General features: G+C 40.2%; 2 protein-coding genes across 5 annotated transcripts; one reads left to right on the top strand and one right to left on the bottom strand.

Moving 5' to 3' along the window:
• Window positions 1-14,659: 14,659 nt before the first annotated feature.
• Window positions 14,660-62,640, top strand: neil3 (nei-like DNA glycosylase 3). Of its 4 annotated transcripts, none has more exons than XR_009804931.1 (12): window positions 14,660-14,881; window positions 15,600-15,712; window positions 20,996-21,130; window positions 24,860-25,073; window positions 27,175-27,249; window positions 27,414-27,580; window positions 32,445-32,608; window positions 32,949-33,339; window positions 33,518-33,662; window positions 33,780-33,859; window positions 58,229-58,360; window positions 61,599-62,640. XR_009804931.1 is itself a non-coding variant. In XM_061891538.1 (12 exons), the coding sequence occupies exons 1-12, from the start codon at window positions 14,777-14,779 to the stop codon at window positions 61,667-61,669; spliced, it is 1,827 nt and encodes a 608-aa protein (XP_061747522.1). In that variant the 5' UTR covers window positions 14,660-14,776; the 3' UTR covers window positions 61,670-62,640. The 4 variants fall into 4 exon arrangements, 3 of the variants coding, with proteins under 3 accessions (XP_061747522.1, XP_061747524.1, XP_061747523.1); XM_061891538.1 differs by having other exon boundaries at window positions 33,745-33,859; XM_061891540.1 differs by lacking the exon at window positions 61,599-62,640 and having other exon boundaries at window positions 58,229-58,367.
• aga (aspartylglucosaminidase) lies at window positions 34,014-57,965 on the bottom strand. Its single transcript, XM_061891541.1, has 9 exons — window positions 57,667-57,965; window positions 46,474-46,627; window positions 46,284-46,396; window positions 45,146-45,258; window positions 42,372-42,480; window positions 40,385-40,460; window positions 36,603-36,710; window positions 36,180-36,313; window positions 34,014-34,226 (listed from the first exon to the last, which is right to left on the bottom strand). Exons 1-9 carry the CDS (start codon window positions 57,773-57,775, stop codon window positions 34,126-34,128), a joined length of 1,017 nt encoding a protein of 338 aa, XP_061747525.1. The 5' UTR covers window positions 57,776-57,965; the 3' UTR covers window positions 34,014-34,125.
• Window positions 62,641-72,089: the final 9,449 nt, after the last annotated feature.

The following is a 72,089-nucleotide window of genomic DNA, read 5'->3' as shown; positions in this document are numbered from 1 at the left end:
TGCTGCGAAACACAACTTTAGGAGGAATTGAATCTCAAAATGCGGACTACATGCGCAACACGAAGAGGAGTGGAGTTAAACTATGAGACTGTTTGAATGCTGGGTAAAAACAATGTACAAATATAGTATAAAATATATATCCCAGGAACACCTTGCCTACCGTCGAGCACTTTAAAAAGAGATACAAAGAAATGTTTTTCAGTAGATTTTGTTCTAACAATCATAAAGTGTTAAATTTTTAATGTGACTGGTTAATGAGTCATACTTGTATAGCGCTTTTCTACCTTCAAGGTACTCAAAGCGCTTTGAATCTATTTCCACATTCACACACTGATGGTGTGAGCTGCCATGCAAGGCCCAAACCACCACCCATCAGGAGCAAGGGTGAAGTGTCTTGCTCAAGGACACAACGAATGTGACAAGGTTTGTAGAAGGTGGGGATTGAACCAGGAACCCTCAGGTTGATGGCACGATTACTCTCCCAACGTCCCATATGTCCCCATACATGGGAAACTAATTATTCCATCAGTTTTGAGCAAAATAACTACATTTACAGAAAAAAAACTAATAGCTTTTGTCCGATAAATACATATTTTTAATACGCACATAAATATTTCACCAAGAAATATCAGAAGTCTACAGTTATTACAAAACCAAGCTTCAGCTGTGCTGACGAGCACCAGGGGGCGGGAGCACATTACACCAGTTTTAAAGTCACTGCATTGGCTCCCCGTCAGCTTCAGAGTCAATTTTAAAAAGTTCTATGATTAGTTTTTAAATGTCTAGAGTTGGACAATATCGGAATATTGAATATCAGCAAAAGATAAGGGGATTTGTTATATATTGTATATACTAAATAAAAATATAATAGAATATATAATATATCACGGGCTTCACGGTGGCAGAGGGGTTAGTGCGTCTGCCTCACAATACGAAGTTCCTGCAGTCCTGGGTTCAAATCCAGGCTCGGGTTCTTTCTGTGTGGAGTTTGCATGTTCTCCCCGTGAATGCGTGGGTTCCCTCCGGGTACTCCGGCTTCCTCCCACCTCCAAAGACATTCACCTGGGGATAGGTTGATTGGCAACACTAAATGGTCCCTAGTGTGTGAATGTGAGTGTGAATGTTGTCTATCTGTGTTGGCCCTGCGATGAGGTGGCGACTTGTCCAGGGTGTACCCCGCCTTCCGCCCGATTGTAGCTGAGATAGGCGCCAGCGCCCCCCGCGACCCCGAAAGGGAATAAGCGGTAGAAAATGGATGGATGGATAATATATCAGTATATATTATATATTGAATATATAATATGTAAATATTACATATATGGTACATTTTTAGTCTACTCTATACCTGCATTATCCTTTCCATTCTTACCTTTCCATCCTTTTTAAACAGAGCTACTGTGTGGAACAGTAACGTTTGTCTAAGTCTAAGTCCAGTCAGTCAATGACAAAATACTTTACTCTGTTTGTGTTCTTACTTTTGTGCCATTATTTTGTGGCGAGCCGTGTCCTCTGCGACATCCCAAAGTCATTTTCAGATGTAAAAAAATGTGTTTTTTTTACCAAGAGAAATGTGTTCTTGTAATATCCCAAACGGTTGCAGGTCACCTCTGGGGAAATTGACAAGGCCTCATGGTGCAGATCAAGGCACAGAAAGAACAACGACTAAAAAATTGCATCTTGAAGCATCATTTTGATTCAGCTCAAAATGGGGGTGACTTTAAATGTTTATTTAGTCACATGACAAAAGTCAATTATTTTTAAATGATCTCTTATTTGTTAACTTGTGCTGCTTCCTTTAAACAATAGCTGTCAACATTTTTTGAAATGTCCCAGGAATATTGTTTTTTCAACATTCCTACAATACAGGTTGCACATGAAAACTAATTGATATTGGCTCACACCCTTTCTTCCTCTTCTTCAGATAAGGTTAATAGACCTCCCGTTCTTCAAAATATTTACACAAATTTACCATCAATTCGGGACTAAAAGCCACTGTTTTTTTCCTACACTTTGAACCCTGTGGCTTAAGAGACGCAACTGCTAATTTATGGATTTTTTTGGCTGGCGGCCATAATAAAAAATATTTTATCAAAAAATATATGGCAATTACATTAAGAAGGCGTTTATTAGTTGTGCAATAGCACTATCTTCCATTCACCATTAGTGTTTATTACCCCACTGTTAAGTCTTATAGCCGTCCATAGCATTTTTACTCGCATGGATTCATCACTCCAAGCAACATTTGTAAGTTTTACAATATAACTAAAACAATTCATACCACCAAACTGTCCCATGTGCGATGTCTGTAGGAGTGTTTTCATGCGTAATTGTACGTCCTGCTGTGATGTAATGATGCTAGCGTCATTAGCATTAGCTAATATGCTAACCCGTTTACGAGTCTTAGTGCTAGTATCATTAACGTACAATGGCATTATTTTTGATAAGTTGAAGTTAAAGGACAATGATTGTCACGCACACACTAGGTGTGGTGAATTCTTTCCTCTGCATTTGACCCATCCCATTGTTCTCCCACGAGGAGGTGAGGGGAGCAGGGGGCATCAGCAGTGACCGCGCCCGGGAATCACTGTCTGTGATTTAACCCCCAATTCCAACCCTTGATGCTGAATGCCAAGCATGGAGGTAATGGCTCCCATTTTTATAGTCTTTGGTATGACTCGGCCAGGGTTTGAACTCACAACCTAACGATCAACAGGCAACTTCTTCTTCTCCAGATTCTGGTGCGCTCTAACTTCCACATTTTTCATCAGATTCAAACCCCTCCAACTTCAAACTGTTCAGCCTATTCTCAAATGTTCCCTAATTCCAGGCTTTCTGGGACATTTTTTCACATTTAAAATGAATTGGCCATTTTTCAAACCCACAAGACAAGCTGTGCGTCTCGTCTCCCCTGTTTCCCCTCTGGTTCTCTTGGATCGTGACCTCCCGCCTGGACACGGACCTTTTGACGGCTTGCTATACCCCCGACTACCTGCCTGTGTCACGGATCTAGTAGCCTGCCCTACCCCTTTCGGACTTGCCTCTCGCTCAACACTCTGGTAACACTCAGCAATTAATTCCTAGACATAGTCTCACACCATTCACTCTTCGATTTAGTCACACTCCATTTCCTAGTTTATTATATTATAGGTTGTTATTATATTTATTGTAAATATATATAATAAAACATAGAGCTATATTATGCCCCTTGTTGTCTGTGCTGTCTACCCCCCTTATACGAGACAAATATATTAGTACATCTGTTGAGGAAAATGAGTAAATTACATTATTATCATCCTATAATTTGATTTTTATATTACCATTTATTACATTTTCTGACACCCCTGTCTTAGACATTCTTTGTGTAATTCAAACAGCTTTATTATTTGAACTTTCACCGCTTTACCGATTTCATGTGAACATTTCCGAGGTCTGTTTTCGTTCAATAAATGGCACATTTTAATGGCATTAAAAAAAAGGAAAATTTTCAAACGTGGTGACAGTGAAGCCTGGTGTTAAAGCTGACACTATCATGATCAGAGAAGGGCGGGCGAGAGGTCCATGTTTCGTTCCAGGAACTAGCATCAGCATCTGACTGTCGGTGGCCAACATGGAGTTAACTGAGACATGAAATGATGCGTTCAAGTGCTGCCTCTCTCTCTCTTTCTCTCGCCCTCCACGCTACGAGCTGGACATCTTGATTTAATGCAGGTGCTCTGATGTCACAGCAGCCTTTTCATTGCTCCGTGCAGCCTGCTGAGCGCTTGGCAAGAGGCGGAGGAAGGAGGCGGGGCCTGGGGTCTAATTCTGCTCAAGAAGGAAACACTGCCACGTAGCGGCAAGATTGCTCACACCTTCTTTGCAGCAGAGCCATTTTGTTGCGCAAACATGTTGCAAATCACCCCTAAATACACTACATTGCCAAAAGTACTTGGCCAGCCATTCAAATGAGGAGAATCAGGTGTCCTAATCACTTGGCCACAGGTGTATCAAATCAAGCAAATAGACACGGAGACTGTTTCTACAAACATTTGTGAAAGAATGGGCCGCTCTCAGTGATTTCCAGCAAGGAACTGTCATAGGATGCCACCTGTGCAACAAATCCAGTCCTGAAATGTCCTCGTTCCTAAGTATTCCAAAGTCAACTGTTGGCCTATTATCGGAAAAGTGAAGAGTTTGGGAACAACAGCAACTCAGCCACCAAGTGGTAGGCCAGGTAAACTGACCGAGAGGGGTCAGCGGATGCTGAAGCGCATAGTGCGAAGACTTTCTGCACAGTCAGTTGCTACAGAGCTCCAAACTTCATGTGACCTTCCCATTAGCCCACGTACAGTACGCAGAGAGCTTCCTGGAACGGGTTCCCATGGCCGAGCAGCTTCATCTAAGGGATACATCACAACGCAAAGTGTGGGGTGCAGTGGTGTAAACCAGTGGCTTTATCATACCACTTAGGCCTTCAGTGATGTCCTACTTAGGCCGACTTTATTAGATATCCCTCAAAATAGCATAATTTATGTCCTCACATGACCATGGCTGGAGAAATACCTTGCAGAAACAGATTTAGGGACTACTGGGCATTGTACACCTCAACAGTGTATAAACCAGGCTATATATTTTAAAAATCAATGAACCCCCATCAGCATTTAAAACGTACCTTACGTGCTACTGTCAAAATTAAAATAATTGTAAAGAACATATCACATGTGGAAAAATAAATAAATAAAATATTTGAACTTTTTGTTTGTGAGGTTTAAAAAAGTGAAAACCGATGATTTCTCCGTTGGCCGGGTATGGTCCCGGTGCCCCTTCCTGCTTCCTGTGATTGGATTCTCACTTGGGAGTGACAAGTGAAAATCCAATCACAGTCAGGTTGAGCGTAAGACTACCTAGTTGCGCTACTGTCAGCAACTCGTGATCTGATTGGCTATCGCAACTGTCTATCAACTTTCTATCCGGCAGAATTCATTCAACAAGCTAGCTGAATTCTGATTGGATAAAAGCTCTAACGTAACTATTGGAGCCTGATAAGACATTAAGAGAATATGATGCCTTCTCCAAGTGGACTTGGAGAAGACATTGGACCGTGTCCCTCGGGAAGTCCTGTGGGGAGTGCTCAGAGAGTATGGGGTATCGGACTGTCTTATTGTGGCGGTCCGCTCCCTGTATGATCAGTGTCAGAGCTTGGTCCGCATTGCCGGCAGTAAGTCGAACACATTTCCAGTGAGGGTTGGACTCCGCCAAGGCTGCCCTTTGTCACCGATTCTGTTCATAACTTTTATGGACAGAATTTCTAGGCGCAGTCAAGGCGTTGAGGGGTTCCGGTTTGGTGACCGCAGGATTAGGTCTCTGCTTTTTGCAGATGATGTGGTCCTGATGGCTTCATCTGACCGGGATCTTCAGCTCTCACTGGATCGGTTCGCAGCCGAGTGTGAAGCGACCGGAATGAGAATCAGCACCTCCAAGTCCGAGTCCATGGTTCTCGCCCGGAAAAGGGTGGAATGCCATCTCCGGGTTGGGGACCCTGCCCCAAGTGGAGGAGTTCAAGTACCTAGGAGTCTTGTTCACGAGTGGGGGAAGAGTGGATGGTGAGATCGACAGGCGGATCGGTGCGGCGTCTTCAGTAATGCGGACGTTGTACCGATCCGTTGTGGTGAAGAAGGAGCTGAGCCGGAAGGCAAAGCTCTCAATTTTTACCGGTCGATCTACGTTCCCATCCTCACCTATGGTCATGAGCTTTGGGTCATGACCGAAAGGATAAGATCACGGGTAGAAGCGGCCGAAATGAGTTTCCTCCACCGGGTGGCGGGTCTCTCCCTTAGAGATAGGGTGAGAAGCTCTGCCATCCGGGAAGAACTCAAAGTAAAGCCGCTGCTCCTTCACATGGAGAGGAGCCAGATGAGGTGGTTCGGGCATCTGGTCAGGATGCCACCCGAACGCCTCCCTAGGGAGGTGTTTAGGGCACGTCCAGCCGGTAGGAGGCCACGGGGAAGACCCAGGACACGTTGGGAAGACTATGTCTCCCGGCTGGCCTGGGAACGCCTCGGGATCCCCCGGGAAGAGCTAGACGAAGTGGCTGGGGAGAGGGAAGTCTGGGTTTCCCTGCTTAGGCTGTTGCCCCCGCGACCCGACCTCGGATAAGCGGAAGAAGATGGATGGATGGATGGAGAATATGATGAATAGTTAATGGAAAGTAGATTAAAATGAACTTTTATTTATCTACGATCATGATTTATTTTAGGCCAGCAGAGAAGGCCTTCCAGGTTTTCAAAGTTACCTGAGCAAAGTGGAGCCAAACTGCAACAGCCTGAAGGCTACGTGTGGTGTGTTCACAACACTGCAGGGTAGGATGTCCAAGCCACACTTTTTTTTTGTCAAATATGATATTTTTATGGAGTCGTTCACATTACCAAAAAAAATATGTCCAGACTCCAATGTGAATGCAAACTGACCCGAATACAAACATGGCGTCATTTACAGAAGTAAACCTGGAAGTACGCATGCTTCAATGCTCGTCGTCTCAGTACCGGCGTGTCTGTCACGACCCGGGCGCACCTCCAGGCGCGTTCCTGCCTGTGCCACTCCGGTTGCAGCAGGCAGCTGCTTTCAATCAGCAATCTACTCACCTGTCAATTATGAGCTTACAGTTAAGTTATGTTAAAGTAGCAATGAATGTCACACACACACTAGGTGTGGTGAAATGTGTCCTCTGCATTTGACCCATCACCCTTGATCACCCCCTGGGAAGTGAGGGGAGCAGTGAGCAGCAGCAGTGGTGCGCCCGGGAATCATTTATGGTGATTTAACCCCCAATTCCAACCCTTGATGCTGAGTGCCATTTTTTTATAGTCTTTGGTATGACTCGGAAAAGTGAATTCAGTATCTACCATATGAATAATGGTACAAATATCCTAGAAATAAATATGCATCAGTAATCTACACAGGCGGTTACGGGTTTTATTTGCTGTATACGCTTAAAGACCTCCCAACATAAGTATCTTATCAACAGACTAGTGTGGAAGTGTGATGTATTAGTTTCCCCGATCCAGCAGCACTGAGATACTCGCAAGGATCTTCTCAGAAAATTCCAAGCAAAAAAGAAAAAGAAGAAGAAGAAGCACTTATTAGCATCCATCATTTGCTGCCAAGCGGTGGGAGAGACACATTGAAATGTGACCCTGGCACTGCCAGTACTTTTCGAAATCCCAGTTGCATAGCAACGCTTCTCCATCCGCAGGATCCACTCCAACACAGAAATAATGAAATAAAATTCCACTTAGATACCATTCTGCTTTTAAGAATGTGCATTTTGGTCATCATATTAAAGCACACTGTAAAATACCTTCATTTATTTTTGCCCTATTTTAGTACTATAAGGCGCACTTAAAATCCTTTCATTTTCTCAAAAATCGACAGTGCGCCTCATAACCCTAATATATGGATTAGTTCTGGTTGGGTTTACCGACCTCAAAGCAATTTGATTTGGTCCAAAGTCTAGTGATGAATGTGACCAGTAGATGGCAGTCACACATATGAGACACGTGTGGCCTGTGGGTCAACGCCTGGTCAATGAACGACGCTAGCAAGTATCCATTTCTGACATAAAATAGAGTAGAGTTCTAACCTATTTGTCACTAGATTCGCTATGGAAGTGCTAAAAACTACCGGTACAACAAAGAGGACGAGGAGAAGACTCCGTCAAAGTGAAGGCACGTTAATAAGACCGTCCACAATTTTCCTTGTGAATCAATAAAGTTTGTATAAGGCACTGTTTAAACTAAGCCGGATAACTCCTTAAAGGATTAAGTATTTAGCATAACCCCGTTTCAGCCACACTAAACTATCGTTTAAGGTTCCTTTCCTCGGACAATTTTTTTACACGTGTATTTCTTGAATCTACGCCACGTAGCTTTGTATGGACTTATTGATCGTTTACAAATATCTGTTACCTGGCCGTCAAGGGAAGACTACGGGAAATGGCGAATGCTTTTGGACTGGCAAAGCAGACTGTATAAGTTATTCTCCGCCATGTATGTCGCGGACTCAACGTCTAAGTCCAGAGTATTAGAATAATCATGTATATATTATCACATAAACTTTAGTATGCTTAAAGTCTTTTGCTATAGTTATTAGCTATTGTGCTCAAGTTAGACTTTTTTATCTGTGCAAGGATGAAACTTCTTGTCTGAGGGGTGGCCGCAGATGTTATCGTTGTTTTAACCTGCTAACAGCCAAAGACTTCAAGGACCTCAACGAAGATAAGACAACAGCATGAAGACGAAGCAGAGACAAGGAGAAATCACAAGGCCGCTAACAGCCAAGGACTTCAAGGACTTTAACACGGATAAGATGACTGCACGCAGACAAAGCAGAGACAAGGCAAAATCACAAGGCCCCCAGCACATTCCGTCACGTATTGTGCATCCTGGACCTGCTTTGCATAATATATGCGGCCACTCCTTTTAGACGCAACCTCAGTGATGTTGACTATGGAACTCCTGAATGAATAGAGGGACGCGGGAGCTGAATCTTAGAGCGTAGGGCGAGACTGTGACTAAGTGTGCAGCGCCATGCGTTCTCCTCATGAGCTAAATTGAACTCTGTCTCCGCATGATTTCTTGCTTATTGCCTGATTAATAGATGTCATCAATGTTTGAACCTGACATAGAGTATATAAAGTCAGCAAAAAGGAATGGACAATGAAGGTGAAGGCAAAAGAGTGAAAAGTGTCCTGACCAGATATCTGGATCCCTAGTTTGATTGTAGTCAAATGTTCTTTGTCACATTGTTTACGTGTCTAATAAATATTTGATTAATTTATGATGTCTCAGGTGTGATTCACTACCATAGGGCCCCACAGCACACTGGATTGCAGTTCATGGAAATAGCACAAGACCGCATTTTGTTCAGAGAAGTTACATTTAAGAACTTGCACACAAAGCAACACTGGAGGTGACTATGACCTGTGCATTTTCCTCGCATGCGTACTAGGTCGCTTTGCACCAGCGGACGGAGGGTGTGAGGGGGTCTTAAACGACCATTGTGTGTGTGTGTGGACTAAGATAAGGTTCGGTGGGATTTACCCCGGATAACCATAGTGTAGATGGGGCCTAAGTCTAAGTCAAAGTAAGCAAGCAACACCAAAACATTGATGTTCAATTGAGAATTTAGAACATTAGCGTTCAAAAATCAGTCAAAATGTTTTAGCACGACTTTGGTAAGCTATGAAGTCGCTTGAAAACACTTCTTTTAAAAAAAAGCCTTTTTTTTACATTTATGCATGCTTGTTCTGTCTATTAAGCTGTTCTAGTTTTTATTTTTATTTATTTGTATTATCTTTTTATTCATTTATTTTGTAATACACTGTAGCACTTTGAGGTTGTTTGCTCAATGTAAAGTGCTTTTTTACAAATAAATATGTATAAAAAAACAGAAAAAGTGATGATCTGATATCTGCTGACAAGGGGAGGACGTATCTTGCTGGAGGGCGGGAAAGAATGTAGAGGGTTTTTTTTTTAGGATTTATTCTGTATTGGCTAAAAAACAACAACTGACGAGCGTCCGGAAATGTAACAACAAATACTGCAATCTGCCCTTCAGTGAGTCATTCAAGTCGACATGCAATGTACGAATATGGCAACTGGCACTCTCTGCAGTTGAGTCAATAAACAGACCAGACCACTTGTGGCGACGGCGTGGACGTTTTTGTCCTTTTAACCTCCCAAACGTTTATTACCTAATGAAGGCAGCCTTCATCTCACAGTAGCGGATGTACTCAAGACGGCCGCAATGAGGGCCGAAGTGACTTCAAACAACTTGGATGGAATTACATTTTAATACCTCGGGGAGACCTACAGTATGTTCAAGAGCTCCTCTCCCCTCTCAGCACCACGGCTTCAGTCTGACTTTAATACACATAATTGCTGAGTGCTGCTTTTCTTCTTTTCATTATTTTTTTTTTACAAGGGGGAGGCATGGCTGTGCACTTGGCTGAAAAACTCGCTATTTTTATCGCGGCCCACGGAAGCTTCTCTGCATGGCAACAATTCAATGCAAAAAAAAAACCAAGTCTTGCACCGAGCCGCTTTTAAAAAGAATGCAAATAACGGTTGGCTTTGAATGTTTATCACCAGATGGGAGAGTGTCGGTAAAATTAGATGTCCTCTCTGGCACATGAATGAGTTGGGAATGATGGTATGTAGATGCAATCTTCTACAGCCTTGCAATCTCCCTAACATGACAATAAGGGGCCTGCAGGGACAGTAATGGTCCTCTGCTTCCCCCTAGTGGTGATTATGGAGATGCTGCAGGCTCTAGAATTTTTAACTGTCAACAACAACATAACACTTCACACATGATGTTTTTTTTTTTTAGATATTTTCAATAATTATGTAGCATTTGTAATTTAAACTGTGCACCAGTGTTGTTAGTGGTAACCCGCGGCTCTAGAGCCACATGAGGCTATTTAGCACCGCCCTAGTGGCTCCCTGGACCTCTTTCAGAGATGTGTGAAAATGGAAAATTATCAAGAAAAAAATATTATTATGTTTAAATATACACTATATTGCCAAAAGTATTTGGCCACCTGCCTTGAACTTTAAGTGCCATCCCAATACTAACCCATAGGGTTCAAAATGACCTTTTGCAGCTATTACAGCTTCAACTCTTCTGGGAAGGCTGTCCACAAGGTTGCAGAGTGTGTTTATAAAAGTGCATTGGGGAGGTCACACGCTGATGTTGGTGGAGAAGGCCTGGCTCTCAGTCTCCGTTCTAATTCATCCCAAAGGTGTTCTATCGGCTTCGGGTCAGGACTCTGTGCAGGCCAGTCAAGGTCATCCACACCAGACTCTGTCATCCATGTGTTTATGGACCCTGCTTTCTGCACTGGTGCACAGTCATGTTGGATGATGAAGGTTCCCGCTCCAAACTGTTCCCACAAGGTTGGGAGAATTGAATTGTCCAAAAATGTTCTGGTATCCTGGAGCATTCAAAGTTCATTTCACTGGAACTAAGGGGCCAAGCCCAACTTCTGAAAAAACAACACCACACCATAATTCCTCTTCCACCAAATTTCACACTCGGCACAATGCAGTCCGAAATGTAGCGTTCTCCTGGCAACCTCCAAACCCAGACTGGTCCATCAGATTTTCAGATGGAAAAGCGTGATTCATCAGTCCAGAGAAGGCGTCTCCACTGCTCTAGAGTCCAGTGGCAACATGCTTTACACCACTGCATCCCACGCTTTGCATTGGACTTGGTGATGTATGGCTTAGATGCAGCTGCACGGCCATGGAAACCCATTCCATGAAGCTCTATGCGGACTGTATGTGGGCTAATTGGAAGGTCACATGAAGTTTGGCGCTATGTAGCAACTGACTGTGCAAAAAGTCTATGCACTAGGAGTTCCACCCCTCTCTGTCAGTTTACCTGGCCTACCACTTGGTGGCTGAGTTGCTGTTGTTCCCAAACCCTCCCATTTTCTTATAATTAAGCCGACCTTGGAATATTTAGGAGCAAGATTTCAGGACTAGCTATGTTGCACAGGTGGCATTCTATGACAGTTCCACGCTGGAAATCCCAGAGAGCGGCCCATTCTTTCACAAATGTTTGTAGAAACAGTCTCCAGGCCTCAGTGCTTGATTATATACACCTGTGATTAGTGATTAGGACACCTGATTCTCATCATTTGGATGGGTGGCCAAATATTTTTGGCAATATAGTGTATTTTCTGTAGGAGGACAAAAATGACACAAACCTTCCTAATTGTTAGAAATCCCACTCTTTATATTAAACATGCTTCCCTGGAAAGCACTGTTTTGTACTACTAATTTCAGCGATCCTTGAACTCGTCGTAGTTTGTTTACATGTACTACTTTCTCCGATGCTACCACAGAAAGACATGTTTTATGCAACTCCTTCTTTGCCTCGTTTTGGCCACCCAACGTTTAATGTTAAGCGTGAATGCACACACGTGAGCTTTGTTGATGTTAGTGACTTGTTGGAGTGCTAATCAGGCATATTTGGTCAGTGCATGACTGCGAGCTAATTGATGCTAACATGCTAAATCGGCTAGCTGTAAGTACATATTGCATCATTATGACTCGTTTGTAGCTATAGTTGAGCTCACTTAATTTCCTTTACTTATGTCCTCTGTGTATTTAATTTAATAATGGCTGCTTTCTGATTGTTGTGTGTGCCAAATTGTTCCAGACCACAGCAAACATTAACCAGCTCGGAAAGATTGTAATAAATCCATTAGAAGAAGACAGCCTGCCATTTACTTAAACTTGGACACACACATCTATACCTTTGGCCATTTTAAGACGATAATTTCCAGAAGTTATCTCATCCTAAAAGAAGCCTCCATTTTACTAATGATTTCCAATGTTGCAAAAATGTTTAAAATACAAATTAAAATACAATATTTCTGTCAACAAATATTTGTGTCAGCCTTTGATAGTAAGCTAATATCCATCCATCCATCATCTTCCGCTTATCCGAGGTCGGGTCGCGGGGGCAACAGCCTAAGCAGGGAAACCCAGACTTCCCTCTCCCCAGCCACTTCGTCTAGCTCTTCCCGGGGGATCCCGAGGCGTTCCCAGGCCAGCCGGGAGACATAGTCTTCCCAACGTGTCCTGGGTCTTCCCCGTGGCCTCCTACCGGTTGGACGTGCCCTAAACACCTCCCTAGGGAGGCGTTCGGGTGGCATCCTGACCAGATGCCCGAACCACTTCATCTGGCTCCTCTCGATGTGAAGGAGCAGCGGCTTTACTTTGAGTTCCTCCCGGATGGCAGAGCTTCTCACCCTATCTCTAAGGGAGAGCCCCGCCACACGGCGGAGGAAACTCATTTCGGCCGCTTGTACCCGTGATCTTATCCTTTCGGTCATGACCCAAAGCTCATGACCATAGGTGAGGATGTAAGCTATATTAGTAAGCTAATATATCAAATCAAATCAAATCCAGCTTTATTTAGAAAGAGCTTTCCATACATAAAAGAAATGCAACGCAAAGTGCTTTGCAAAGTAAAAACAATACCCCGGTGACCCGTACCTCCCATTATCACATACGTACGTACGCACGGACACCGATACCAAACACAAACACACACACAACATACACACATAAGCAACTACATAGACCAATGATTGCATAGCTGAGTACAGAGGACACATGCAAGTAAACACTATCACATCTTCACCAGGAGGTCATCAGACCACGGCCACCAGGACGCTGACACAGTATATATATATATATATATATATATATATATATATATATATATATATATATATATATATATATATATATACTGTATATATATGTATATATATATATATATATATATATATATATATATATATATATATATATATATATATATATATGTATATGATGGACCGCTCGTCAGGACCCAGGATGGACCGCTCGCCTGTGTATCGATTGGGGACATCTCTACACTGCTGATCCGCCTCCGCTTGAGATGGTCTCCTGTGGACGGGACTCTCGCTGCTGTCTTGGATCCGCTTTGGACCGAACTCTCGCGGCTGTGTTGGAGCCACTATGGATTGAACTTTCGCAGCATCATGTTAGACCCGCTCGACATCCATTGCTTTCGGTCCCCTAGAGGGCGGGGGGGGTTGCCCACATCTGAGGTCCTCTCCAAGGTTTCTCACAGTCAGCATTGTCACTGGCGTCCCACTGAATGTGAATTCTCCCTGCCCACTGGGTGTGAGTTTTCCTTGCCCTTTTGTGGGTTCTTCCGAGGATGTTGTAGTCGTAATGATTCGTGCAGTCCTTTGAGACATTTGTGATTTGGGGCTATATAAATAAACATTGATTGATTGATTGATTGATATATATATATATATATATACATATCTTGCAAAACTAATAGGATAAAAAGTAAAATACAAATGACATAAATAAAATAATTATTATTAGGTAAAAGCCAAATATAGCTAATATAGGAACTTACATCACATGTTACATTTGTTATAACACCTGTATAAGACTTTTAAAGTCATTTTGATAGTAGGCTAATATAGACACTTACATCATGTGTTGTCTTCATTATAACACTTATGTAAGACTTTAAATTTTTTGCCGGTCCAGACAGATTTTTTTTTAAATGTATTTTTGGTCCAATATGGCTCTTTCAACATTTTGGGTTGCCGACCGCTGCTCTAAACTTTAGCGTTAGTGTTCGGCTCGGCCCATTCTCTACAGAAGATGTGGTATTTTTGTAAAAGAAAAATGTTTGTCAACATTATTATGCTCCAGGCAAAACATTTTCTACATAAATGTCGATTTATGAAAGTATGGCCTACATTTTCTGATTGGCTTTATGGATTACAGTTATCAATCAAATGTAGGAGAATGATTAAGTGTAAAAAAAAAAAAAAAAAGCCCTTAAATTGATATCCTTGTTGAAAACATTTTAAAGTGATTTAGGTAGCCTTTTGGCTTTTTTTTATTTTCATTTTTTTTCATTCTATTTTTTATTATTACCCTATCTGTATTTGCATTTGTTTTCTTTCTTTGGTGTTGAAAGCGGCTTAACTTTTGTGTGAATTATAAATGTATGTTTGTTGTTCAATAAAAAAACAAAAAAAAAGAAAGAAATTTAAAAAAAAAAAGTGCTTGGCTCGGCTTACTTCCGGAAACACAGCGTACCGCGCATGCGTCAAATTGAAACGGCCGTGGCGGTAAAAGGAGTCACCTCCTTGCTAGGCTAGCAGTCAACAAAACATTGTTTTTACTCCAACTATCTGAAAACTAAGATGGTTGAAGGTCCGGGGTGCACATTGAACGGGGAGAAGATCCGCTCGAGGGTCCGTAAAGGACAAGAAGTGAAAGAGACGAGAGGCAGCATGTTCACGGCGAAGGTACGTCTTATGTAATGTGACGTCATGGCCATGCTAACTGCTGACTAGTTGTCTTATGTAATGTGACGTCATGGCCATGCTAACTGCTGACTAGTTGTCTTATGTAATGTGACGTCATGGCCATGCTAACTGCTGACTAGTTGTCTTATGTAATGTGACGTCATGGCCATGCTAACTGCTGACTAGTTGTCTTATGTAATGTGACGTCATGGCCATGCTAACTGCTGACTAGTTGTCTTATGTAATGTGACGTCATGGCCATGCTAACTGCTGACTAGTTGTCTTATGTAATGTGACGTCATGGCCATGCTAACTGCTGACTAGTTGTCTTATGTAATGTGACGTCATGGCCATGCTAACTGCTGACTAGTTGTCTTATGTAATGTGACGTCATGGCCATGCTAACTGCTGACTAGTTGTCTTATGTAATGTGACGTCATGGCCATGCTAACTGCTGACTAGTTGTCTTATGTAATGTGACGTCATGGCCATGCTAACTGCTGACTAGTTGTCTTATGTAATGTAACGTCATGGCCATGCTAACTGCTGACTAGTTGTCTTATGTAATGTGACGTCATGGCCATGCTAACTGCTGACTAGTTGTCTTATGTAATGTGACGTCATGGCCATGCTAACTGCTGACTAGTTTAGCGAAATCAAGTCAAAGACATTCAACTAAAGTTCATGTCTCAACAATAACGAGAAGTGTCTTTTGCAGGGAAGGGACACGGAGAGAAACATCGCCATCCAGCGGCTGCAAGGTTGTCAGTACACCGGCGTGGACACCCTGGGGAAAGAACTCTTCTTGTATTTCGGTGCACACACGATAAGGTATATTTATATATATATAATATAATATAATGCATTATAATCATGCACTTTGTGAACACTGACTCGGTCACTTGCTGCCCTTACGTCATTGTTTGCCAAATCTAGTCCCAAACAGTCTAAAAGTCGTGGCCACAACATTTTACACTTGCACAACAGGGGGGCGTGGCGGAAATCCAGATATCGATCAATATAGTCGATAGTATGACGATTGGATCGATATTAGCTTACCGAGATCGACATTTTTTACTTTCTGTTTTAACATTTTCTAACTATATATATTTTTTTTAATGTAAGAATTACGTATTCTTCTGTTGCATATGTTTTGCATGATACTGTCATATATTGCATATATTACGTAAGAATATAATATCATATAATATATCAGTCAGTATCATATACTGTGTATATAGTATGTAAATATTACATGTATTTTTATATTGCTACTACGGTAAATTTTAAGTCTATTGTATACCAGCATTATCCTTTCCATCCTTACACTTTCCATCCTTTCTAACTGAGCTACTGTGTGGAACAATTTTCCTTGTGGATCTATAGTTTGCCCAAGTCTATTATATATATATATATATATATATATATATATATATATATATATATATATATATATATATATATATATATATATATATACTGAGATGAGGAGGTGGCGACTTGTCCGCCCGATTGTAGCTGAGATAGGCTCCAGCGCCCACCGCGACCCCAAAGGGAATAAGCGGTAGGAAATGGATGGATGGAGATATATATATATATATATATATATATATATATGTATGTATGTATGTATGTGTATACATATATATATATATATATATATATATATGTGTGTATATATATATATATATATGTGTATACATATATATATATATATGTGTGTGTGTATACATATATATATGTGTATATATATATGTGTATACATATATATATATGTATATATATATATATATGTATATGTATATACATATATATATATAAGTATATATATATGTGTATACATATATATATATATAAGTATATATATATATATATGTATACATATATATATATATATATAAGTATATATATATATGTATACATATATATATAAATATATACATGTGTATATATATATATGTATATATATACATATATATGTGTATATATATGTATATGTATTTATATGTGTATATATATATATATATATATATATGTATATATATACATATATATGTGTATATATATACACACACGTATATATATACACGCACATATATATATATACATATATATATATATATATACATTTATTATATATATATATATATATATATATATATATATATATATATATATATATATATATATATATATATATATATAATATGTATATGTGGTTTATCCGTTATAAAGTGCTCAGAGCAGAATACACGTTTGATCAGGAAAAAAACAGGCTATTTCATCCCTACAAGCCTGTTTCGCAGATTTCCCTGCTCTTTCGGGCATTTTATTCCCCTGAAGAGCAGGGAAACACTATTCAAAAATTTCATTATTTGTACATTTCTATTCTAAGTATTTCAAAGCTAGCATTTGTACATTTCTATTCTAAGTATTTCAAAGCTAGGGTTGGAGTAGCTCTATTTTTGTTTATTTGACTAACATGTGATTTTTGTAAATACAATTTTAAAAATTAGCTTTTAGGGCAACACTTTGCATATTAGTTGTACGTCAGCAGCTGAAAGGAGTTTTTGCAACCTGTAACTTGTTTTGAAATGTTTGTTTTTAAATTATTAAATTATTTACCTAACAATATAATACGAGCACCCCCACAGGCTTGAAGGGATGAAATAGCCTATGTGTTTTATATATATATATATAAACATTTGCAAGCATATGATATACAAATAATCAAATGTCAATACATTGAAATAGACAGTATCATATCGTTTTTGACCTAACTTGTTATAAACTAATATATCAAATGCCATGCAATTTTCATTAATATTGCTTATCAGCGACTTATGTTCATCCCATCCATCCATTTTCTACCGCTTATTCCCTTTCGGGGTCGCGGGGGGCGCTGGCGCCTATCTCAGCTACAATCGGGCGGAAGGCAGGGTACACCCTGGACAAGTCGCCACCTCATCGCAGGGCCCACACAGATAGACAGACAACATTCACACTCACATTCACACACTAGGGCCAATTTGGTGTTGCCAATTATGTTCAACGTTTACAAAAAAGTAAACAAGTCTTTGACAGCCACGAATCAAAATAAACATTCACGATGCAGCGCATAAATAACATTGTCAGGTCTAGAACTGCCGAGTTTGGAGGGCAAATGATTGAATAATTTAGCACTCCATTTAAACTATGAAATGAACCTACCTAAAGAAGTTGTGGAGCTTGCTCCATTTTTTGCCCAACAAAATCATCATTTCACATTTTGCAATTGTTCATGTTTTCATTTTTTGATTCGCTCCTTACTCTGCATTTTGAGTGCTGCCTCACCTAAGTTCACCTAACACCTGATGTCCCTCCAGACCCTGATGCAGCCGGTGTATCTCTCGGAAAATCTCGGAACAATTCGGCTGTTCTCATTGTCGGTTAACCTTTGACACACGCTTGTTTGTTCCGATTAACGTTTATCATGCCATGTCTTAAACAGTTGAAAATGTAAGAAAAAAAGTAATATCGGGGTGTTTTTATCAAATTATTTGATGAAACATTTACGTTACAATTGTCCATTAACAGGTAAAAAGTCAAAGGTGGTCACGGCATGTTCTTTCAGTCAATGCAGGTCAATTTTTTAGGGCATTACGGCAAGTCACAAGGGCGGTCGCAGCACTTGCCGTGTTTAAATTCCAACCCTGCATTACCAAGTAGTTACAAGATCACATGGCTTGACTCACATGTGGCTTGCTCATATTAGCAGCAATGTAACTACAAAGTACAGGAATTTTTCAAAGGCAGTATAATACCTTCTTTCATTCATTAGTACCGCGGTACTTTATTATAGACTATCGAGGAGGTCTTAAGAAGTCTTAAATTCAACTATTCAAATTAAAAGTTTTAAAATGTGGACACTTCTCCTAAAATCTCATAAAAGGTGCTAAATACGATTTAGAAAAGTCTTGAAGTTTACTTTTATTTAAAACATGTATACACTCCAGTCTTGCTTTTAAATGTTTAGATTTTTGAGGACGCTAAAACGTAACTACAAAACGGAACTTAAGTAGACCACCTGTGCTTCCCGGTTGGAATTTATCGCGCACCGCCTAATGTGTTGTGCTCGCACAGTGGTGTGTTGTTGCAGCTGAGCAGAGCAGTGGAGAACACTTACGAAAGCACCCAGCAAAGGCAAATTACTTTCATAAGATGGGTGAGTGCAAGTTCAACGATTTGTGGCTCCGGAACGATCTATTTTATGCATGCTTGAAACTGGTGGATGGAAACGTATAAAGCAGGGGTGCCCACACTTTTTCTGCAGGCGAGCTACTTTGCAATTGACCAAGTCGAGGGGCTCTACCTCATTCATATATATATCATTTATATTTATTAATGTATGTAAGAGACGTTTTTGTTAACATGTTAAAGGTTTTTAATGATAATACAAGCATGTTTAACACATATAGATCCCTTTCTTTCATGAAGACAATAATATAAGTTGGTATGATTGTGATGACTTGCATTGATTGGAATCAGACATCCGTGATGATAACGTCCGCATTTTCAAATGGAGGAGAAAAAAAGTCCTCCTTTCTGTCCAATGCCAATGAAAGTGGTTGGTTTTTGGCATCTTATTTGTCCAGTGCCCATACTCCTTTTTATACACTTAACAAGAAAAACGTTGACGGCAAACTCCGTAGCTTGCTTGCTTGTGCACGCCAGCTTTTTGAGACTCTTATTTTGTTAGCACAGGCAAGATGAAGCAGTGCTTTTATTGTGAAGATGGGATCTGTGCCGTCAGTCTTTAGAGTTTTGATGGCAGGTACGGCACAAGAGTCTGTTGAAATAGGTGTTTCTCGCCTTCCTGTCGGTCATTTTATAATAATGAGCCCACAGCAGCCAGCGTCATGTCAAAAGACCCTCAGGTGCCGTGAATGTCAATCAATTGACGCACATTTTTTAATACCTGGCTAGCGATCGACTGACACACCCCCTGAGATCGACTGGTAGCTCGCGATCGACGTAATGGGCACCTCTGGTATAAAGTGTTTAGCACCCGGATGTGGAGCCATCGAGGAGGGAAGCGTTTGTAAAAATTGCGGTGAAAGTGATTGGAACGATAATGTCAAAGTCAAACATCCGTAAATCCGGGTAAATCCGTGTCAGAAGATGCTGAAACACCACAAACACTTGCACAACTTTTCAAGGATCAACTTAATCCCCTTAGGGAGTGTTAAGTGGGTAAAGTGGCGCCAATTTCTGAAGGAGATCAATATGAGATGTTTAGTAGTGAAGTCATAATATTACTTACAGTAAGCACACATTAATGTTTCTGTGCTGTTAGTGTACTCACAGCAGTAAGACTATTAAAACAACAGAGTTCTCTTATATTATTTCTAGTATTTATTCCAATAATTTCATGTCAGCTTGCATGCATAATATTTTCTCCAAGTTCATACAGCAAGTGACATGAAACGCCATGAAGGTTGTCTGTTTGTATACTCTGTTTATGGTGGGGTGAGCAAAGCAAAGAAAATTTGCCAATGTCATCTTGTAATGCTTGAATAAAAACTTGTCCTTGTTTATTTGCAATATGTTTTCAAAAAAGTCACAAAAAACAGGTACTGATATATTCATACATACCAGATACAAAATGAGCTGAGCAAATTTGAATATTATCTACATTAATCACATCCAAATTCTGTTTTGAGGTCTCCAAGCCATAATCGCCTTCTTTCTTTATAGACAATCGCTCTGTCTGCACTCTGTTTTTCACAAATGTGTGCAGATACAGAACTACTGTACATGTTTCTATGTATACCTTATTTATTATTATGATCAATCTTGGAGTTTGCCTCTTGATATATCTGTTTGCTCAATTCTGACAGCCGCAAAAACACTTCAAAAGTTAACCATTTAGCTAACAGTCCCTTTCCCAGACAATATATTGTTGTGCTTTCCTCTACTATTGCTGACGTTCTGCTTGTTGTTACATGAAAACACTAGATATGAAACACACTGCACCTTTTGTAAGAATAGTAGCTTTGACTTCACATGCTTTTGTCGTAGTTAATTGTGATCTTTCAAAACTCACCTTTGGAAGATGTATTTCTCTTCTTCTAGAGTCCACTTTGGCATGAATGGCTCGATGCGAATCAACTCCGCTGAGAGGAAACACAGCAGTGGCTCACTCCCAGTACTGGAAATACACCTGACTAATGACACCGTGTGCTTCTTTGACAGCACTGTGGAATTGAGGTAAAAGGGGGAAACTAGAGTAGCATTATTGAGGTCACACCAGTTCAACTTTGAGGTTCTATGGCCAAGTTCTGTTCTAAATTACAATTACTAGGATTACTAAAACACTGGAGCACAGGTGTCAAACTCAAACTTTTGTGGCCCACCAATGGCTGGAAATAATGTCTGTGAAAGTATTTTCTGGCTGAATGTATTTGTTCTTTTGATTTTGACAGGAGAAATCACTGCATATTAGAGCTAGGAATCTTTGGTCACCTCATTATTTGTTTCGATTCTGATTCTTGGAGTGATGATTTGATTCAGAATTATCCATCCATCCATTTTCAACCGCTTATTCGGAATCGGGTCGCAGGGAAAACACCCCCAAACTTCCCTCTCCAGAGCAACATTAGCAACTTCCTCCTGGGGAATCCCGATGCCTTCCCAGGCCATAAAGGAGATGTAATCCCCCCATCTGGTCCTTGGCCTGCTCCGGGGTCTCCTCCCAGTGGGACGCGCAACGAGGACCTCCCTAGGGAGACGCTCGTGAGGCATCCGCACGAGATGCCCGAACCACCTAAGCTGGCTCCTTTCCAAGTGAAGGACCAGCAGCTCTACTCTGAGTCTCTCTCGGTGACTGAACTTCTCACACTATCTCTAAGGGAGATGCCAGCCACCTTTCTCATTTCGCCCGCTTGTACCCGCGGTATTATTCTTTCGGTCATGACCCACAGGTGAGAGTAGGAATGTAGATAGCTCGGTAGACCGAGAGCTTTGCCTTCTGGCTCAGCTCTCGTCTTGTCACAACAGTGCGGCAGAGAGACTGCAATACTGCCCCAGCTGCACCGATTCTCCGCCTGATTTCCTTCTCCATCTTTCTCTCACTCGTGAACAAGACCCCGAGATACTTAAACTCGTCCGCCTGGGACAGAGTGTCGTTCTCTACCTAGACTGTACAAACCATAGGTTTCCTGCTGAAAACCATGGCCTCAGATTTGGAGATGCTCATCCATCATTCCAGCCGCTAAACACTTCGCTCCGAACCGATCCAGTGAGAGGTGAAGGCCATGAACCGAATGTGCCATCAGGACCACATCATCTGCAAACAGCAGTGATGCAACCTTTAGCCCCCCGAGACATATACCCTCTTCCTGCTCTGGTCACGACTCTGCCTAGAAATCCTGTCCATGAAAATCACGAACAGGATAGGTGACAGAACGCAGACCTGGCGGAGACAAACCCCCACTGGAAACTGATCCGACTTACATCCGGGCACCCGGACACAACTCTCGCTTTGGTTGTATAGAGATTGGATGGCCCTCAGCAGGGTTCCCCTCACCCAGTAGTCCCTCAGCACCTCCCACAGGATCTCCCGGGGGACCCGGTCATACACCCTCTCCAAATCCACAAAGCACATGTAGACTGGATAGGCACACTCCCAGGCCTTCTCCAGGATTCCCACAAGAGTAAGGAGATGGTCAGTTGTTCCACGTCTAGGACGCTACACCTTGCCCAAGGGTGACCAGGAACTATGTAAGGCGGGAGCGTTCAACTCCCTGAAGCTTTATACAAGCCCACATACCATTCAGAATCAATTCTTGATTAAACATAATGCTCGTACTATATTCTTTGGTAAATATATTATGACAACAAACTTTTCAAAACAGGTTACAGGTTGCAAAAACTCCTTTTGGCTGCTGATGCAGTGTTGGCCTAAAAAACTTATTAAATGTTATTTAAACTTTCTAAATGTTATTTAGAAAAATCACATAATTTTGATCAAATAAACGAAAATAGGCTAACTCCAATCCAATCCTAGCTTTGAAATACTTAGGATAGAAATTTAAAAATCAATTTAGAAAAACAAAACAAAAACTTAAAAAAGCAGCAGTATTCTTATGAATACATTTCCCTGAGACTGCCATTGTACCTGTGGGGGTGGGGTTATGGGCGTTGTCACATAACGTCATTGAATAATTTGCATAATCTACTATGATGATATGATTTTCTTAAAAAAATGTTTTGTGACTGTTTTTTTTTTACAACTGACTCTCCTTAGTTTTATCTTGCTGCTAAATGTGTTTTAACTCCTGTGCAACACTTTGTGAAACTTTTGTCTTTTCAAATGTGCTATATAGATAATGTCAATTGGATTGCACAAAAAAAAGGTAAGAAGAAAAGTATACATGCATTTAAAAACAAATCTGTTATTATTAATTAGTATTAAGATACATTTTTATATTGTTTTGCCATATTTCCAATTGTTGTTGCTTATTGTACAATGTACTTTGAGAATTTTTAAAGTGTCATTCTAGAGACTTTTAATGACTTAAAAAAAAAAGCAACAAATCTAATCTTCTGGTGTTATTATAAAATAAAAAGTAGTTCTGTCCTTCGATGTCCCTGGCGAAAGAGACAGGCTGCAGCAAGCATGACGTCACACTTGCTTCGCGCTGCTGCTCTTAAAAGCCGTCTCTGTCCTCTTAATATTTGCAGATTTTGCAGATCGCTGTCCCCGTGTCTATCTGCTTCTGTCCACATCACAGACATGCTGACAACACTCCAGACAATGGTGTGCGTCTTGTTTACATCCGGGTTCGGCAGCACTGTTTTCAGTGGTCGAGTTTTCGGTACCCATTCATCCATTTTCTACCGTTTGTCCCTCACGAGATTGGGGGGGTGCTGGAGCCTATCCTAGCTGTGCAGTGTACTTATTAATGACGAAAAGTTATATCTCTCTGCACTTATCGCAATTAATTTTGAGTTAACCATAAACAAAATGCAATTTTAATCGCAATATTTTAATCGGGGTCTTTCTGTGTGGAGTTTGCATGTTCTCATTGTAACTGTGTAGGTTCCCTCCGGGTACTCTGGCTTCCTCCCACCTCCAAAGACGTGCACCCGGGGATAGGCCCCTACCGACTCCAAAGACATGCACCCAGGGATTAGTTGATTGGCAACACTAAATGGTGCCGAGTGTGTGAATGTGAGTGTGAATGTTGTCTGTCTATCTGTGTTGGCCCTGTGATGAGGTGGCGACTTGTCCAGGGTGTACTCCGCCTTCTGCCCGAGTGCAGCTGGTATAGGCTCCAGCACCATCGTGTCCCCGACAGGGACAAACGATTGAAAATGGACAGATGGATGGACATATATAATACATTTGATTTGTTTTAATTGATTCTCAAAAATCATGAACCGATTTAGAACCAAATAAATAAAAATCACGATTTGGATGTAAATTGTTTTTGGGAGGCCACATCTTTAAAACTTTATTATTATCTGCGCATGCAACAAGATATTCCAAGTTTTTTTGGGTTAGGAAAAATAAATGCTGTACATAAATATCTGCATGTCACCTTGACTTACGATTTCAAAGCAAGTTATCTTTTGGTAAAAATTATAATATTCTAACATGATTTTCTATGCGCATTTACTGTTGCAAGCGGCCCTCTTAAGGCAGCCATAATTGCCCACACTAAAAAAAAACAGTTTGACAGCCCTGCAGTAGAGTGACGGCATAGGGGATCTTTGCACAAGTTTCTTAAAAACAGCAGTGTGGTCCTGTCATATTTGCGACCACTGATTTGTTCTATATGATAATAACACTGACAAGTCACAGGTCCGGCAGTGACCCGGAACAGACCTTGCAGGAAATTTGGGAACTTCCACTGTAAATAAATAAAAGGCAGCAGAAGCCTATACACACACACACACACACACACACACTGCACTACCTGTTTGTGCTTACAGGTTGACAGACGACTGCGAGCAGAGGCTGAGAGCTCTTCAGGCCCTGGATGTGTGCTCCCCGAAGTTCAGCTTCATCCGCTCAGCGGAGGCAGTGAGACGGCGCGGAGGCAGGATGCTCTGCGACGTCCTCCTCGACCAGGCCGTCATGCCGGGAGTCGGCAACATCATTAAAAATGAAGCCCTGTTCGACGCGGGCCTACACCCGGCCGTGAAGGTAGGCTGGAGATGACGGATGGTGTGCAGCCGAGGGGGGGAGATGAGTTTGGAAACGCGAGACAACCTCCTCTCACACAACTTTCAGCTTGTGTTTTATCAAGTGATGCATGGCGTTGGGAGGAAATGAGGCGAAGGCAAAGAAAAGAAGGCAGTGCAGCATTTGCAAAATAAACTGCATTTATGCGTAATAGATGCTTGACAAGTGCAATAGCCCTCAAATTATTTTCTAACAGGTGAACCAGCAATACCTCCACCAAACTCTGGTACAGTTAGACAATTATATGTCCTTTTTTTTTTCTATTTTTCCACACTTTTGGTTGTTTTTGCTCATTAGATGTACTTGTATTAGGTGTAAGAGCTGATTTTACAAAATGCTCAGTTTAGATTGACACTGTCAGCCCAGTATTCATTTAACTATAATCAGCCTTATGGGAGGATCAAAAATAACAAAAGAAGTGCTGCAGTTCTATATCATTGCGAACTGCAACCAGGGTATAATTGCATACAAGGTTGTCCCAAGCCATATGGAATTATATTAGTTTGCATCTAAAATGACCAATATGTGTGTTTACTTGTGTGAAGCTGGACAGCCAGTTGACATTTAAATGTTCTAAAAGTTCGATCTGCGCTTCTGCCATGCAAGTCACTGTCGTGGGGTCCTTGGGCAAGACACTTCACCTTTGCTCCCAGTACCGCTCACATTGATGTATAAAAGTGAATAAATGTTTGGCGGTGCTTGGAGGGGCTGCAGGTGCAAATTGGCAGCCACACTTTTGTCAGTCTGTGGCTACAAATGTAGCTTACCACCATTGTGGTGTGAATGTGGAGTGAATCAATGATGTTCTCACTTCTCTGTGAAGCGCTTTGAGAGTCTATAAAAGTGCTATATAAATCTAAAAGTCTTATACATTGTTACAAAGGGTCTACATGGTAGAAAAGGCTACTGTGAGTTAGCGGCTACACAACAGCTTAGCACACAAGCTAGACATTTGTAATAAGTGTCCTTAAATGAACAAAAAAAAATGAAACGTGACATTTGTCAATATAAACAAGTATCAAATAATTATAGTTACATATCATTTACACATACAAAGTCTCCAAGGCAGAAATATCTTAGTAAGCATCCAGTAACAAACGTGTCCGCATCACCCGATTCACTGCGTCTTTAGGTTAACTTAATATAAAGTCGTTTCGAGGCGTTGCAAAAAAACAACAACGATTAACCACTCCAATTCAACTTAAAGACACCGTACGTCCATTCTGGGCGGTCAATAATAAGTTTAAGTTATGTGTTTATCAGACCCAAAATTAGGGGCTCACCAAAAAAATCAATTCACATCTGAATCGTGATTCTTATTCATCCCGATTCTAAATTGATTCATAATTAAAAAACAAACAAACATTTGTTTACTTTTTAAAAAAAATATTGTTTAAAAAATTACGATTTTTGGCCATTCACCCACCACTATATATATATATATATATATATATATATATATATATATATATATATATATATATGTGTATATATATATATATATATATATATATATATATATATATATATATGTATATGTGTGTGTATTTATCCGACCAAAAATAGTTTTTCTAACTTGTAACTGTCTCATTATTACAATTATTATAATGGGTTGAATCGAGAATCTATTTTGAATCAAATTGTCACCCCAGGAATCAGAACACCCCTATTCAACATTGTTCTCTGTTCGATTAATTTCACCTGCTCAAGCCATTTTCAACATCCCACACTAAAAAGAAAAAAAAATCAAAGTACGATTGATTTGCTTTGATATCAAAATACAATTGTTATCAACCAATACTCCAGACTCCAATATCTTATCTGTATCATATTGAAGAAGTGAAAAAGTTGCATTGGGACACCCCGCTTATATAACATATGTCTTTTATTTGTTAGGTTGGTTAGTTAGCAGGGTTACGCAAATAAAAGTATCAGATTTTCGCATTTGTAAAGAGGTGCCTGTACTTACCATATGTACAGAATGTATAGATGTTGTACATATGAGGTGGGTTTTTTATGTTCTATATATTTAAACTATTTCTTGTGGTTTCTTCTTCCTCAGGTTGAGCAGCTGTCAGAACAGCAGGTCCTCCACTTGGTGAAGATGACGCGTGATTTCACTCTTCTTTTCTACAAAGTAAGACACTAGCTGCTCGTATCTTGTGACATTCATTCTTTTTTCTACAGTTAACTTTTAACTGATATCATAAAATCCTCCAATAGAGTGTACGAGTAACAAGCAGGTAAGTAAAGGTAAATGTTATTCCCCCTATCTTTATCATGTGCATGTTTTCTTGGCAGTGTCGCAAGTCTGGCTCTCCCCTCCACAAACATTACAGCGTGTACAAGCGCCCCCAGTGCCGCCTGTGCGCCAGTAGCATCACCGTTTGTCGTCTTGGCGACAACGGCAGGATGACGTACTTCTGCGACCGCTGTCAGAAAGCGGATGCCAGAAGTGTTACTGTCAGGTGGGAATGCCGTTTTACCTTTTTTTTTTTTTCATGCAATTTCGTAGTCAACTGATGGCAGTATAACGACCACATTCTACTATACTGAACTTTTGATTGACAATGTCCGTGGTGCATTTTTTTTTTAAACAAGTTTTTGTTTTGAAAGAAGGTAACCAGAATGTTAAGACAACGCTGGGTCAATATCAACATAAGGTGCTTTTAAGACCTCCTATTTCCTCCATAAAATCTGAGATTTCCCATCATACTTCATATTCATTGTATTAAGTACCGTATTTTTCGGACTATAAGTCGCAGTTTTTTTCATAGTTAGGCCGGGGGTGCGACTTATACTCAGGAGCGACTTATGTGTGAAATTATTAACACATTACCGTAAAATATCAAATAATATTTTTTAGCTCATTCACGTAAGAGACTAGACGTATAAGAATTAATGGGATTTATGGATTAGGAGTGAGAGATAGTTTGGTAAAGGTATAGCATGTTCTATATGTTATAGTTATTTGAATGACTCTTACCATAATATGTTAGGTTAACATAGCAGTTGGTTATTTATGCCTCATATAACCTACACTTATTCAGCCTGTTGTTCACTATTCTTTATTTATTTTAAATTGCCTTTCAAATGTCTATTCTTGGTGTTGGATTTTATCAAAAACATTTCCCCCAAAAATGCAATTTATACTCCAGTGCGACTTATGTATGTTTTTTTTCCTTTTTTATTATGCATTTTCGGCCGGTGCGCCTTATAATCCGGAGCGATTTATACTCCGAAAAAGATGTTATGCTTTTGGAAATGCATGTTGGTCAAGCTCCCACATTTTTTTTAAATGACTGCCAGTTAAAAAAAAAGTAATGCAAAATATGGCCACCCTGTCAAGGGCCTATTTAAATTACAATGAATAGATTGTAATAGCAAAGTGATTCGGGCAGCACAACTTCAAGAAGAAACCTAATTGGTGCGATTTATACTCCGGAGCGATTTATAATCTGAAAAATACGGTAATTGTGATTATTCTGTCCAAAATTGCAATTGCAATCTGATTTGCTATTTTCATACATAGAAATGCATAAAACTGCAAAAATAACAAGTTGCAGAAAAGCTTTTATATTAATAGATTTGTCACAATGACAGTGCACAATCTTTACAACCTCCAAGTACACACAAAATACGATGACAATGACAACATGCGTACGAGTGTACTCAGCAACTAGCCACTGTTTCAGTCTGTAATGAAAAAAGACAAAATGCTGCTTGTAATGTCAATCAATCAATCAATGTTTATTTATATAGCCTTAAATCACAAGTGTCTCAAAGGGCTGCACAAACCACAACAATATGTCACTGAAAACATGAGACATATTCTTTTAAGTGCAAAATATTCATCAGATCCACAAACATAATGTTTAAAACTGATATGAAAATAGAACATAAACTTTCAAAATTACTCATTCTATCAAATAAGTGGTTGTGGAAAATAAAACCATGTAAAACAAAAACTATTTTTACACATGCTGTAGTTATCAAAACAGTGTGTACGACATGCCAAAGTTACACACTTCCAATGGAATAAAACTGGAAATATTATAAACCCAACATTAAGAGACACATTGTTATTAAAATGTGTGTAAATGTTTAAATGTTTATAATAAAGCTTCAGTTTTCTTATTCTTATACATTTTCTAGACCAGTGTTTTTCAACCTTTGTTGAGGCAAAACACATTTTTTTAATTAAAAAATACGGAGGCACACCACCAGCAGAAAATGTTAAAAAATGAAACTCCACCAGGTGGTTGTGCCTTATTTTGAGTTTGTTGGTGTTTTCTGGTGTGTAGTGCTTTAGTTCAAGTTTTGCGTTGTTATTTTGGTGGCCTTTCCTGTTTTGTTGGTATTTTCCTGTAGCATTTTTATGTGTTCCTTTGAGCGCTAGTCTCCACACCTGCAAGCAAGACTATTCAAGTTGTTGCTATCCTTCTTTGTGTGGACATTGTTGTTTGTCATGTCATGTACGGATGTACTTTGTGGACGCCGTCTCTGCTCCACACACTGCAAGTTTTTGCTGTCGTCCAGCATTCTGTTTCTGTTTACTTTGTAGCCAGTTTAGTTTTCCTTTTTTTTGTTGCATAGCCATCTCTATGCCTCAGTGTATTTTTCTTTCCCATTTGGCAATTTTTGGTTTAAGCGTTACACACCTTTCTACCTTTTGCATATTGGGTACACGACAAATCGTCTTCATCTCACCTGACACATTCTGACTTTTACAACACAATGAACTACCTGCTGCCACCTACTGACGTGGAGTATTACATGGTTACCCTGCCAATCTCTACACAGCACAGAAACTAAGTAACCGCACATTATTTGTAGATTATAATCAGAGGTGGGTAGAGTAGCCAGAAATTGTACTCAAGTAAGAGTACTGTTACTTTAGAGTTTTATTACTCAAGTAAAAGTAAAAATTATGTTGTGAAAAAACTACTCAAGTACTTAGTAACTGATGTGTAACATGTTCGTTTAACGATGACGGCAACAAGTAATGCACAAAAACATAAAAATAACAATGAACAAATTCACAACAAGGAATATCTCTTAAGCAACTAAAACATTACTATATATTAAATAATATATATTTGCTTTTACACTGTATTGAAAAAAAATTAGAAAATGAATTGTAGCTTTGCACCATCATCACACTATTACCTAAGTTTTATATTCATAAATGTAAGTTCCTCTATACCCGACCTGTTTTTTGTGCCTTTACAAAAGATTTAGAACTCTACATTAAAACACTCTACCTCTAACAAGCAAAACCTGTGAAAACGACGATGCTGTGTTCCAAATTTAAGTTATTTACTGAGATTGAGTGAGCCTATGGCTTTGCACTTTGTTTATTTTATATACATATATTTTTTTTTAATTCTATTTTAGTTACTTTGAATTTACAACCCCCTGGCGCTGTTTTGTACGTTTTTTATAATGTTTTGTACTTACTTTGAATATTATTTTCAACTGTTTGTAAAGGTTGAAATTTATAAATAAAGGTTTATTAAAAAAAAGTGCAGTTAATCATGTGACCGCCTGGCTCTGTTTGATTGGTGAAACGGAGTCAAACGTCACCAGTGACTGCATTTGATTGGTGAAACGGAGTCAAACGTCACCAGTGACCGCATTTGATTGGTGAAACGCAGGCATGTGATGGATCCTACTTTGAAGGTCTGTCTGACAAACCAAAACAAACAAAGCGTGCATTAACAGATTGATAAAAATCAGTAGCGAGTAGCGAGCTGAATGTAGATAAATGGAGCGGAGTAAAAGTAGCATTTCTACTCTAAAAATATACTCAATTAAAAGTAAAAGTATGTTGCATTAAAACTACTCTTAGAAGTACAATTTATCCCAAAAGTTACTGAAGTAAATGTAACAGAGTAAATGTAGAGCATTACTACCCACCTCTGATTATAATTATTTATTTGCAAAAAAATATATTTTTTGACCAATTAGGTGAAGTTGCATAATTTCCCACGGCACACCAGACAATATCTAGTGTGCCGCGGCACAGTGGTTGAAAAACGCTGTTCTAGATGACTGAGTGATTCTGATTAGGACACCTCTGCATGTTACAAAAATGCAAAGACAACAATAAACATAAAAACAATTGTTATATAAACATTATTTTCATAAATTTTGTCAGGCTTTGCTACTGTGCTAATGAACAGGCTGGCGTTTATGCAGTCGATTTACCCGTGGATAATGTATTTAATGATTTTGTAAGTAGCGCCAAAAGAGTAGTTTGTGACTACTGTCCATTTTAACATCTGACATGATAAAACAACACAGCTTTGGTGCAATTGCCAGTCTTTGTAGGAAAAAACAAGCCCGGGAAGCTTCCCAGCTAGAACATTCCAGCTCCGAGGGGCCATCTTTGCAGGCAGATGGGCCTGGCAGGGCGCAGGAAGTGTGTGTGGAAAGTGTGTTTGCCAGACAGGGCGCAGGCTCCACGCCTCCTGGCTGGCGTTTGAGCAGAGCTTAGCGCCCTGAAGTCCTTACAACACATTACACAGCTGATGGAGCAATCTGCCAGCAAAGTTTGCTGTGGGCCACCGCAGCCATCCTTCCATCCTTCCCTCTCACCCACCTCACCACCGCCGAGCGACCTTCTTGTCAAACACAGCGCTGCCTAGTGTCGCAGCGCTAATGTGTGTGTGCTCGCAGCATTGAGACGCAACACGCCGCCTGCTGGTGCTTCCTCACCAGCTGCTGCAACTGCAAATGTTTACTTTTCTTCCTGCTGCTGTCTTTATTAGCTAGATGCTCTTTTTGTCCCACTTTCAGTTCCTAATTAGGAGGATTCACTTATACATGAATCTAGCATATATACACTAAATAAATAAAGAATACATGCCTAAATGTGTCATCCGCTCATGGCTGATTAAAGCTGCGTAGCTTATGTGCCTAAACTGCAAAGAGGAAGGCAATTAACTAGAGACAGTTGATAAATGAAGAGAGGCTGAATTAGACAACTCTTGACATAGAACACCTTTATTGTTCAACTTAATAATGATTTGGAACACATGCAGATAACAGTGGTGAGGACCAAACTGCTCCGCCAGCATTAATACCACCATTTATAAGCCCCAAGGTACAACGTGTAGAAAAAAAGGAGCAGTTTTTAGTCTGGAATTGATTGTAATTCCTGCAGTATTTGACTATTTACCGAGAATGTGGTAGTGGTTTGTGTAGCCCTTTGAGACACTAGTGATTTAGGGCTATATAAGTAAACATTGATTGATTGATTGATTGATAATTCCAATTCAGTGACTAACATTGAACTAATTTCTTTGTCCATCTTGTTTTTCTTTCCAGCACACTTCCTGTCAGGAACAGTCTGATCGGCTGGGTCAGCAGCAGGGGAGCCGATGAAAAGGTAGCAAGGAAGGAGGAGGAAGACTGGGCCTGTCACCTGTGTACCCTCATCAACCGGCCAGGCGCCAGCACCTGTGACGCCTGCCTCACTCCCAGAGCTCAGGGTGAGCAGAGTCTCCACCAGCCTGCTTCTTCCACTTCCACTCCCAGACATGCTCCCTTGTGGGCCATGCCTTTGAAATATTCCACACAATGAGTAATTAGCTCTTTTATCTTGACGCGAGCATTAATTTTGGCACTCAGACTACACTTCTGGGAGCCAACGAACTGCATTTTATTTTCACACATCTACCATAGTTACATTTATTGTTTGCGCCGAGCTGCACCAAAATTGCCCTAAAGGGAGGAGTTATGGGACCGGAGGACTTGCAGGAGTGCATTAAAATGTTGGCTGGTATTTTTTTATTTGATAAGTGTGCATGTAACAACATGAATTGTTTTCAGTTCAACAAGAGGCCACCGTCTCTGATGGATGGCCGCCGCCCTCCACCAGTCTGGTGCGCTACCCCTGCGCTGCCTTCAAGAAGCCTCAGGAGGAGCGCAAACTCAACTGGCGCGCTGCATTTGGGACTTCCACGCTGATTTTCTCAGACTTGAGCGAGCAGCCAAGGCCCGCAGACTCCCCGCTCTGCAGTAATTTGAATTATTCGCCGCCCGAGCGAGAGGGCCCGTTTAAATCCGGCGCCTGCCAAGGGACGCCGGGCCCCAATTACGCCTCTGGTGGCAGGCAGAGGCAGCGCGCCCAACCGCCCGCTGGGGAAACGCTGGCCTCGTACAGTCAGCCGTTGAAGAAAATGAAAATTGATCACAGTCCTTCTCCCGGTAACAAGTCAGGGTGAGTGAATCGCTCTTCACAATAAGAAGACAAATTCTTTGCAGCCTCCCATGATTAAAACAAAGCGGCAGAGTGCTGCAGGGCATGAATCATGGAAATACTCCCGACATGTGGCTTGTCTGAGGGTACTTAGTCAAGTTTTATTTCAGACTTAAGACACTTTTATCTCCTCTGACAGTGCGCCGGGTCCCTCAGCCCCCCCTTGTTGTGCGTCCCACGGCCGCCCGGCTCTTCTCCGAGTGGTCCACAAGGACGGGGACAATAAGGGACGACACTTTTACGTCTGCTCGCTGCCCAGAGAGACACAGTGTAAATTCTTTGAGGTGAGAATGGAACTCTCCTCCTTGTCTTATCCCGCACACTTTGCCTGGAATAAAACTTTGTGATTCTGTGCATGTGTTGCAGTGGGCAGACTTGCACTTTCCTTTCTGTCACCACAGCAAGCGATGCTTGATGAGGACCGTCCTCAAGCTCGGACCCAACAATGGCCGCAACTTCTACACCTGCAGCTTGCCAAAGGGTAAACAGTGCGATTATTTCCAGTGGGCCGTTAACGGACCGGGTGTAGCTATCTGCTAAATACGGTTTGAAAACAAAGCAAATGTCATTAAATATCATGGATACTCCAAAAACACATTTTCTGAATGAATATAAACAACCCTCTAAAACGACTGTTATTATGATTGACATATGTTTTTACACATTTATTAAAGGTTTTAAATCAATTACAAAAAGCACAATCATTTATCAAACTGCGGCAAGGAGGATCAGTGGTACATAGTGTCATTAAAAGCAGTCCACAGCCTTCAGGAGTGGCACCTTGGACTCTGCGTTTGACACCATGTAGTGGAACTGGGGGAGGCCAGGGACCTTGTTGCACGCTGCACCTTTTTTTTTTAAAGAGAAAAGAAGAGAGATCAAATTAAGGTTGATGACTGGCAACACTGTAGTCAGACTTGTATTACCAACACTTGAATCCCAACTCCTAGTGGATGTTTCTGCTCATGCTAATGACTTTGTTGTTACTTATTTTATTGCACCAAAAACTTCTACGCTTTCACCCTTTTATTTCACACTTAAACATCTTAAATCACTAAATGTTAGTGAAGTATGTGCAACTAATATAAGAAAACTTAGTTTATTCTATAAAGCCTGGCTTCTTAACCAGACGGGCCCATTGATTTTCGAATGAATCTTGATTCTTTCTTGTAACAATTTAAAAAAATTAAAGAGAGATTAAAAAATAAATACATAAAAATAATATATATATATATATGTGTATATATAGATTTTTAAATCTGTCCTGTCAAACCACTCAGGCAAATCATGTTGAAACTTCTATCTGCTGTACAGATTTACTTTAGAAAAGAGAAGTGTTGGATACTTCTGTAGTTTTTTTTTTTGTATTCGACTTTATTCAATGTTTGGGTAGAATTTCATTTAACAAAACCACATTTATTTTAGGTACCGTATTTTGTGTAAGTCGCACCTGCCGAAAATGCATAATAAAGAAGGAAAAAAAAAACATATAAGTCACACTGGAGTATAAGTCGCATTTTTTGTGGGAAATTTATTTGATAAAATCCAACAGCAAGAATAGACATTTGAAAGGAAATTTAAAATAAATGAAGAATAGTGAACAACAGGCTGAATAAGTGTAGGTTATATGAGGCATAAATAAGCAACTGCTATGTTAACCTAACATATTATGGTAAGAGTCATTCAAATAACTATAACATATAGAACATGCTATACCTTTACCAAACTATCTCTCACTCCTAATCCATAAATCCCATGAAATCTTCTTCTTCGATGTCTCTTCTAAACAACTCTGCCAACTCCAAAAGTATGCGCCACTTCCTCTTGTCGTTTTCTGCTGCATATTTCACTACGTCCAGCTTGTAATCTGCACTACATGATTTCCTTTTCGGTGCCATTTTTGTTAAGGCCTTCTCAGTTTTTATAAGTTACTGCCAACGATGAAATGATCCATTTTAATAGCTATGGCAGTAGCATATAGCATACAGCAGTTAGCATCCCATGACCCACAATGCACTTCTGCCATGACCCTCCCCCGCCAAATTCCTATTGGTATACGTGTGTGTGACGATTGCTGACCTTTTCTTTGTCTCTTCCGCGAATGAGATGAATATTATTTGATATTTTACGGTAATGTGTTAATAACCTACAATCTAATATTCAACTTCAAACCCTTGTTACACTGAATGAGTTTAAAGCTTCTGTGAAAGGATTGCAGTCTACCTTGTCTGTATGCACATGTGTGATGTGAGCAAGTTTTAATGTTGTAAATGTGATGTTTTATGTTTTTATTGTAACCTTGCTGCTACCCTCTTGGCCAGGTCTCCCTTGGAAAAGAGATCTTGGATTTCAATGGGATTATTACCTGGTTAAATAAAGGCTAAATAAAATAAAATAAAATAATTTCACACATAAGTCGTTCCTGAGTATAAGTCGCACCCCGGCCAAACTATGAAAAAAAACTGCGACTTATAGTCCGAAAAATACCCAGTTTTTCTTAAATAAACTCAATAAAATTGAAGTGCAAATAAAATTACAGCTCCACCAATTTAGTCATCATGTTTGCACTTAAGAAACTTTTCTATGACTTCAGCTCCAGACTTTTTTCTGTTTGTTTGATTAAAAAGTGTAAATCGCCTATATTTATTGTGTGAAAATACACATTTGTGTCATACTTGAGCACAAACAGACAAATATAGTCAGCTGGATATTTCCCATCAGGTAGGTGCAAATGATGGTTGCCATATTGGTCCTTCTTGGCGCTGCCTGCACAGTCTCCATATTATAGTGCAAAAACTCACCATAATGGCCTGTCGTGTTCGCACAGATGATCGCCCCGAAGAACTCGGGGTAATGCCTCTTAATCCTGGAAATAGCCATCTTGCAGGCTGCCGAGGGATCCGTCCCGGCTCTCATCAGCTCCACTGCCAAGTAACTGTTGGCAAGTTGACAGGGTTGTATTTGAAACTTACTAGGCCGGCTAACGAGCGCTTGTCGAGGCTGCTAAGCACAGTCTTCAAGGTACAATATATGCTGATTGTGGAGCTAAATATGGCACTTCAAGATACCCTTTTGTGCCTTTTTCTTAGCACTCCCCTTGTAATGGTAGTCCTCCACTAGAAATGTGGCAAACATGTCTGGTGTGTCATGGGAAAAGCCAAGTGAGAGCAAAACAGAGGTGATGCCAGAATTCTTATAAGAGAAAGAAAGTCCTCGGCTCGTACCTCGGTAGAAAGCGCATCATGACGTCTCCATCACCGGTCGCGGCAGCAGCGCCGGCCTCGCTGTCGGCGTAGGCTCCCGCTCCAACTATAGGAGAGTCTCCAACGCGACTAGGACAGGAACAACACAAACACACACACAAGAATCCTCTTAAAATGTGCTCTGATGGAATAATAAACTCATCATACACCAAGTAAAGGGTGACACAAAATCCAAATCCTCCAGTTAGAGTTGGGAATCTTTGGGTACCTCACCATCGGATTACAAATACAAAAAAGATCACCTAGAATAATACATAATGTTGGATATAGAAAACATACAAACACTTTATTTATTGAATCAAAGATACTGAAATTCCACGACATAGTGAATTTGCAAACATCTAAAATGATACACAAAGCAAACTATAACCCGATAGCCAAGAATATACCGAATTTTTCGGACTATAGTTTGGCCGGCGGGGGCAGAGGTGGATAGAGTAGCCAGAAATTGTACTCAAGTAAGAGTACTGTTACTTTACAGATGTATTACTAAAGTAAAAGTAAGGAGTAGTCACTCAAATATTTACTTGAGTAAAAGTAAAAAGTATGTTGTGAAAAAACTACTCAAGTACTGATGAGTAACCTGATTACGGCAACAAATAATGCACAAAAACATAAAAATAGCAATAAGCAAATTCAGAGCCAGGAATATCTCTTAAGCAACTAAAACAATAATATATATTAAATAATAGTACATTAAAACAAAAAAAATAAGGCACATTGAGCCACAATAACTGAACAGCACCATTGGCTCAGTAGGCATTGATTGATTGATTGATTGATTTATTGATTGAAACTTGTATTAGTAGATTGCACAGTACAGTACATATTCCCTACAATTGACCACTAAATGGTAACACCCCAATAAGTTTTTCAACGTTTATCAATTACTTAACAAATGACCAAGTCGAGGTGATCTACCTCATATATACATATACATACACACACACATATATATATATATATATATATATATATATATATATATATATATATATATATATATATATATATATATATACAGTATATAATTTATATTTATTTTGCCGTTTTTGTTGACATGTTAAAGGTGTTTTAATGAATATACATGCATGTTTAACACAGATTCCTATCTTTCATGAAGACAAGAATATAAATTGGTGTATTACCTGATTCTGATGACTTGCATTGTTTGGAATCAGACAGTAGTGCTGATAATGTCCACGTTTTCAAATGGAGGAGAAAAAAAGTTCCTCCTTTCATGGGATTTATGGATTTGGAGTGACAGCTAGTTTGGTAAAGGTACAGCATGTTCTATATGTTATAATTATTTGAATGACTCTTACCATAATATGTTAGGTTAACATAGCAGTTGGTTATTTATGCCTCATATAACCTACACTTTTTCAGTCTGTTGTTCACTATTCTTTATTTATTTTAAATTGCCTTTCAAATGTCTATTCTTGGTGTTGGATTTAATCAAATAAATTCCCCCCAAAAATGCGACTCATACTCCAGTGCGACGTATATATGTTTTTAACCTTCTTTATTATGCATTTTCGGCAGGTGCGACTTATACTCCAGAGCTACTTATACAACAATTCTTCTCAAAAAAAGAGGAGAAATATAATCTAACTGTAATTATGACATTTGTATGCACGTACAACACTTAAGACCTTCAGTGTATCAGTATGTGGAATTAAATGATGGAATGGATTAAGCAAATCAATCCAACAATGTACTAATATGATCCACTTCAAGAAACTATTCAAACTTAAAGTGTTTACAAAGTACAACAAAGAAGAACCATAATAAACATTCGGAATTCATTTCATCCATCTGTTCATTTTCTATATAATCTTACTTATCACACCATATGAAATGTAACTTACTTCACCAAGTATTTTTTTTTTATTGTGATTTCTTATGGAGTATATTGTGAATCAAATTGAGAAGAGGAAGTGAACAAAAGTTTAAGCAACTGTTATGTAAAAGAAAAGGGGTAGGATTAAATAAGATCTGCTTCTTCCTACTCCTTTTCAAACATGTGGAATAGAGAAACTGATAATTGTGATGTATCATGTTGTATGTTTGCATGTTCCAAATAAACTCAAACTCAAATCAGGAGCTATGATTCAAATAAAATTAATTTATTATTGATGCATCTTTAATTTATGTATATCAATGCAGTTCTTTTTTTTTCACTTAATAAGCATTTATCACTTATAACTTTGCAAAAACAGTGCATTTGTAATTAAAAACAGTTAAATTATTTCTTTCTTTAGTTTATTTCGAGCATGAAACACTTAGAGCATAGTAGATCACATAATTCCATATCATTTCACTTTACATCATGTCCGAAAAGGAGAAGGAAGAAATAAATCTTATTTAATCCTACCCATTTCTTACTTGAGAGCATTTACAAATATATTTACTGACTTCTTTTCGTAGCACAATGACATCAGTGAATGATTAATACAACAGTTCCTGTAATATATAATTAAGTCAGTCATTATTAACATGAAGAATATCTTACTTTCAATAAGTTTGAAAGTGTTTCTCATAATTCTTCTTCTTTGTACTTTGTAGGCAATATTCATTTGAACAAACTCTTAAAGTGGATCATATCAGTACAATGTTGAACTTCTCTACTTCATCCATTTCATCATTTAATTCCACATACTGATATGCTAAAGGTTCTAAGTGTTGTACGTGCATACACATGTTTTAAATTACATTTTCCTCTAAGCGGTAGAAAATGGATGAATGGACGGTTATATTTCTCCTCTTTAGTTGAGAAGAATTGTTGTACATTCTTTGGTAGCAGCTTATAGTTTGCTTTGTGCATCATTTTAGATGTCTGCAATTTTACCAAATCATCAAAGTTTAATATTTTGGACTCAATAAATAAAGTGTTTGTATGTTCTCTATATCCATTATTAAGTATCAAATTAATTCCCACATTTATTAAATGAATATAAATGTGCGAAAACCTGAATATAAGTCAATTCTCTGTGTGAGGTGGCTTATACATATTTCTAAAAATGGCTCAAATTTAGTGGGTGCAGCTCATACGGTAATAAAAATATGGCATATGTATATATATATATATATATATATATATATATATATATATATATATATATATATGGTATTCTGCGTGAATAATGCAATATTTTTTGGGGTTGATGCATAAGTTAATTTGTTTTTGACAGTCCTACTTATTAGATTGCATTAATTTTCTTCGTCACCTGTAACACGACGCTTATGTAGATGTTTTGTTCAGCCAGCTTAGCTTATTGATGTACATTAGTTTGCTTTTAGCATTTTCAAAGTACAAAATGTATGAAAGTGGCCCCCGCGTCCTTCCATTTTACTGAACTTGGCCCTCGCTGGAAAAAGTTTGGACACCCCTGCTGTAGTACAATCACATTTTCTGAGAAGGTTCCGATTGTCATCACGCTCCGACAAAAAGCAGAATCTCTGACTGTGTTTGGAAGTACGGAGAGAACGAGACTGTGCAAAAAGTCCCAAAGAGGTTTGTGTTCCAGTAATTGTCGATTTTACACAACGTAAGAAGTTTACCCCCAAGGAGCAAAGTCTATTTTGGAAAGAACATGACATTTATGCAAAGCAAGCAAGATAATTGAAACATTGAGGAATGATCACAAACAGACGCTTGAAAGATTTTTAAAAGTTCCGTTTTTTGCGTCATCCTGTAGAACAGCTGAAGTACTACAAGCTTGCATACATTTTAGACATACCCTGCAACTTTATGAGTGAGCCCGTTAGTGGACGTCCCCGCAGCCACGTGACCGTGTTTGTCAAATGCGATCACACCTGGGGGGGAAAAAAATTACTATTGCACACAACCAAGCACTTTGTTAGTCACAAAAGTCATCTTAAGTCTCCTTTTAAGTCCCCACTGATGTCACAAAAGTCATCTTAAGTCCCCACTGATGTCACTAAGTCATAAGTCCCCTTTTAAGTCCCCACTGATGTCACTAAGTCATCATAAGTCTCCTTTTAAGTCCCCTATGATGTCACTAAGTCGTCATAAGTCCCCTTTTAAGTCCCCACTGATGTCACTAAGTTGTCAAATGTCTCTACTGATGTCACTAAGTCATAAGTTCCCCTTTAAGTCCCCCTTTAAGTCCCCACTGATGTCACAAAAGTCATCTTAAGTCCCCACTGATGTCACTAGGTCATGATAAGTCCCCTTTTAAGTCCCCACTGATGTCACTAAGTCATCATAAGTCCCATTTAAGTCCCCACTGATGTCACTAAGTCATCATAAGTCCCCTTTTAAGTCCCCACTGATGTCACTAAGTCATCATAAGTCCCCTCTTAAGGCCCCACTGATGTCACTAAGTCACCATAAGTCCCCACTGATGTCACTAAGTTGTCAAAAGTCTCCACTGATGTCACTAAGTCATCACACGTCCCCTTTTAAGTCCCCACTGATGTCACAAAAGTCATCTTAAGTCCCCACTGATGTCCCTAAGTCATCATAAGTCCCCCTTTAAGTCCACACTGATGTCACTAAGTCATCCTAAGTCTCCTTTTAAGTCCCCACTGATGTCAGTAAGTCATCATAAATCCCCTTTTAAGTCCCCACTGATGTCACTAAGTCATCATAAGTCCCCTTTTAAGTCCCCACTGATGTCACTAAGTCATCATAAGTCCCCTTTTAAGTCCCTACTGATGTCACTAAGTCATCATAAGTTCCCTTTTAAGTTCCTACTGATGTCACTAAGTCATCATAAGTCCCCTTTCAAGTCCCCACTGATGTCACTAAGTCATCATAAGTCCCATTTAAGTCCCCACTGATGTCACTAAGTCATCATAAGTCCCCTTTTAAGTCCCCACTGATGTCACTAAGTTGTCAAAAGTCTCTACTGATGTCACTAAGTCATCATAAGTCCCCTCTTAAGGCCCCACTGATGTCACTAAGTCACCATAAGTCCCCACTGATGTCACTAAGTTGTCAAAAGTCTCCACTGATGTCACTAAGTCATCACACGTCCCCTTTTAAGTCTCCACTGATGTCACAAAAGTCATCTTAAGTCCCCACTGATGTCCCTAAGCCATCATAAGTCCCCCTTTAAGTCCACACTGATGTCACTAAGTCATCCTAAGTCTCCTTTTAAGTCCCCACTGATGTCAGTAAGTCATCATAAATCCCCTTTTAAGTCCCCACTGATGTCACTAAGTCATCATAAGTCCCCTTTTCAAGTCCCTACTGATGTCACTAAGTCATCATAAGTTCCCTTTTAAGTTCCTACTGATGTCACTAAGTCATCATAAGTCCCCTTTTAAGTCCCTACTGATGTCACTAAGTCATCATAAGTTCCCTTTTAAGTCCCTACTGATGTCACTAAGTCATCATAAGTCCCCTTTTAAGTCCCTACTGATGTCACTAAGTCATCATAAGTTCCCTTTTAAGTTCCTACTGATGTCACTAAGTCATCATAAGTCCCCTTTTAAGTCCCCACTGATGTCACTAAGTCATCATAAGTCCCCTTTTAAGTCCCCACTGATGTCACTAAGTCATAAGTCCCCTTTTAATTCCCCATTGATGTCACTAAGCAATGTATGAATGTCCTCTTATGTGCAGTCCATCCCCTGAATCCTTCTTTGTCCGTTTTAAAAGGTTATTGATTTCTGTAAGACAAACGACACATCCGTGTGTGTGTGTGTGTGTGTGTGTGTGTGTGTGTGTGTGTGTGTGTGTGCATCCATAAAACCCACCTATGGTGTCATGAGATCCAATATTAGTATGCTGCTCTTTTTTCCTATGTCCCAGGATGGCAGCGGGTTTGTAAGGTCCGCAGGATTTGGAGGGGTCTGGGACTACATTCTGGGGGTGAAAACAGGATGTAATAATGTAAGACAAGCACAGCAATGATAAAATCATGTTTCCAGTTGGACGACACCATTCGTCAATTAATAACGGTAGTGTTCCTCCCACCCCCGCCTGTGTGGCTGCACGCTAATTCTTATATTGTTTCCAAGGTGAAAACAAAAAAATCATTGTGTGTGAAGTAAACCACAGGGAAAGCATATTGATTACTCAACAATATGTATATATGTATGTATGTATGTATGTATGTATGCTGACTACTGTGTATTCCCACTGCTGTGTGACGGAACATTAGTCAGTGTTTGCAGGTGTTCTTTGTGTAAATGTAGACAGCTTAGCCAAACTATTTGTCATTGCACATAGATGCTTGGCCAACAACTCATTGCTAGCAGGAGAGTGGTAATAGTTTCTCTTTGGCAGGGGGGTCCAAACTTTTCCCAAAGTGGACCTCATGCAGGAGAATTGAATTATACAGTACAAGAGACCACTGTGAAAGATGCTCCATTCCACCTAACGTAGACAATTTGAGAGACTTGTGATTTAGGGCTATATAAATAAACATTGAATGTAGGAGTGCACAAAACACAGATTCACATCCAAAACGGCAATCCTTATTCATCCCAAATTTAAATTGATTAATTTGTTTTGTTTTAATAAACTGTATATGTGTAAAAATCAGTTGTCAAAAAGACCTTTTTAGGACATCTCTATGCAACAAACAAAAAAAAGGTTTCCATTACTTCAAATATTCCACCTTTATATATTTTGAGGAAAATATTGCATATTTGTGTTTTGACACTTCCTTCGCGAGATGCACACCACTCCTTCCCAGCACTGGTGGCTGCTCATCTCACTGCATCAATCAGGGTTGAACAACAACAAGCCATCTGCAGCAAATTAACCACTGCACTAATTGTCCAATTATCGGAGGAAAGTCGGAATCTTTTCTTCAACTTCTCTCCGTGTGTTAGGAAGAGACGCCGCCGAAGTTTGTGTTTATTAACTGCTGACCTTCAGCTGAAGCCAACTGTAAATATGATCGATAAAGATAGATGCTCGTGCATTAGAGTAGAGAAAAACACATTTCCAGCTATTAGAGCAGGAGTCAGCAACCCAACATGTTGAAAGAGCAAAAATACAAAAAAAAAATCTGTCTGGAGCCGCAAAAAATGAAAAGCCGTATACAAGTCTTAAAATGAAGACAACACATGATATAAGTGTCTGTATTAGCCTACTATCAAAATGACTTTAAAAGTATTACATAAGTGTTATAATGAAGACAACACATGATGTAAGTGTCTATATTAGCCTACTATCAAAATACGTTTAAAAGCCTTATATAAGTGTTATAATAAAGGCAATACATGATGTGTCTATATTAGACCCATGTTCCTTTCTCGTTTCAAGTCAGTTTTTCGTTTTTCGTGCCATAGTGCAAGTTTTTGTTCTATGACCATAGTTTTGCCTTAGTGCAAGTTTTGTTTTCATAGTCAAGTTTTTATACCTAATCCGTGAGCGCTTTTCATTTGTTCCTTTTTTTGAGTAAAATTAAAATATGTCATTACCTTCACGCCGTGTCCGGTCCAAGCTTTGAACCACGGTAAAACAAACCACACCGCAGTCCACGTCTTGACAATAATAGCCTACTATCAAAAGGACATGTCTCGCAGGCTGTCGCAAATCTTGGTTGACAGAAATGTTGAAACGTAATATTTATTCTACACATTTTTACAACATTAGAAAATCTGAGGCTAATCAGAAGATGAGATAACTTCTGCAAATAACTGACTTTTAATGGCCAAACTGTATAGATGTGTGTGTGTCCAAGTTAAAGGAAACGGCGGGCTGTCTTCTCTGAATGGATTTACTACACTCTTTGCCAGCACGGTAACATTTGCTGTGGTCTGGAACAACATGGCACACAAACAACTATCGTAAATGCAGCCAATATTACATACAGATTATATTTCATGTAATGCAAATATAAATTAAATACAAAGAGGATGAAAGTAAAGGAAATTAAACGAGCTCAAATATAGCAACAAACGAGGCATAATGATGCAATATGTACATACAGCTAGACTAAATAGCTTGTTAGCATTGATTAGCTTAGCTAGACTAAATATGCCTCATTAGCACTCCAACAAGTCAATAACATCAACAAAGCGCACTTTTCTTCATTCATGCACAGCATAAAACGTTTGGTGGACAAAATGCGACAAAGAAGGAGTGGAAGATTTTACATGTAAACAAACTGTTGCGTCACAGTCCACATTATGGTGGGTTCAAATACTGTCAAAATGAGTCGGACAAAAGGATGTTGACCAAATAGTGTCATCAGTGAAGCATACACCCCAAAATATTACACAGTTGTAATTTTGTCATCTTTGTCCTTAAACTAAAAACATACAAAAACAAAACAATTATTTATTGCCCCATCTTTTTCTATTTTCAATTATAAAAATAAAAAAATGCTCCAGGGAGCCACTAGGCCGGGGCTATAGAGCCCTGAGTTGGAGGGAACAAAATGGATCAAAGCACCTAAATAGTGCGAAACATTTATAAAATCACCACGCTCATGTTTTGCATGAACACGTGTGTTAGTTTGCTCAGCCTGATATCTTCTGCAGCCGCCACCCATCCACACATGCAGCGCACTCACCTGGCGGTAATTAGGTTGGCATGCGCCCTGCAGCCACCTTGTGAACATGTCCACAGACTTCATGGTGGTCAGGTCCTCCGCCATGAAGCCCATGTCCTCCGCAAACACCGTCGCTGCCAAGAAAACAAAGACATCAATAAGTCATTGCTTCATTTAGCTCCAGACATGTCAAATTGTGCTCCTATCTTTATGTACTCTGAACTGTACTGTTAAACTATAAAAGTTCGGGTGTGAATAAATGATGAGTATTAGATATGGAGAAATGGTAGAAATAAAAAATGTTTTGCTACGTCCTACTCCTTTTTGGAAATGTTGAATAGTGCAAATACAAACACATGATATCCCTTAACCTAACTTTGTAGGCATGTCTGGAACAAAAACAAGGCCACGACTTGACACTGACCGCAAGGGCCTGAAGCAAACAGGAGCTGGAGTCTATTTTGTCTCATTTATACTCACAAGCTCACTGAGATGCTGATGACATAGTTTCTTGACACGCGTGGAAATGTACAGGCCTGCATTAATTTGCGTGTGTTGTCAGAATCTGTGAGAGGCAGTTTGGAAATGAGGTCCCTGCAACACCAGAGTTCAATAAAGGCCTTTGGGACCTTTTTAAATGAGAAGATATGTAGCCTTAGCACGTGTCTTACTCACTACAAAAGCTTTAATAATCAACCACTCTCTCTGCACAATGTTAAAAAAACACTTATTGTACTTTTTGGATTATAAGGCACACTTAAGAACTTTTTATTTTCCCAAAACTCAACATTGCACCTTATAACCCGGTGCACCTAATGTACGGATCAGTCATGGTTGTGCTTACAGACCTCAAAGTAATTGTATTTTGTACATGAAATATAAAAAAAAACAAACGTTTAAAACAGGTTACACAGCTCTTCTTGTCTGCTGACATATACATGCAGTCAGTAGGCACGAAAATGGCCTAAAACATATTTCTACAAATGGTTTCTTGAAAATCTCGATGTGTCGATCAATTATTTCCAGCTTCCCTATCAATTCTGATAGCGTCGATTTCCTTCCCTATAGTTTGTAAACACATTTTTTACCCTTTCTTAACCTGGCTCATGCTATTTGGTAGTGGTTGTAAATAACCATAGTCACAAGATGATTGTCATACCCGACTCTCCTACCAGCATGGTATGCTTGGTGAGCTCCATCACCGCTCTCGCTACCCCGATGGCATTCTTGATCCTCCTCAGGTCGGCGACGGCGCCCACCTCCATCGTGTTGCTGCTCAAACAGGATCAGTCAACTTTTATTTGATGTGCATACATTAGTGATCCGTCACCTCGAGTAAATGGTTTTACCCGTTCATGATCATGGCGTCCAGCGTTGTCTCCCCTCTTTCGTCCGGACTGCCGCCGTAGCCCACACTTCCGTCACAGTGCTCCTCTTGGCAGCGGGCGCACCCCTTCTCCACGGCGTCCAACGCCGAGCCACCGGACTGTAGGACCGCCCAGGCTACAGAAACATCACACATTGCTGCAGAAGCACATCTTCCGTCCAACACCCAGCCTAACGTTCTTACAGCTCATTTGTAGGAAAGTGGTATGCGTGCGGTCCAAAATAACAAGTACTAATTACCATTAACAATGGATGACAAAAAAACTAAAAAATGCTTGCAACAAGAAGAATACATTATATACAACATTTATTACACAAAGATCGACCGAGGCAGGGAACTAGTACAAAACGTTGGAGAACAAGCTAACTGGCATACCACCAACATGTAGAAAATAATATTACAGTCAATTATTGGACCAGAATAAGAACAATAAGAGAGCAACATGTGGTAATCCTAAATAGTATTATTAAACATGGTGCTAAGAAAGATTATCCTAAACTCTTCTTAGATGAAAATGTAAAAATTGACAATATGAACAAAGTAGTTGAAAGCTTCAAAAAGTACTTTGTGAACATTGGACTGAATCTGGAGGAAAATATTCCAAATCCCGAGACTCAGTAAACAGAATGGCATTCGTTTTGTGTTGTTTCCGTTATTGAGTAAGTTATTAACACTAACACAGTAAGCATGTTAGCATATTAGCTAATGCTAACAATGCTAGCTTGATTACATTACAAAAGCATGTACAAATATGCATGAAAACACTCTACAGATATTACACATGGGACGGTTTAGTAAGTAAGAATAGTTTTAGTTGTATTGTAAAACTTGCAAAAGTTGCTCGGAGTGATTAATTAGGAAGCCATACATGTAAAAACGGTATGGAAGACTAAAAGACGGAACAGCATTTATATTTCCGGTTTAAAGCACTAAACAGAAGGAATTACTGTAGACGAGCGAACTCGTCCAAAAGATGTCGCCGTAGCACTGACAATAACACACCTGTTCACTGCCTTTGCTCGTGTTCTATGAAACATATTTGCATTATGGCCGTTAGCGAAGAAAAATCCATAAATGTTGTGCAAGCCGCAGGGTTTAATCATTGGGAAAAACGTAGAGGCTAAAAGTTTAGAATTTAAGGTACATGCTAACAGACAAGCTTAATGGATCGTGCTTGCTAAGTGACGCAATCCTTAGAGCACAAGCATAGTAGATCAGCTTCGCTTACGCCAGGGGTCGGAAACCCAAAATGTTGAAAGAGCAATATTAGAGCAAAAATACAAAAGAACAATCTGTCTGCAGCCGCAAACAATGAAAAGTCGTATATAAGTCTTATCATGAAGACAACACATGATGTAAGTGTCTATATTAGCTATGTAAAGAAATGCTTACATGGTGACGTAAGTTGAACTTTAAGCTGCAGACAGACGATAAATGTCCTCAGCTGCCAAAAGCGTTTCAATGTCGAAAGAAAAACAAGATGATGTAACTCAGTGGCAAACATCTTCACTACTGCCACTACTTATTGGTTCTTTAGTGGAGGCTGCCTTAAGGTTCAGAATGTGTCTGTCTGCACACGGTTGGCCGCCTGCAGGTACAGTGCCTCCGGAAAGTATTCACAGAGCTTCACTTTTTCCACATTTTATGTTACATCCTTGTTCCAAAATGGAATAAATTCATATTTGCCCTAATTCTACACCCTATATTGACAATGTGATTATTTTTTTAATTGAAATGTGCAAATGTATTAAAAAAAAGAACTGGTTCTTTGTTTCACCTCGAACATAGTTTAATGATTACATTTGTCTATGAGCAAAAATCGTAAATCAAAGGGACCTAGGATAGTTCAATAGTCAACACTGTGGGCCCCCAATACACGACTACTCACTTCAAATCCCAGTTGGTTTGATATGTAACTTAGGTTAAAAATGTTGTTTCACCTTAATCGTAGTTTACTACAAGTGTAACGATATTGGTGAATGCGCCTGACTCCGATTAGAACAAGACTGAGGATAGCTCAATGGTTAAGACTGCTGCCTCTCAGGACTATTGAGTTAAAATCCATAACTTAGGACTAATTTGTTGTTTCACCTCCATTATAGTTAACTGATTGCATTTGTATATTATGAAAAACCTTGTTTTTGCATGACCTATGATAGCTCAGTGGTTAAGACTGCTGCCTCTCAGGCAGTACTACTGGGTTCATATCCATGACTTGGAAGAACTAGTTTTTGGTCCACATTTATGATTGCATCTGTATATGAGAGAAAATCCTGTCTTGATGGGACTCAGGATAGCTCAATTATTAGGACTACTGCCTATCACTCCGTAGTACTGGTTTCAAATCCCTAACTTGAAAGATTTTATTTGTTTTAGTTCACCTCTATCATAGCTCAAGAGTCAACACTGTGGGGTCCTAAAAAGGGGAAGTGGGTTTAATAACCAATTGGTTTGATATGTAACTTAGATTCAACATTTTGTTTCACCTCAATCGGAGTTCACTACGACAGGTGTCACGATTACATTAGTCAATGAGCCAGACTACACTTACAACAAGACTGAGGATAGCTCAATGGTTGAGACTGCTGCCTCTGTCAGTACAATTGAGTTCAAATCCATAACTTGGAATAACAATTTTTTTTGTTTCACCGCTATCATAGTTTATTGCAGTGAAACTTGCCAAGGGACATGCAAGCAATTATTAACATTGCTGTATGTATACTTTTGACCCTGCAGATTTGCTCACATTTTCAGTAGAGCCATAACAAATTCATAACAGAACCAAACCATGAATGTTTTTGTGACCAACAAGTATGTACTCCAATCACTCTATTAAAAAAAAATAATAATAAGGGTTGTAGAAATTATTTGAAACTCAAGACAGCCGTGACATTATGTTCTTTACAAGTGTACAGAACCTCTCAAGCTCCACCAGGTTAGAGGGGAAGCTTTGGTTTTCATCCGGGATGTCTCTGTACATTGCTGCATTCATATTTCCCACTATCCTGACTAGTAGAAATGGGGAGAATAATCGATTTTTAGGTGCATCGCAATTCGGACATGGATGATTATAGAATCGATTAGTAAACGTCAATAATCGATTAGCAATTTATTTATTGTAAACAAAGCAGAGGGTTCCGACTTCAGCGAGCTACCTCACCAACTCATGGTCCAATTAATCAAAAACCAACACTGATTGTTAAAACATGCGATAAAAAAAACTCACTACTTACCCACTGAACTATGCAAACATTATACAAATGTCCAATAATACCATACACAATTCAAAAATACACCCATTCAAGCCATTTACTATTGGCCTGATGGGTAATGTGCAAAACACTCTCCACACTTCGACATGTTTGACAGAATATACAGTAGTTGCTTGAGGGACAGCGATAGCAAATTGATGGATGACTAGATGTATCTGATTGATTACAAAACTTTAAGGAGGTCGCCAGGGAAGTACACAAGGTAGGAATGGTTAACTTCCTTTAAATATTCAATGTTTTATCATTTATACTTCATATTGTATTGGCAGGAAATCTTCATTGGCGAATTTAGCACGCACATGTTTGGGTGGTGGACAATTTTATCCGGTGCTCAGAAATTGGTAGACTGACTGTTATATTGGCGCCACCTCTGTGCCACCCCTTAAATTAAAAGGCGGGACATGCCAGTGGCAAGCTTTTGGCATCATATTCAAAATGACTTGAGGCTACAATTGCTGCCAACGGTGCATCAACAAAGTATTGAGACATTCTTTATTTAAAAAATAAAAAAAAAACTCTTCACATTGTCATTATGGGTACTGGGTGTCACATTCGAAGGACAGCAACAGATTTATTTCATTTTGAAATAAGGCAGTAACGTAACAAAATGTGGAAAAAGTGAAGCGCAGTAATTACTTTCTGGATCCACATGGCGTAGGACAGGGGTGTCAAAGTGGTTTTCATTGAGGGCCACAAGTCAGTTGTGGCTGCCATCAGAGGGCCGCTTGTAACAGTGAATAATGGATGACTTTGTTTCTGGATTTGTTTATTAACTATATCAATTGTTTTAAGTAAACTGTCGATTTTGTAAAAACTTTATATTTAAAAAATTTAACTGTAAAATATAGTCCATCCATCCATCCATTTTCTACCGCTTATTCCCTTTTGGGGTCGCGGGGGGCGCTGGCGCCTATCTCAGCTACAATCGGGCGGAAGGCAGGGTAGACCCTGGACAAGTCGCCACCTCATCACAGGGCCAACACAGATAGACAGACAACATTCACACTCACATTCACACACTAGGGACCATTTAGTGTTGCCAATCAACCTATCCCCAGGTGCATGTTTTTGGAAGTGGGAGGAAGCCGGAGTACCCGGAGGGAACCCACGCATTCACGGGGAGAACATGCAAACTCCACATAGAAAGATCCCGAGCCTGGATTTGAACCCAGGATTGCAGGAACTTCGTATTGTGAGGCAGACGCACTAACCCCTCTGCCACCGTGAAGCCTATTGTAAAATATAGTGTTTATTAAAATTTTATTTTTTACAACATTTTTCAGTAAATGTAAAAACAGGACCAGTGTTTTTTTGTTTGTTTGTTTTTTGAAAGATTAGTTGCCAGATTTTTTGTTAAAATTAGGGGTGTAACGGTACGTGTATTTGTATTCAACCGTTTCGGTACGGGGGTTTCGGTTCGGTACGGGGGTGTACCGAACGAGTTTCTAAGCTAAATTCTTAACAAGCTGCTTTGCTTCTTCTGCCTGTCTCAGCAACCAGCATTGTCTCACCCACACAACCATCTGATTGGTTACATACAGAGTGGTAACAGCCAATCAGCAGTGCGTATTCAGAGCGCATGTAGTAAATGCTTCAGCGTTGAGCAGATAGGTGTTCAACAGGTGAGCATAAGGCAGCGTACTCTCCCCAAATGATAATAAACACCTCCCAGTCAACTACTACTAACATCTCTATGAACCTGTTGACCTAAAAACTTAAACTGCATCTTAGCTCGCTCGCAGTTCTGGCTTGAAGTGAAGGCAGCAAAGCCCTGTCTGTCGGTTATTTTACTTGAACTCCATAGTGTTCAGGGATGAATAGTCTCTCCTATTGCTATTGTACTATTTTTTTCAGCAATAGTTACATTGATCATTAGTAATGTAGCAGCCTAGTTTTGAATGGCAGGGTCCCTGTTATCACATGTTGATACAAATATAACATTTACATAATAAAAATCAACTACAGGCTTCCCAAATGCTGTGATGAATTAAGCATGATGAGTTGACTTGAAACTGTTTAATGTTGCACTTTTTATATGTAGAAGAAAAGTTTTGTCCTTTTATTTAATCAGAGGAACAATTTGAGGCAGTCTAATGTTGATTAACGTGGGCAGAATTATTGTAGTGTTCCAATGTTAAAAGGATAAAGCCATTGTTTACAAATATGGTAAATAAATAACCAAAAAAATGTATATTTTGTTGTTTTCTTACTGTACCGAAAATGAACCGAACTGTGACCTCTAAACCGAGGTATGTACCGAACCGAAATTTTTTTGTGTACTGTTACACCCTTAGTTAAAATACATACATTTTTAGGCACACCCCAATGATCAACTTAAAAAAGTTTACTAGCTAAACATTATCCATTTCAAGGTATAGTAGCGACGCACATTTAATTGTATTATTACCTTAGTAGGGTTTTTATTTTTATTTTGTTTTTATTTTTGGCGGGGGTTCATGTATGTGAGTGTGTGTATGTTTGTATACATATATGCGTATCCTTGGCTTTATGTTTTCATAACACTTTACTGTGTTTGTGTAAGTGGGTGTGTGTATGTATGTATGTATGTATGTATATATATGTATATATATATTTATATATAGTTTTTTATTTCTCCACTGACTTTTAAGTTTAGTCTTATTGAAATGTGTCTTCTTGTTGTCTCCTTCCCCCTGTTTGTGATGTTTTGTGAGCATTTGCACTGCCAACATTTCAATGTATACTGCTGTATATGTGTTGTAAAAGATGTAAATCCTAAATAAATCTTAAATTAAAAAAAAAAAAAACATACATTTTTACGTTATATTGCTCATGGAAAACCTGTACAAGTTAATGTTTTATTCTGGCAACTTAGCTGCCAGTTTTTCTACCGTTAAAAACAAATGTACCGTCTTTCCGTTTACAATAATACACTGTTAAAAACAACAACCGTAGATTTTACAGTCAAAAACTGGCAGCTCGGTCAACAGAATTTTAACGCAAAAAGTTCAAGTGGTAAGTAGTAGTTTTTTTGCAATTTACAGTAATGTGCAGAACTGAACAACGTAAAATGTATTGTCATTTTTATTAATTTGATGGGTAGTTTGCTGTAAATTTAAGTATTTTTATTTAGACAAAGGCATGTTTGAAAGTATGATAATTAACTAGGGCTGCAAATATTTGGGTGTCCCACGATTCGATTCAATATCGATTCTTGGGGTCACGATTTGATTCAAAATTAATTTTTTTTTCGATTCAACGCGATTCTCGATTCAAAAATTATTTTTTCCCGATTCAAAAGGATTGTGTATTCATTCAATACATAGATTTCAGCAGGATCTACCCCAGTCTGCTGACATGCCAGCAGAGTAGTAGATTTTTGTAAAAAGCTTTTATAATTGTAAAGGACAATGTTTTATCAACTGATTGCAATAATGTAATTTTTTTTAACTATTAAACTAATCAAAAATATGACTTATTTATCTTTGTGAAAACATTGGACACAGTGTGTTGTCCAGCTTATGAGATGCCATGCAAGTGTAAGCCACTGTGACACTATTGTTCTTTTTGATTATTTTTATAAATGTCTAATGATAATGTCAATGAGGGATTTTTAATCACTGCTATGCTGAAATCATAACTAATATTGATACTGTTGTTGATAATATTCAGTTCTGAGTGTTGCTGGGTCAGGTTTGGTTTTGGAATTGGATTGCATTGTTATGGTATTGCTGTGTATTGATTTGTTGGAATGATTTAAAAAAAAAAAAAAGAATCGATTCTGAATCGCACAACGTGAGAATCGCGATCCAAATTCAAATCGATTTTTTTCCCACACTCCTATAATATACTGTCATATTTGCTGCAATATTAGATACTTTTAAAGTTTAAAAGGTTTGCAATGTCAAGCAGTACATATATTTTACATTTAGTGAGAAAATATTAGGTACTTTATTGTCACATTTGCAGGTGTTTGCGGGCCAGATCTGGCCCCCGGGCCTTGAGTTTGACACCTGTGGCCTAGGTGATTGTGCCACATTGTCAGGCAAAAACCCGCACACGTTGTTGTGATGTTGGGACTCCCCCAAGCCTTGACTAAGAAGGTACCCTCTGAACAGATCGTGCCACTTTGTCCGCTTTCACAACAGCCTCAGGGAGCAAAAGATGATGTCCAGATGATCAGATAAAGACTTTCCATCTATCAGGCAGGGAGAGATTTGTTTGACTTGACTCCAATCTGGTGGAGATTCCATCTGTCAGCGTTCACCTGGCAGAAAACGGCCTTGACAGACAAGTCCCGAGCAGCACTAAAGTGTTTTCACTTCCAATTTAAAGGTGTCTGATGCATGGTCCCACACAAAATCCAATAGAGCGAGGGGTTACAAAGCTCACTTGGCTTCTTGCTGTACATTTCCTGTCTCTATCGGAGTCTCTAATGATCTCAGATGCTTTAAGCGGCGCTCCTGCTGTACATTTCGTACAGGAAAAAAAAAAAAACATACGGGTAATGGGAATTAAATCTCACCGCCGTAATCCTTAAGTGATGCACTCTCGTCCGTCTCCTTCTGGACACAAATATTAATCTCAGTAGGGCCCTCGGATTTTCCACGTCAACACCTTGCAGAGGGAATCACGGAATGGGCTAAGAAAAAAATGGAATCTACTGTTTTACATCGAATATCACAGAAACTGACATAAACGGGGCTATAATGTTCAGCTCTATTTAGGAAATCAGCCTTCACAATAACAGTTCTGACTCTGCTAACATAATTAAAGTGTCAGAAACTTACTTGAAATGTTCCCATCAAGGTTTTATGCTGCAGATACCAATCATTGAGTGATATCGACCGATACCAGTTCCGATCCTGTGTGAACCGTAGATTTTTCAATTGATTTATGGCGTGTCTTATTTACAGTTTAACAGTATCAACACAATATTAAAACTAGTTCCTTATTTTCTTTATTGCATACAATTGAGCATGTGTGTGTGTATGTATGTATGTATGTATATATATATATATATATATATGAGTGTGACAATCATTGGTTAACTTTTAATACCGGGGTAGAGCGGAATATACGTTAGGTCTGGAAAAAACATGACCACAGAACTTTCCTCCCGAAGGTCTTATCTTTGTCCATGTGAGGTCAGATGACACAAAAATTGAGCTGTTTGACCAACATTAGAGGAGAAAAGATGAGGTCTTCAATTCCAGGAACACCACCCCCTACCTTCAAGCATGGTGGTGGTATTATTATGCTCTGGGCTTGTTTTGCTGCCAATGGAACTGCTGCTTTAAATGGGACAATGAAAAAGGAGGATTACCTCCAAATTATTCAGGACAAGCTCGGAGGTCGGGTTTTGGACGCAGTTGGGTGTTCTGATAGTTGTTTGTGTACCAGGTTGTTCCAGACCATAGCAAACGTTACCCAGTTTTCAAAAGTTGTAATAAATCCATTAGAAGAAGACAGAATGCCGTTTACTTAAACCTGGACACACACATCTATACCTTTGGCCACTCTGAGCCAGTCATTCCCAGAAGTTATCTCATCCTGTGAGAAGCCTCCATTTTACTAATGATTCCCAATGTTGCAAAAATGTGTAGAATAAAAATTTAAATCCAACATTTCTGTCAGTGATGATTTGCGTGAGCCTTTGATAGTAGGCTAATATAGCTAATATAGACACTTACATCATGTGTTGCCTTCATTATAACACTTATATAAGACGTTTAAAGTCATTTTGATAGTAGGCTAATATAGCTAGACACTTTTGTCATGTGTTGTCTTCATTATAACACTTATATAAGACGTTTAAAGTCATTTTGATAGTAGGCTAATATAGCTAGACACTTTTGTCATGTGTTGTCTTTATTATAACATGTATATAAGACTTTTAAAGTCATTTTGATAGTAGGCTAATATAGACACTTACAACATGTGTTGCCTTCATTATAACACTTATATAAGACGTTTAAAGTCATTTTGATAGTAGGCTAATATAGACACTTACATCATGTGTTGTCTTTATTAAAACATGTATATAAGACTTTTAAAGTCATTTTGATAGTAGGCTAATACAGCTAGACACTTATGTCATGTGTTGTCTTTATTATAACACGTATATTAGACTTTTAAAGTCATTTTGATAGTAGGCTACTATACCTAATATAGACACTTACATCATGTGTTGTCTTCATTGAAACACTTATATAAGACTTAATTTTTCGTGCCCCAGATAGATTTTTTTTTTTTTTGTATTTTTGGTCGAATATGGCTCTTTCTACATTTGGGGTTGCCAACCCCTGGTACAGTAAAGAACCATCCACGCATTTTAGGTTGAAGTGTAAACTATTTTTGTTTTGGTATGTAAAACACCGCCAAAAGAATGACCACAATATTGCAAAGTTCCACCCATCCATCCATTTCCTACCGCTTATTCCCTTTGGGGTCGCTGGTGCTTATCTCAACTACAATCGGGCAGAAGGAATGGATGGATGGTTTTCTACCTCTCAACTGTCACTTTAGCTCTTTTCTACATGTCAACTGTCACTTTAGTATCTTTGTTTTCTACCTGTCAACTGTCAGTTTAGCATCTTTCTTTTCTAATTGTCAACTTTCAGTTTAGCATCTTTGTTTTATACCTGTCAACTGTCACTTTAGCATATTTTTTTATACCTGTCAACTGTCAGTTTAGCATCTTTGTTTTATACCTGTCAACTGTCACTTTAGCATATTTTTTTATACCTGTCAACTGTCAGTTTAGCATCTTTGTTTTCTACCTGTCAACTGTCAGTTTAGCATCTTTGTTTTCTACCTGTCAAATGTCACTTTAGCATCTTTGTTTTCTACCTCTCAACTGTCAGTTTAGCATCTTTGTTTTTTACCTGCCGACTGTCAGTTTAGCATCTTTGTTTTTTACCTGCCGACTGTCAGTTTAGCATCTTTGTTTTTTACCTGCCGACTGTCAGTTTAGCATCTTTGTTTTCTACCTGTCAACTGTCACTTTAGCATCTTTGTTTTCTACCTGTCAACTGTCGGTTTAGCATCTTTGTTTTCTACCTGTCAACTGTCACTTTAGCATCTTTGTTTTCTACCTGTCAACTGTCAGTTTAGCATCTTTCTTTTCTACTTGTCAACTGTCAGTTTAGCATCTTTCTTTTCTACTTGTCAACTGTCAGTTTAGCATCTTTGTTTTCTACATGTCAACTGTCAGTTTAGCATCTTTGTTTTCTACCTGTCAACTGTCACTTTAGCATCTTTCTTTTCTACTTGTCAACTGTCTGTTTAGCATCTTTGTTTTCTACCTGTCAACTGTCAGTTTAGCATCTTTGTTTTCTACCTGTCAACTGTCAGTTTAGCATCTTTGTTTTCTACCTGTCAACTGTCAGTTTAGCATATTTGTTTTCTACCTGTCAACTGTCAGTTTAGCATCTTTGTTTTCTACTTGTCAACTGTCAGTTAGCATCTTTCTTTTCTACCTGTCAACTGTCAGTTTAGCATCTTTGTTTTCTACCTGTCAACTGTCAGTTTAGCATCTTTGTTTTCTACCTGTCAACTGTCAGTTTAGCATCTTTGTTTTCTACCTGTCAAATGTCAGTTTAGCATCTTTGTTTTCTACCTGTCAACTGTCAGTTTAGCATCTTTGTTTTCTACCTGTCAACTGTCAGTTAGCATCTTTCTTTTCTACCTGTCAACTGTCACTTTAGGCTGCTCATCACCACTTCAAGATGGCGGCCCATTTTCTCGCATCACAGCAGCCAATGCTGCGTCTACTTATAACATGTCTATGTCGGTAGCGCGGTCTGCCTTGCGGGTATCCGGTCACGTGTTCAAACAGTGTTTACGTTCGACTTTCTGACAGCACAAAAAGCCAACAATCGGAGTCCAAGACGTTGAAATACCTGCAATGGTTGCATTGTTGAAGCCCCAAGTGTTGATGACCAGCGGCAGCGACGCGTGTCCGCAGGTCTGCAGCAGCAGGAAGGGATAAAACAGCAGCGAAGACGGCATTTTATCTTTTCAACTCGATGCCTGCAACTTTACATCATCACTTTACACGACTTGTTGCTTCATTTTGTAGCCGTGACTATTTAAAACAGATAAATAGATGACAACATCGTCAGAAACTCAATAAATGGTGAGATATGGGGGAGTCTGCACGGCAGCACTTCCTGTTACGTCACCAATAAAGGGGCGGGGCTATCTTAAAGAGACAGTCGCAATATTTTGGTCTCACACTTGTCATTGTCCTAAAAAGGGGTGTCCAAAGTGCGGCCCGCAGCTAATATTTGTCTTTTTCTTTTTTTTCCATTCCTCCAAAAACAAAAAAAGACAAAAAAATCCATGTTATAATCAATTATTACTTAAAAATTATAATTTTAAAATGTTTTACTAGGAAAAAATATTGCTTATGTTCTGTGGTTGCCATATTGTTGTGTTTGTGGGTTTGTTTATGTGTTTTAGATCGGATGCTAAGTTTAAGTAAAACTGAGTTGAGGATCAGCAGTCTAAACCCGAAGTGTCTCTTTAAGAGAGGCGTGTACCTTTTAGCCCAGCTGATCGGCGTTAGGACTCAACCCGGTGTGCAGCCACTTGGTAAGTTCCCGTTTGCCTTGTTTTAAGTTGTAGGCTGTCACCATGCTCATCTGTATTGTGTTGTGTTGTGTCCGCTGCTTTTTAAACTCCGCTATAGCGCTCTTGTAGATCCGGCCGCTTAGATAAATGTGTGTTTATTGCGGCACCTGTCTTAGCGTAGGTATCGCTACTTCCTGGTTTGCCGTGGGGCATTTTGGGAGTTGTAGTGATTTACTAAAGTGCACGTTGCAGAAGCTTGTAAATGGTAAATATACTGTTGGATAGATGAAACGTGCTCATGAAATATATATAACCTTATTTGAATTTTATTGTATATATGATCAACATGAGTTCCTAAATGGTTGATATTTATTATAGATTTTTATTTTTATTATTATTATTATTATTAAGGGCTTTGATTTTGGTATGAAAATGATGCACTGCATTCCTCCTTTCAGATTTATTACCTAACTAACTGATTGACCAAAACTAACTAAGCAACTAAGAACCAGCCACCAAATAATAACAACTACTGCTGCTGTTCTCCTGCTTGGAAAATAAACAAACGAAAAATATACAAACTGGAAATCTTGAGTATTAACCTGTGCACACTTTCCGTGGGGAAAACGGAACACATATAAAAACATCAAAATTTTTACAAAAGAGAATAAAAAAAACAAAATAATAGTTCAAACTTAAAATCGACATATTTCCAGTGGTTAGCTCCGAGTTACGAAACCGCTTTATTATGAAGCTGACTGTGGCGCGATCTTTCTGACGTCACTTCCTGTGTGGGGCGTGTTCTTTATGGCGTCACTTCCTGTGTGGGGCGTGTTCTTTATGGCGTCACTTCCTCTCCGAACTCAGTTTGTAAACGTTCAATGAGTCCATACAAAGTGCACTTACCCGTGTAAAACATTGTCTGAAGGAGGGGAACATTAAACGATGGTTTAGTGTGGCTGACACGGGGTTTAGGCTAAATAATTATTCATTGAAGGGGTGATCCGGCTTAGTGTAGACATAGTCTAAGTTTTAGTCTAAATGGGGGTTGGATTTAGCAACTTTTTTACATAGCGGCTAAAAATGTTTCTTCTGTTCGGTTTTTATGATGGCGGAATTTGCTAATGAAGAACTATGCACCATTAAACCAATACTCACACAACATTGCAAGATACTTGACTTGTCTTTATGACTTATTATCATTGCGGTCAATTGCGTTGGCAGTGATTGGCACCTGTCAATAAAGCCCACTTCTTACCTGCTGTCATTTTTTTTATACAAACTCCAGCTGCACCTTAGTGATGTTCACCTCCCCACGCGGCCATTTTTTATTTATACCACCTATTGCATGAATGCCATTAGCATGAATTAGCACTGCGGCTCTGAGAAGAACGTGTTCCCCTGAGTGGAGGAATATTGGGAGTCCTTCATCTAGGTGTGTTGTGATGTGACGTCTTAGCCGCATGCTCGTTATTGGCAGCAGAGATCCGGTTCAGGCAGGGACCAGCTCAGGACGGCGGCTTTGTCATCTTTTCTCCAGGGGGCTCGTTTTTTGTTGTTTTTGTTTTTTTAGCGCACAGAAGCTGGGATGAATTTGCCCGCCGCCGGTCCCTGTGGTGGAAGTCTTGGCTGCGGACGTGGTGTTTGTGCTTGGCAAACCTCAACAGGCTGCTTGCACGGTCTTCTGTGTTTGGTCGCTCAACAAATGTTCCCACCGTTATCGGAAATCCTGTCATGTGACCGATATTTTTCTATAGTGACATTACGGAGTTTTCCGCACTTAAAAATTGTATTTTTTTCAACCAAAACCGAACAGTGTACCTTTATAGTCCGGAATTAGATGCTTGACTCCACCTCTGAGGACATCTCCAGAGGTGCATGGTTGGCAGGAGTGGGACTCGGCCGGGCCCTCCTGAGTCCGGCGCTACATTTGGGACCCAGGAGATGGCGCCATCAGAGGATGGCACTATGGACCATGCTGAACTGTCTACGGACTGGGGTCGGTGGCTTTGGGTCATCAATGAAGACGCGGGGTTTGGCGGACAGTGCGCCATGAGACTGCGGTGACCCTGATTAGAGCGCCAACCATACAATCAACATCTGCCCCTTATAAGGACCACCCTCAGAAGCCACCCTGTTCCACCTAGGACCAGAGCCACGCGACACCGAGTTGGACATCTGACGTTACACGAAAGAAAAGAACATTTGTACGGATTCATTTTGGTTTTCCTTACCGACCTTGAAGCAATTTAATTTGGTGCATGGTGTAATGATAAATGTGACCAGTAGATGGCAGTCACACATAAGAGATACGCGTGGACTGCACTATGATAGCGAAATGAAACAAGTTGAGAAAATTAGCATTTTATATTGTCAACGCTGTCCAACACCAAGGGTAAGACATAAAATCTGGAGTTGTATTTCGCAATATTATGCAAAAGTGACTTTTCTTACCTTCTGGTACCTGCTAATCTGTATGTGGGATCTGCATAAATCCTGACTAATTGCGCAAGTCCGCCTTTGTACTCCGTATCAACTCCATAGTCGATAAGCTTTTTCTTTTCCTCTATCTTCCTCCACTGTTGCCATTTCTAATATAAAGTAGTGTAAAGTTCTTACTTATATCTGTCAGTAAACTCACCATGAAAGCACTAAAACATACCGGTGTAGTGACTTTATATTATTCACCCAAGGAACTTTCGTTATTAGGGAGTTCCGGTTGGACGGTTTTTCACGGGACACATTTCTGGTTTTTGTTGTTGTTTCTGGATGAGGAGATGCTGCTCTGTTATTGATTGAAGTAAAGTCTGAATGTCATTAAAACAGTTTGCTATAATCCTTATATATGAAAAAAGATAAAAATTTAAAAAAATAGACCATTCATTGGCAGTGCGATTTATAATACGGTGCGCCCTATGGTCCGGAAAATACAATACATTTCGTTCACAGGTGTTGCGACTGCATGCTAATTTTTACACCATCCATCTTTTCTAAAGCCTTAGTTAAAGTTTCCTGTTTGGGAACATTCGACCCCTCGGTAAATGAACTAAGACCAGGCTGCCTCCATTGTTCAGTACAGATGTTTACCGGGACTACAAGCCGGAACTACTATTGCTGCGCTTCAAATTATTAAAAAAAACAAAACCTGTGCAACTTTGAGGAGGGTGGCAGTAACCCTGCCACAGAGAGAACTGCAAATGTGCTGACTTCCTTTACGACATACTGTACCTCACTACCCCTTTCCCCATTGGTTAAAAAGACGGAAGTCGATGCCATCCCCTTTGTGCTGCTAGAAAACCAAAAGAAAAAGAAGAAGAAGAAGAACTCTAGCATGCAATTACTGGTATCATGGCCGAAGCTCCAAAACAACCAAAGAAACGAAAAGTTTTGTCTGAGGAGGAAATAAAAGAAAAACAGAGCCTAATTATTATAGGCCAGTGAGGACCAACATTTGCTTTTACTCACTGACATGAGCTCAAAGACGCGGAATTAGTATAAAAAAAACAACTGTCTGTCCGTATTTCGATGTGTTTGTGTGTGTCTGTGTAGTCAGATTTGTGTGAAGCAGGAACACTGATTGGTTGTCTTTTTACATGTGACTTTTGCAACACCTCAGTAAGATGTGTGTGTCCGTGCAGCGTTCCTAACAAATGAACCTTAGACAGATCATTTTCAAGTTTTAGTACCATGACTGGTTAGTTGGTTTGCTCCAATAAAATGTTGTTGTTGCTTTTTTATTGTTTTTTTTAAGCACTATACCTTATTTTTTTAAACATCTTAACACAAAAAGGACATACACAAGCGTTTTAGGACAATAAAAAAAATTATCTGCAGTACGCTGGTGTCTTTTTAGGATTTTGTAGAAATACAGAATTTGTATTCCTGCTGTAGGAGCACATGCATTCAGAGGAGGAGCTACACCTTCATGTTTAGATACCAGTTTCACGCATTAATAACACAACATGTGAATTATTACGATTATGCTTTGATGTTTGGTTATGTATAATGTGATATTTGTACTTGAATAAATGCTTCTGCTATTCTGTACGTTACATGTTGTACAAGTTAATCATATTTGTTTTGCTGCCTGACAATTATTTACCTTCTTTTATTTATTGATAAAAATGTAATGTCCAGCCTGTTAAATAAGATGTGACTGTGGAAAACACTGTGGTAGACCAGTTGAGGAAATGTGGTCTTTCAGTCATTAGCAGCTGATAACTGAAATTTATTGGAGACAGTTTGCACTCTTTTATGTTTCATTAAAAAAAACAAATAAAATCAGTTTGCACAAATACAAAGCAGTTTTGCATTTCCCTTGCCTTTCTATTTTTTATTTATTTTTTTATTACCAAACCGACACATGTTTTTCTTCAAGTGAGAAAAATAAATATAATTCAACCAATTCTACCAAGAGTGTTATTTCATGTGCCATTTTTTGTCATCCTCTGAATCCTTCCAGCAATCTATCAGCGTTTCCTGCTGGTGAGTCCACTTTGTCGACGGGAACCAGCTAAAAAAAACTTCCTGGCGATGGATCTGCTAACTTGGCACTCGTCTCACACCAGGCGCCTCATGCTGGGTCCGCCTCTTTTTTATTTATATTTTTCCGGGTATCGGCGTCAACGTGGTTAGAGCAGAACGACTTCCTCTGCCGTCTTATAGCAAACATAACGTAACGGATGACTAAGAATGTTGTCTAACCTTGAGCGGGGTCCAACGCTCTCTTTTCCATTATTCATACCATACATACAATTTGCTCCCATATTTTATTCATTGCTCTTTTTACTTTAAACACCGGCAAGTCTCGGCGAGATGGCGGGGAGAAGTAGATGAGAGGAGTGTGACTTTCACTCTTGTCACAGGTGGAAATTAAACAACATAAAGCGGGGGAAGAGCTTTGAAAAAATACCTTTGTTAAAAACCCCGGGGATGTTTGTTTATTTTGAGGGCGGAGGAAAAACTAACCAAATAATTAGAGAATCAGGTTTCAAAGGTCATATCTTTTCTTCTTATGTTGTTTGTTTTTACATCTCTTACAACAGATCAAAGTGGGAAACATCTTTTTAACTGATAATTTATTTCCACAGCCTTTTTGTTTGCATGTTGTACTATAGATGTATGGTAGATACGATTTTTTTTATAGTCAAACCCGATTCATTATGTCGTCAACTAGTGCTGAAAATATAGTGTGCATCCCCGAATAGCTCATTTTATACCTTGACAACGTTTAATACCGTACTTTTCGGACCATAGGGCGCACCAAATCATAAGTTGCACTGCCGATGAATGGTCTATTTTCAAATACCGTATTTCCTTGAATTGCCGCCGGGTATATAGTATGCGCCTGCCTAGAATTACTGCCGGGTCAAACTCGTTTCGCAAAATATTATTTTTATTAGCGCATGTCTAGAATTTCCACCGGGTCAAACTCGTCACGTCCCGAGTGACACTTCACCTGTCATCATTTTTGTACTGTGGGATCTGCTACTCGTAAGAAGAGCTTATCAATTTAAAAAAGCAATGCAACTATAATGAACGACTCAGTTGTTGTCTGGTAAAAAATACCCTCCAAAACATTCTCGTTTGTAGAACAGGTGTCGGATAAATGAACAATTAGCCCTCACAAACTGGGGTTCTCGAGGCTCCTGTTGGGAGACGGAATAAGAGAATGATTCGTCCTTGCTGTGTTTCTTTAGTTCTTCATGCAGCGACGCTTGATAGATTTAGGTCGGGTTTCTCTCCGAGGACACGGATGAGTCCCTGCAGAATACGTCCGACTGTGCCATCAACTGTGGGGATTCTTCTACGTCTGTCCCCTCCTCTTTATATATTTCATTGGATATATTCAGTTTCACTGACAGCTGCTGTTTTACCAGAATTATTTATTTCCATCGTCTTTACACAAATGCTGCTATCTGCGACGCCTCCGTGGCATCAGCTGGCTTTCACCTTCCAAATTACTAGAACACACTGCTGGGATTTCAAATCGGCCTTTTAACGTCGAGTCTTTCGTTTTGAGCGCGTGTACGGTGATCCTCAGCCGGTGATGAATAATTGTTTTCCTTTCAAAGTCAATTTTTTGATGACTTGCCGTTTCCTGACGCTGCGCGTGTGAAGTCAACGCCGCACCGTCCCCGTGCAATGAAAGACGCAAACAATTCAAAGGGGTGAATACTTTTGCGAGGCCTCACTCCTGAAAAACAACCGCACACCATAATTCCTCCTCCACCAAATTTCACACTCCGCACATTGCAGTCCGAAATGTAACGTTCTCCTGGCAACCTCCAAACCCAGACTAGTCCATCAGATTGCCAGATGGAAAAGCGTGATTCATCAGTCCAGAGAAGGCGTCTCCACCGCTCTAGAGTCCAGTGGTGATCTCCTTTACACCACTGCATCCCACGCTTTGCATTGGACTTGCTGATGAATGGCTTAGATCATGGGTGTCAAACTCTGGCCCGCGGGCCAAATTTTCCAGGGACAACCATTCTCCCGAATTTCCACCCGGACAAAAATATTAGGGGCGTGCTTTAAAGGTACTGCTTTTAGCATCCTCTACAACCTGTCATCACGTCCGCTTTTCCTCCATAAAAACAGCGTGCCGGCCCAGTCACGTAATATATGCGGCTTTTAGACACACACAAGTAAATGCAAGGCATACTTGGTCAACAGCCATACAGGTCACACTGAGGGTGGCCGTGTAAACAACTTTTACACTGTTACACAGCACTGTGAACCCACACCAAACAAGAATGACAAACACATTTCCGGAGAACATCCGCACCGTAACACAACAGAACAAATACCCAGAACCCCTTGCAGCACTAACCCTTCCGGGACGCTACAATATACACCCCGGCTACCAACAAAACTCGATTTTGCATGTCACTATAAAGTTACATAAGCCTTGCTTGTTCGATATTTAATGCAAAACTTGTTTGGGTCCCTATTAAAAGGTTAAGTTGTTCAACTTCGGCCCGCGGCTTTGTTCAGTTTAGAATTGTGGCCCACTCTGTATTTGAGTTCGACACCACTGGCTTAGATGCAGCTGCTCGGCCATGGAAACCCATTCCATGAAGCTCTCTGCATACTACACGTGGGCTAATTGGAAGGTCACATGAAGTTTGGAGCTCTGTAGCAACTAACTGTGCAGAAAGTCTTTGCACTATGCTGACCTCTCTGTCAGTTTACCTGGCCTTGATTGCTGAGTTGCTGTTGTTCCCAAACTCTTCACTTTTCTTGTAATATCGCCACCAGTTGACTTTGGATTATTTAGAAGGGAGGACATTTCACATACTTTTGGCAATATAGTGTAGTAGTGATGCAACCTTCAAAAGAGATGCATCTTGTCATCTCTTCCAAAAGGAAACATTTTCTCTTGGACAAAGTGCCATTCAAAGTGTGCACTTTTCTAAGCTGCAGTACCCGCTGCGGCCTTTTGATGGCGACATAAACACATAGAATATTATTAATGAATGACAAGCAGTCAACATTTTACAACTTGAAGTGATGACAGAACAACATATATGTCTTCTGTTACAACACTGATAGGTTCTTGTTGTATTTTTGGTGGGAAAAATGTAACTTTGAGCACGATGACCATAATAATGTTCATTATTATCTGTTCATTTTTATATTATTTGTTTTTATGTGTTATTATGAGTTTGCATTAATTAGTTTGCTTGCGGGATTCACGGTGGCAGAGGGGTTAGTGTGTCTGCCTCACAATACGAAGGTCCTGAGTAGTCAGGGTTCAATCCTGGACTCGAGATCTTTCTTTGTGGAGTTTGCATGTTCTCCCCGCGACTGTGTGGGTTCCCTCCGGGTACTCCGGCTTCCTCCCACTTCCAAAGACATGCACCTGGGGATAGGCCCCTCCGACCTCCAAAGACATGTACCTGGGGATAGGCCCCTCCCACCTCCAAAGACATGTACCTGGGGATAGGCCCCTCCCGCCTCCAAAGACATGCACCTGGGGATAGGCCCCTCCCACCTCCAAAGACATGCACCTGGGGATAGGCCCCTCCCGCCTCCAAAGACATGCACCTGGGGATAGGCCCCTCCCACCTCTAAAGACATGCACCTGGGGATAGGCCCCTCCCGCCTCCAAAGACATGCACCTGGGGATAGGCCCCTCCCACCTCCAAAGACATGCACCTGGGGATAGGCCCCTCCCGCCTCCAAAGACATGCACCTGGGGATAGGCCCCTCTCACCTCTAAAGACATGCACCTGGGGATAGGCCCCTCCCGCCTCCAAAAACATGCACCTGGGGATAGGCCCCTCCCGCCTCCAAAAACATGCACCTGGGGATAGGCCCCTCCCGCCTCCAAAAACATGCACCTGGGGATAGGCCCCTCCCACCTCCAAAGACATGCACCTGGGGATAGGCCCCTCCCGCCTCCAAAGACATGCACCTGGGGATAGGCCCCTCCCACCTCTAAAGACATGCACCTGGGGATAGGCCCCTCCCACCTCCAAAGACATGCACCTGGGGATAGGCCCCTCCCACTTCCAAAGACATGCACCTGGGGATAGGTTGATTGGCAACACTAAATGGTCCCTGGTGTGTGAATGTTGTCTGTCTATCTGTGTTGGCCCTGTGATGAGGCGGTGACTTGTCCAGGGAATAAGTGGTAGAAAAATGGATGGATGGAAGATGCGGGCACACAACATTTAACAAAATTAGCTCTGTTTCAAGTCTTTCCTCGCAGATGATACCAATTGAAGGATGTTCCGCTGTTAAATTCCAGGGAAATTGCTTCTTTTTTTCTCATTGAGGAGATTTATAATGACTGGAAAGAGGCGTCGCAATTCTGCAGTTTTGTTCTTTTTTCCCGTAGCATTTTTAAAGCTATTTTTGGCGGAGAGGCCACAAGGGAAGAAAGGCAGGCGGGCTTTGTGTTGGTTATGTGACGTCTGTTGGAATATCACAAGCCAAAGATGACAAACCAGGCATCCTTTTTGAGGGTTTTGTTGGAAAAATGAAGCAGACGACAAAGAAACAGAATTCCAATTTCCTGTTTTGGGTTTCACACGAGAGCGCTTAGAGATGCTGCGGTTTGGAAACGGAATGCCAAAGATGGAAACCAATCATCACAACAGATCATAGCAACCCCCGGATGCTGTGTCAATTTGGTGTGTCGAGCTAACAGGATCGGTCAGGTGCTAGGTAAGTGTAATAATGGTTCTTACTGCCTGTGATTAATACAAAAAAAAGTCTCATGTTTGAGAAAAATAATCGCATCCGGTTGTTTGAGATGAAAGGTTGTGAAGTGAATTAATTAACTCATTATGTTGTACATAAGGTGAATGTTTAGATTCACCTTGGAGAAAGCAAACCCATCCGTCCATCCATCCATTTCTACCGCTTATTCCCTTTTGGGGTCGCGGGGGGCGCTGGCGCCTATCTCAGCTACAATCGGGCGGAAGGCGGAGTACACCCTGGACAAGTCGCCACCTCATCGCAGGGCCAACACAGATAGACAGACAACATTCACACACTAGGGCCAATTTAGTGTTGCCAATCAACCTATCCCCAGGTGCATGTCTTTGGAGGTGGGAGGAAGCCGGAGTACCCGGAGGGAACCCACGCAGTCACGGGGAGAACATGCAAACTCCAAACAGAAAGATCCCGAGCCTGGGATTGAACCCAGGACTGCAGGACCTTCGTATTGTGAGGCAGACGCACTAACCCCTCTGCCACCGTGAAGCTAGAAAGCAAACCACCAAGTTTAATTAAATAGTGGTACTCCAGTTTGAGCACATAAATGTTACGGTTTATACAGGGAAAGACGACTATTATTTATATGTAAGTAATAAATTAAGTTTGTAAATAATCCAAAGTATGTGTGTGGTGTGCGACTATGCGTGGAAATAAACTGTAGTGTGCTACTGGAAGTGTTGAGCGAGAGGCGGAAGTCCAAGAGGGGCAAGGCTGGCTCGAAGGTCCGTGAGAACAGGCAGGAAGTCGGGGGCAATAGCGAGGCATCAAAGTCCGAGGTCAAGATCTAAAAGGGGCAGCCGGACAACCAGAGGGGAACAAAGGGAGACGAGACAAACTTCTCGTAATGCGGGAAAGGAGGAAAGGCCGCTGGGTCAATAAGGAAACACGAGATCAATGAACACGACGGGAAAGGAACATAAAGATAGAGCATAGAGCTTGAATGACGGCTTATAGTACGGGAACACATCGCTACGTTCTGGCCCGGGATAGCAGGTTGCGCTGGCTTAAGAAGGCAGGTCTTCTAAGAAGCGACAGGTGTGTTGATTGCTGATGATTGAATGCAGCCGCTTGCTGCAGCCGGAATGGCACTGGTGTGCGCCCGGGCCATGACAATAAATAGATAAGGCCCCTTAGTTTGATATTTGCCGGCGGATTGGATCACTTCTCGAAGGAACATATGTTCTAATTGCGATTTCGGAATGCAAGCGTGATAACCCTATCCTGGAGAAGAGATTAGATATCTAGCTCAATGCCAATGTTTCAGTTTTGACTTAAAGCAGTTGTTTTACGGACACTTACACAAAAACATCTTCTTTTGTGGTCAGGATCTGTTCTCCTGACTTAGCAGACACACCCAGATACAGAAATGAGGAATATAAAAAATGATGGTTTGGCTTCTCCAGTTAGGAGTTCTTCATGTTTTTGACCTAAGCTCCTCTGGGTGCTGCAGACCTGTTTGATGACGCTCGCTTGTAATCAATCAATCAATCAATCAATGTTCCTTTATATAGCCCTAAATCACAAGTGTCTCAAAGGGCTGCACAAGCCACAACGACAATAAAAGTCAGTGTCCAGGCGGGAGGTCGAGATCCAAGAGGCAGCCAGGGGAACCAGAGGGAATACGAGACAGAGCCCGTGACGCGGGAACGGGACAAGGAGGGCAAGGGACAAACGAACATGGAGGGGGGAGAAACACAGAAAAAGAGAGCGGGTACATAGAGCTAGATGAGTCGGCTTACTGTACTGAACAGGAAACTACGTTCTGGCCTAGAACGCAGGTCTGCAACTGGTTTAAGGAGCCCAGGGAGCTCATCAGCGACAGGTGTGTGGATTGCAGATTGACTGCAGCTGCCTGCTGCTGCATGTGCGCTCTTGGAGGACCGTGCCAAACCATTGACAATCGTAGCTTTAGAGAGTTCCATTTGAAAACACTGGCATCATTCCAGACCGCTAAATACCGTTTGGGTCCACAAAAACCCAAGACAAGAATTGCACTCTAGCATCCCTCACCATGGGCTTTCCTTTTACACGCAACAGCTGATGAAACATCCTGTGCTCCACATTCATCATGCAATGTGCATGTGATCCAGAGGGTGGTGCTGAACATTACCCATGGTGCTCCTCTCTGCCAGACTACGCCCGCCGCAGTGGAGTGGCTAATGATGCCGGCGCCAGATTACACCGCCGCTTGCATCAGGACCGCAGGATGACTTCAAAGGCTCCTATTTGCCTCCGCGAATGTGAGGAAAGAAACCCATCATCTCTCTCACTCGGTCGCCTCGCTTTTTTGGAGATGAGGCGTTCAAGAGCACCCTTCGGAAATCGGGGGCCGCCCTGACCAGAGGTGGGTGGACAAGCCAAAAAGTGTCACTCAAAAAGTGGTCGTAATAAGCAAGAATCCGTTCAGTGGACAAAACTACTCGAGTACTGAATAATTTGTACCTTCTGATTTATTCAGTAGGTTTTATTAATGATACAAGATTAGTGAGCGTGTGCGTGAGACACAGCCAACTACGCAATTGTGCTGGGGAAAAAAATTTACATTTTACAGTCAAGTATGATGTTATATTTGGGCCAATGTTTGCAGCCAAAACTTACAAAACCCCAAAAGTAGTGAAGTTGTCACCTTGTGTACATGGTAAAAAAAAAAGAGAATAAAACAAATCCTTTTCAACTTTTATTCAATTGAATAGACTGCAAAGACAAGATATTCAATCAATCAATCAATCAATGTTTATTTATATAGCCCCAAATCACAAATGTCTCAAAGGACTGCACAAATCATTACGACTAAAACATCCTCGGAAGAACCCACAAAAGGGCAAGGAAAACTCACACCCAGTGGGCAGGGAGAATTCACATCCAGTGGGACGCCAGTGACAATGCTGACTATGAGAAACCTTGGAGAGGACCTCAGATGTGGGCAACCCCCCCCCTCTAGGGGACCGAAAGCAATGGATGCCGAGCGGGTCTAACATGATACTGTGAAAGTTCAATCCATAGTGGCTCCAACACAGCGCGAGAGTTCAGTTCAAAGCGGATCCAAGACAGCAGCGAGAGTCCCGTCCACAGGAAACCATCCCAAGCGGAGGCGGAGCAGCAGCGTAGAGATGTCCCCAACCGATACACAGGCGAGCGGTCCATCCTGGGTCTCGACTCTGGACAGCCAGTACTTCATCCGTGGTCATCGGACCGGACCCCCTCCACAAGGGAGGGGGGGACATAGGAGAAAAAAGAAAAGAAGCAGCAGATCAACTGGTCTAAAAAAGAGGTCTAGTTAAAGGCTAGAGTATACAGATGAGTTTTAAGGTGAGACTTATTACATGTTAATTTTATTTTGTAAATAATCATTAACTTAGAATTAAATGGCAGCCACACATTGCAAAAAAGTTGTCACGGGGGCATTTTTACCAGTGTGTTACATGGCCTTTCCTTTTAACAACACTCAGTAAATGTTTGGGAACTGAAGAGACACATTTTTGAAGTTTTCCAAGTGGAATTCTTTCCCATCGTTGCTTGATGTACAGCTTAAGTTGTTCAACAGTCCGGGGTCTCCCTTGTACTATTTTAGGCTTCATAATGCACCACACACTTTCAATGGGGGACAGGTCTGGACTACAGGCAGGCCAGTCTTTTACTACGAAGCCATGCTGTTGTAACACCTGGCTTGGCATTGTCTTAAAGTTTAAAGTTAAAGTAGCAATGATTGTCACACACACACACACTAGGTGTGGTGAAATTTGTCCTCTGCATTTGACCCATCACCCTTGATCACCCCCTGGGAGGTGAGGGGAGCAGTGGGCAGCAGCGGTGCCGCGCCCGGAAATCATTTATGGTGATTTAACCCCCAATTCCAACCGTTGATGCTGAGTGCCAATGGGTTCCATTTGTATAGTCTTTGGTATGACTCGGCCAGGGTTTGAACTCCCTACCTACCGATCTCAGGGCGGACACGCAAACCACTAGGCCACTGAGTAGGTATTGCTGAAATAAGCAGGGGCGTCCATGATAACATTGCTTGGATGTTGCTCTAAAAGCTGTATGTACCTTTTAGCATTAATGGTGCCTTCACAGAAGTGTAAGTTACCCATGCCTTGGCCACTAATACACCCCCATACCATCACACATGCTGACTTTTATACTTTTCACCTAGAACAGACCAGATTTTTTTTTTCCACCCCCCTAAACCCAATAATTACCTGTATCTCACCTTTTTAGTAAGGGGCGCCAGAAATTGGCAGACCAATCAGTGATCCTGTTCTGTCTCCCTGTAATGTTTGTCTGATTTTGAATGGGATTGTGCTGAAAATTTTAATTTCTCCTGGGGGATTAATAAAGTACTTCTGATTATGATTCTGAAGGTTATTTTCCTCTTGGTTCCGGAGGACACGACGTCCACAGTTTCCCAAAACAATTTGAAATGTGGACTCGTCAGACCACAGAATACTTTTCCACTTTGCATCAGTCCATATTAGATGAGCTCGGGCACAGCAAAGCCGGTGGCATTTCTGGGTGTTGTTGA

The sequence above is a fragment of the Nerophis ophidion genome, linkage group LG29 (genome assembly GCF_033978795.1).
Source record: "Nerophis ophidion isolate RoL-2023_Sa linkage group LG29, RoL_Noph_v1.0, whole genome shotgun sequence".
Classification (NCBI taxonomy): Eukaryota; Metazoa; Chordata; class Actinopteri; order Syngnathiformes; family Syngnathidae; genus Nerophis; species Nerophis ophidion.
Note: the sequence above shows the minus strand (reverse complement) of the source record. Positions and strands in the feature narration are given on the sequence as shown.

Coding starts and splice junctions, on each gene's coding strand:
- neil3 (XM_061891538.1), top strand. CDS start 14,777: ATGGTTGAAGGTCCGGGGTGCACATTGAACGGGGAGAAGATCCGCTCG. Junction 14,882..15,599: donor GCAGCATGTTCACGGCGAAG/GTACGTCTTATG, acceptor TGTCTTTTGCAG/GGAAGGGACACGGAGAGAAA. Junction 21,131..24,859: donor GACAGCACTGTGGAATTGAG/GTAAAAGGGGGA, acceptor TTGTGCTTACAG/GTTGACAGACGACTGCGAGC.
- aga (XM_061891541.1), bottom strand. CDS start 57,775: ATGCCGTCTTCGCTGCTGTTTTATCCCTTCCTGCTGCTGCAGACCTGC. Junction 46,397..46,473: donor GACGCCATGATCATGAACGG/GTAAAACCATTT, acceptor CTGTTTGAGCAG/CAACACGATGGAGGTGGGCG. Junction 34,227..36,179: donor GAACACGACAGGCCATTATG/GTGAGTTTTTGC, acceptor TAAAAAAAAAAG/GTGCAGCGTGCAACAAGGTC.